General features: G+C 48.8%; 1 protein-coding gene and 1 pseudogene across 1 annotated transcript; one reads left to right on the plus strand and one right to left on the minus strand.

The window, feature by feature from the left end:
• The first annotated feature begins 11739 nt into the window (after nt 1-11739).
• LOC100193554 (uncharacterized) lies at nt 11740-13059 on the plus strand. The gene has a single exon (NM_001138665.1). It carries the CDS (start codon nt 11981-11983, stop codon nt 12914-12916), a length of 936 nt encoding a protein of 311 aa, NP_001132137.1. The 5' UTR covers nt 11740-11980; the 3' UTR covers nt 12917-13059.
• Nucleotides 13060-14000: 941 nt separating this feature from the next.
• Nucleotides 14001-17296, minus strand: LOC103650864 (uncharacterized; annotated as a pseudogene).
• Between the last annotated feature and the right edge of the window lie 54793 nt (nt 17297-72089).

Here is a 72089-nt window from a genome sequence, read left to right on the forward strand (position 1 = left end):
AATGCTCCTGCAACCTGGTCAGTCGGCGCGGCGATTTAGTCAGGGTTGCTTCTAAGCGAAGCCAAGGCCTCGGGCGAGCCGGAGGTGTGTCCGCCGTAAAATGGGGGGCCTCGGGCGAGACGGAAGTCTCTCGAGGTCGGCTGCCCTTGGCCGAGGCTAGGCTCGGGCGAAGCGTGATCGAGTCACTCGTGTGGACCGATCCCTGACTTAATCATACCCATCAGGCCTTTGCAGCTTTATGCTGGTGGGGGTTACCAGCTGAGAATTAGGCGTCTTGAGGGTACCCCTAATTATGGTCCCCGACAGGTCCTCTATCCATTAAAATATTTTAAATAACTGGTTTAGCAAAACTAAAATATGTATAATATATTTGAGAGTATGACAAATACGTATGTAAAGAAATAAAAAATATATATAATATAGATATTTGCATATAGAGGACTTGATTTAGAGGACGTTGTTGGAGATGAATAAGATATAGAGGATGAAATCTTTTAGAGATGACTGTAAATAACGGATATAGTCATATAGAGAATGGATATAGAGAACGTTGCTGGAGACTGACTTAGTAGCGAGTCCGGCCACTACACGCACGCACGATGGGGTGTGCCGGCTACTGCGAACCGATGCACGCAGCTATCGTCTCTTCGGCTGTTCGGCACCATGTGAGAGCTGAGCTGTCCCTGAGCAGCTGCAGTGCACACGGCACCTGCGAGCGTTTCTTCGACCCTGTGTTCTGTGATCAGGTCGCAAATGCGTTGTGGGCAGAAAGAAGGCACAGGCACGGCCGGTACGCGAGCCTCCGGTCGGCGGTGGTAGCGCGAAGAAGGCGCACGGAGCGTACGGGTGACGGTGTGGTGGCAGCGAGGCCGAGATTGCCGTGTGAGCGAATCTGAAGCAGTACACCGTGATCCGTAAACGATGGCCCACTTCACTTTGTTGTGTGCATGAACGCACGCCGACACGGCCACGTGCCACGGCGCGGTGGTTCGATCGTTCACTGGTTTGGTACTTCGGTTCGGTCCGGTTCGCTTCCGGCCGCCTAACCTGCCACCTGCCAGGCAGCGGGCAGCGGGCAGCTCGGACGACAGGGCTCGTGAGCGCACACGCTGGCCATCTATCTATCTTCTCCAGCAACTCCTGATCTGGAGGCATGAGCGCGGCCGGCTCTGTTCGGCCGGCCGTGCGCTGGAAAAGGGGTCTGCAGATCGGCTACATACCCTAACAGCAAACCGATGTGATGTACCTGTAGCATGTCATTGGCAGCCTGCATGCGCGCCATCGATCCCCATGCATTGACATTGTGATGTTGATTGTTGAGACTAGTCAGTGACACCGCTTTCAAGATGTAATTTCGGAACCTATTTTGCTGTGATCTGGTCACCAGCCGGAGGAATAAAAAAAACGCCTGTGGTCTGGCTGGTCACAAGAAACTCAGCGACTCTTTCTGGCTGGTCTCTCGCTGACTACCAAGCGCTAGAACTACTCTGTGCTGAACAATTCTTTTTCTCAACTCCTCAACGGTCAACACACAGTACAGGCTGAGACTTGTTCATTCTTCGCCGGCCTGGAAGCTACTACGTATAAAACAAAGCACGTACGCATTGGGCGATCGGCATCGGAAATGGTGCTAGTAGTAGTATTCAGGAGCCAGCGTTGAATCCGCCGTCACTCTCGCCAACAAATGCGCTGAACAGTTCCGCCTCCGCTTTGAAGCTCTCAAACCTCACACGTCGCCATCGCCGCCATCACTGCGCCCGGTCACAATCCCTAGAAGCCTTCTGCACAACGGGGCTGCCTCCCTCGGGCCTCGGCCTCCTGCTGATCACTGCGCGCCCAGTAACCAGGCAGTTGCAGAAGTTACACTTCATCCAAAGATCTCAGCTAGCTAGCCCTACATTCCCCTCCGCTGCACATTGTTGGGCGTGCAGGCCCTGCCTGCAAACCGATAAATTTGCTCCTGTGGCTCTCATGCCCACATGCACAACCACGTGGCCATGACATGAAGCCCCCACCACCCCACCCCACCTAGAGATCCAACGCTGCTGCCGATATCTCATGCCTAGACCTTTTTCTATGGGGTTTGGTCTTTTGCCTTCTAGCCATATTCTTAATAGGCCCTGTTCTTTTTTACTCCGGAACGGTTCTGATAACTTAATTGATGTGCTTATTTGTATTAATATGGATTAGCTCGAACAGTTCTTGGCCTCAATCCGAGATAAACGAACAGATTCTAAGTAGAATACTGACCAGAGCACAGGTTTGGACATTCATATTGGCAACTTTATATCAAGGCACTTTGAAGAATTGATGTTGACACCACCAAGTCCTATTAAGAACCATTAGCATCTTGGGGGTACTCTAAGGTCCAAAGCCAAGGCCTCTAGGACGTCCTCAGCTAGAACAATATATATCTTTGAGCCCCTTAGTACACTAGGATGCGCATAGAAGTTCTTGAGGCCCTCCATGCCTCAGGGTGTTAATAATAAAATTAGGTGCCCCGAGCCCTCCATCCCCTAAGCACTCAACGACACTTAGTCGCTCGGGACCCTCTACTGGCCCTCAAATCCCTATAGTTCCTGATCTCGTGTAATATGAACGGTTGGATCTCAAACCCTCGAGCACCGAGGTCTCTGTGGGAACAAGAGACTAGCTGCGACTAAGTGTAATCATGTCCATAGAGCATTACAACCCTGAGGCAAGGAACACAAGCCACACATCTAGGGTCTAGTGATAGCTTTGTAATGTTGTCATATCGAATAAGGTTCCCTATACAACACATTAAATGTGTGGTGTGTGCCATTATAATATGATAGATACACCGTCGCCATGACATAAGTATTAGGTTACTCGAGACCACTATTGAGTACGTGCATCGATGTTGCAGTCGCGCATGCGCACGTCAGTGTACCATGAAGCATTATTAAGTATAAAAGGTTAGATCGACTATCGACTACATCATACCCTGTGACACAGGCTTGGACACCCATAATAAAAGGCGACATAATATGCAATTCCCTACAATATATGTGACAGACACAGAAGAAGGATGTTAACATCCCGACGCTATGCCAACACAAGAGGCATAGATCTACGTACGACTTCACAAACATGATAAGGACAAGGTTGTTGGGACTTAGCCGGTTAGACCCAAGGTCCAACTGATGTAACATATCTCATCCCTTGCACTTTAAAGAGGAGCATGGTAACATTTAGAGGCGGATATGATCTTATGCATCCAGAAATTTAGGGATTCAACACATTTTGGGTGTTTAGTTTCTATGGACTAATTTTTAGTCTCTCTATTTTAGTCTTTTTAGTCCCTAAGTTGTCAAACACAATGACTAAAATAGAGATAATCTCTCTTTTAGTCCATGTGTTTGACTATTTAGGGACTAAAGTAGTGAGACAAAATTAGTCCATAAAAACCAAACTCCCTTAGTTTAGCACTCACATAGAAGAGAACACACGGATCGAACTCACAATTGGATAATCGTGTTCCATATAAGATGAGAAGATCTACTCGCTAAACGTTTTTCATAATTGGATAAATGAAATCTTCAATAGAATGTCTTAAAAAATGACACCACCTTACCTAAAAATCACCGGACCTTCTATCTGTTTGTGATGTCAGGGAAAGAAGTCGTAATAAAATATTAATATCAGCTGGTGGCATAAGACTGTTTATAACCCTAGAGCTAATAGTTAGTTAACTAATAAATTATTAGCTAGATTTAGCCAGCTAATGAACTAGTTATTGAGATAGCTAATAATTAAATATGATATTAGCTGAGGATGTTTGGAACTCAACGACTAATTTTTAGTAGCTAACTATTAATTTTAGAGGTTCTAAACAGGGCCTTAATCAGTAGTAATAGTAATGTTTGTATTAGTATCGACTCTAAATTAACATGTACTAAGTGTTACTGGTCTAAAAACCCATTTGAGTAATAGTGCAAGGACCGTGGCAGTTGCAGCATGCAAAAGGGGGAGCATAGTAACATTTAGAGGAATATTTCAGGCATCTAGAAATTTAGGAATCCAACACATTTGGAGTGTTTGGTTTCTAGAAACTAATTTTTAGTCTATCCATTTAAGTCTTTTTAGTTCATGTGTTTGGTTATTTAGGAAATAAAATAGATAGGCTAAAATTAATCTCTAGAAACCAAACACCCTTAATCTAGCACTCACGTAGAAGAGAACACACGGATCGAACTCACAATTGGATAATCGTGTTCCATATAAGATGAGAAGATCTACTTGCAAAAAGTTTTTCATAATTGGATAAATGAAATCTTCAATAGAATGTTGTAGGAAACGGGTGACGCCTAAGAGGGGGGGGTGAATTAGGACTTCTAAAACTTTTACTAAACTTGGCCACAATTAAATCCCTAGAGCAAAACCTATGCAAGAATCAAAACTAGAATGTGCAAACTAGGTTTTGTCTAAGTGTTGCTATCTCTACCGCAAAGGCTAAGTTTCAATCTACACTAAATAAGTATGACAACAAGATTGAAACTTAAATGCTTAATATAAATGCGGAATGTAAAGAGCTAAGTAGAGAAGCAAACTCTCGTGGATGACGCCGGTATTTTTACCGAGGTATCCGGAACCGCGCAAGGTCCCGACTAATCCTCGTTGGTGCCCCTACGCAAAGGGAAGCCCACGCGAGGGCCAAGCACCTCGGTCGAGTAACTCCGTAGAGAGCCGCGGGCCTTCTCCACGCGCAAGTGGTGCTCCGCTTCCGGCTCCTCTCGGACGCTCCCCGCCGTCTCCACTATCGAGCTTCCGGCCGAAACGCCGCGGGCCTCGTTCCCTCCGGTACACGGTGGCGGCCGTGACACAAACACGGTTGTCACGGTCTCGCAAGACTCTCGCCCCACTCGGTACAATTACAACGGCTCGCGCAAGAGCCGAGGGGTTGTGAGGTTTATCTAAACTCACTCAACTAACTAGGATTTACCTAGAGCAAGCGCTAAAGCGGTCTAACTAACCTAAGCACTTCGCAAAGCACCTATGCTAATCACCGAGTGATTCTATTAAGCACTTGGGTGTTTGAGCTCTTGGAAATGTGCAATATATGCCTTGGTATGTTGCTTGGGCTCTCACCCTTGAGAATGGCCGGTTGGGGTGGTATTTATAGCCTCCACACCCCCAACTAGCCGTTGGACAGAAAGCAGTAGCTTTCTGTCGTCGGGTGCACCGGACAGTCCGGTGCACCACCGGACACTGAACAGTAGATGTCCGGTGCGCCTATGTCAGCCGACCGTTGGCGTCTGTAGCAGTCGACCGTTGGATCCGACCGTTGGATTCGACCGTTGCCGTCTGCCCGTTGGCACACCGGACAGTCCGGTGCACACCGGACAGTCCGGTGCTACAGCCTGAGAGCGCCTACCTGCGGCCTCTCTGCGCAGACCGTCCGGTTGTCCCACCGGACAGTCCGGTGCACACCGGACAGGTACTGTGCACTGTCCGGTGCGCCACCAGGCGCTGGCTGACAGCCCTCTTCTCAGGTTTCTTTGCTGATTTCTATGGGCTTCTTTTGTTCTTGAGTCTTGGACTTCTATGCATCTTTTTATGTCTTCATTTGAGGTGTTGCATCCTCATTGCCTTGGTCCAATCCTCTTCGCATCCTGTGAACTACAAACACAAACACTAGAAACCTTATTAGTTCACGGATTGTGTTGTTCATCAAACACCAAAACTCAATTAGCCAAAAGGCCCGGGGTCCATTTTCCTTACAATCTCCCCCTTTTTGGTGATTGATGACAACACAACCAAAGCAAGCAAATAATACAAGTGTTTGAATTAAAAAGTGCAATCTACTTGCTAGAATGCATGATTGTCCCCACAATGTGACATTATGGACTTAAGCCTCCCCCTAACTCCATAATTCACTTACTTCCTATTTTTGGACCAAATAACCAAAACCACTTGAAAAGTCATTTGTAGATATAAAATTTTAAATTGGTGGTGTTTGGTGTTTGATATAGTTTTCATTGCTTTGGCCCCTAAACTTCTCCCCCTTTGGCATCAACCACCGAAAAGGAAGACATTAAAAGCATGTAGGAAGTAAAAAGCTTGCCCTCAACAAATGATATCACTAGAAGTATATTAAATTAAGCCATGAATGATACCACTTGTAGATCATGAAAGATACCATGAGGGAGTTCCTCAAAAGATTATTTCTCCTAAATGAGTATTCTCCTTTGGAAAGAGTTTTTCTCCCCCTTTAGAGATGAAGAAATACTCCCCCTGACAGAGATCCTCTACTTAGGAAAAAGCATGTGAAAATTAGAGGTGCAAGACATGATTTGAAAAGACTAACTTCCCTTATGCATAGGTAACAGAATATGAGTTAACTGCTTATGCATTTTTAGCAACATGGAAGCATATGATATGAAATATAGTCTAATCAAATATTGGAGAAGACATGTAAATGATACTGAAAGTAGTCTCAAAAGATACCAATTGAAGATCAATGGCGAGCTTGAGAGACATGAGAGTTCTTGGAGATTTTGCAGTGGAAGATTGTTGTCTTTCTCAGGGGACTTCATTTTCCTTACAATGAGACTATCACATGAAATAGACTTGAAAAGGTGTTAGTCTCAAAGTGTTAGATTATAGAGTAACCTCCCCCTAAAGGTGTGCATACAAGTTTTGAATACTTGTAGGAGACATGCACTCTGATTTGATATCAAGAGGGGCAAATTATCCATAATCCTAACTTTGGCACATATAAGTTAAATGATACACTTTGTAGAAATCAAAATTTTCAATTGATGCATCATTTACTATGGAGTGATATAAAAGCTATGTGCCGTGCTTAAATAAACATTTTAAGCCGTGTAGGTTTGCTTAAGTATATGAATTAAAAACAAGCAATCCTACCATATGATTTACCTAGTATAATTTTAAACAAAAGTACATAACAAAATGTAATACTAGGCAAGAAAGGTAAACTAGATACAAGGTAAAATAGATACGCATATCTAAAAACAAGAGAAATACAATAAACTAGTTACCTTAGTCATGGGTGGGAAATTTGGGTCCAAAGTTTTCACTAACCCACTTGGCAGTAAACTTGATCCAATATGATGTATCCCATGATATACATCCCAATTTTGCCAAGTCTCCAAATTTCCCGAGGACCTTTGGTTCACTCACTTCCCTTTCGGGATCCAAACCTTCTTGGTGCTTTTCATGGTTGAAATTATCTCTTTTGGCACCCAGATGCGTTTGGCCCCCTTTCCTTTGTTGGCTTGCTTGTTGGCCTTGATTGCTATCACCTTTCCATTCTTTTTCTTCTTGATCAAATATGGTGTAGCGTCCTTTTTGTTCACCTTTTTGATGTAGGTGCTGGAGATTTTGCTTGATGGCTTTTGCTTGAGCTTTTGCCTTTGTTTATCCCCGGTCATCGCCTTGCATTGGAAAGACTTGTGGCCTTCCTTGTGGCATAGCCTACAAATCACAGTTTCTCCCTCCATAGGCTTGTTCACTCCCGCAGTGGTGTTATCCTGTGGAGGTTGGATTTGTTTGGCTTTGCCTTTCTTGTCATACAAAGCCTTGCCAAGGCGAGTCACTTCTTGCTTTAATTGTTCATTTTCCTTTGCAACCTCATCCGTACATGTCTCTATAACAATATTCTCAACAGCGACTTGGTTGCAGGTGTTAGAATCATCAATTAAATCAAAGCAGGAAGTAGAAGCATCTTTCTTAATTATTTCAGATATTTCCACTAGAGATGCTGCTGGGGTGCTACCAATGCTTTCTAGCTTAGTAGTTAGCTCATTATTGTGTATGCTAAGAATTTCCATTTTCTCTAGCAAATTTTCAATAGCTTCTTGGGAGCTAGCTAACTTAGCCTTAAGTTTTTCATTCTTTTTAATAAGGCTATCATCGGTAGCAGTGGATGGAGCACTAGATTCTAGCAGCTCAATTTTAGTTGATAGCTCACTATTTAAGTTTGCAAAAGTTTCAAATTTTTCTAGCAAACCTTTGTAATCATTTTGAGAGCTAACCAACTTATTTTTCAAATTTTTAAGTTGAGCTTTTTGCTTAGTGCAAACATCCTGAAAAAATTCTACGGCTTCTGCAAGCTCATCTAGAGAGGCCTTTCCCTCACCTTCATCATCACTACTACTTTCATCACTAGAGGATGGAATGCTTTTGTTACCTCTTGCCATAAGGCATTTGTGTGATGTTCGTGATGATCGTGACGAGGACCGGTGGCTGCTCGTCCTTGGAGATTCATCTTCACTTGAAGAGTCATCCCAAGTTCTAACACTTGTGAGCGCCTTGCCTTTGCTCCTCTCCTTTTTGGGTTTGGCCATATTTGGACAGTTGTCCCTGAAGTGGCCCTTCTCCCCACATGCGAAGCATCCTCTCTTCCTTTGCTTTTTCCTGTCAATGTTAAAGAGAAGATCCTCGACCTGCAGGGGCACACCCATTAGATTAATCTTGCGGATCATCCCCATTACCTTTCCGACGCGTCGGATTGTCTCTTCGTCCTCGGAGGATGATGTGCATGGTTGATTATCTTCATCATCATCACTTTCTTCTTCTTCCTCTTCTTCACTTGAGGTACTTGGAGTAGGAGCCTTCTTTTTGCCCTTCCTTTCATCACATGCAAAGGCATATGGTCTTGAGGAAGTTGGCTCCTCTCCCCGACTCATTTTTCGCGACATCTCAAAGGCCACGATTTTCCCAATCACAATGGTCGGGGTCATGTTGCTCAAGTCCTCCATGTTGTGAAGGATGGTGATGATGCTCCCATATCTTTGTTGTGGTAGCAGGGAGATAATCTTCCTCACAATGTCCGCATCACCTAGCTTATTAATGCCAATAGAGTTGAGCTCATTGATTATTAGATTCAAACGAGAATACATGTCTCTAACAAGCTCATCATCTTTCATAGCAAAAGAATTGTACTCATTTAAGACTAGGCAATGTTTTTGCTCACGGACATTGGATGTGCCGTCATGGAGCTCATGCAATTTTAGCCAAATCTCATTAGCAGTTTTTAAGGTAAATACTTGATTAAAAATATCCATGCTAAGAGATTCATACAAGCAATTTTTGGCTCTAGCATTTAAATGAATTTCTTTTTCCTCACTCGTGGTGGGTTTCTCGGGATTCTTGAGGGGTTTCATCCCGTCACGAGTGACTCTCCAAACACCTAGATCAACGGCCTCTAGGTAACAAGCCATTCTAGCACTATAATATGGGAAGTTAGTGCCGTCGAAGTGTGGTGGCCTATGGGTATCCATCCCTTCCTCTAAAAAGCGTCGGCTCTTTTAGCGGTGAAGCTAAAAAGTTTCAAATGAGCCAAACCAGGCTCTGATACCAATTGTAGGAAACGGGTGACGCCTAAGAGGGGGGGGGGTGAATTAGGACTTCTAAAACTTTTACTAAACTTGGCCACAATTAAATCCCTAGAGCAAAACCTATGCAAGAATCAAAACTAGAATGTGCAAACTAGGTTTTGTCTAAGTGTTGCTATCTCTACCGCAAAGGCTAAGTTTCAATCTACACTAAATAAGTATGACAACAAGATTGAAACTTAAATGCTTAATATAAATGCGGAATGTAAAGAGCTAAGTAGAGAAGCAAACTCTCGTGGATGACGCCGGTATTTTTACCGAGGTATCCGGAACCGCGCAAGGTCCCGACTAATCCTCGTTGGTGCCCCTACGCAAAGGGAAGCCCACGCGAGGGCCAAGCACCTCGGTCGAGTAACTCCGTAGAGAGCCGCGGGCCTTCTCCACGCGCAAGTGGTGCTCCGCTTCCGGCTCCTCTCGGACGCTCCCCGCCGTCTCCACTATCGAGCTTCCGGCCGAAACGCCGCGGGCCTCGTTCCCTCCGGTACACGGTGGCGGCCGTGACACAAACACGGTTGTCACGGTCTCGCAAGACTCTCGCCCCACTCGGTACAATTACAACGGCTCGCGCAAGAGCCGAGGGGTTGTGAGGTTTATCTAAACTCACTCAACTAACTAGGATTTACCTAGAGCAAGCGCTAAAGCGGTCTAACTAACCTAAGCACTTCGCAAAGCACCTATGCTAATCACCGAGTGATTCTATTAAGCACTTGGGTGTTTGAGCTCTTGGAAATGTGCAATATATGCCTTGGTATGTTGCTTGGGCTCTCACCCTTGAGAATGGCCGGTTGGGGTGGTATTTATAGCCTCCACACCCCCAACTAGCCGTTGGACAGAAAGCAGTAGCTTTCTGTCGTCGGGTGCACCGGACAGTCCGGTGCACCACCGGACACTGAACAGTAGATGTCCGGTGCGCCTATGTCAGCCGACCGTTGGCGTCTGTAGCAGTCGACCGTTGGATCCGACCGTTGGATTCGACCGTTGCCGTCTGCCCGTTGGCACACCGGACAGTCCGGTGCACACCGGACAGTCCGGTGCTACAGCCTGAGAGCGCCTACCTGCGGCCTCTCTGCGCAGACCGTCCGGTTGTCCCACCGGACAGTCCGGTGCACACCGGACAGGTACTGTGCACTGTCCGGTGCGCCACCAGGCGCTGGCTGACAGCCCTCTTCTCAGGTTTCTTTGCTGATTTCTATGGGCTTCTTTTGTTCTTGAGTCTTGGACTTCTATGCATCTTTTTATGTCTTCATTTGAGGTGTTGCATCCTCATTGCCTTGGTCCAATCCTCTTCGCATCCTGTGAACTACAAACACAAACACTAGAAACCTTATTAGTTCACGGATTGTGTTGTTCATCAAACACCAAAACTCAATTAGCCAAAAGGCCCGGGGTCCATTTTCCTTACAAATGTCTTAAAAAGTGATAGCACCTTATCTAAAAATCACTGTGAACGGACCTTCTATCTGTTTGTGACGTCAGGGAAATAAGTCGTAATAAAATATTAATATCAGTCGGCTTAGTACTGTTTAGAACCCTAGAGCTAATAGTTAGCTAAGTAATAAATTATTAAGACCCTGCTTGGTTTCAATTAGTCCTAGGACTAAACTTTAGTCCCTATCTGTTTGGTTGTAGTGACTAAACATATTCTAAAGTCATAATAGTAGCTGTCCAAAGACTCAAATGCCCTTGGAACACTAGAAGACTGCGTGCAACTGTGCGAGAGAGGCTAGGGATAGGTTTGGGCAACAGGATAATTATGGGCCTTTAGTCTCTTTTAGCACCTAGATGAAAGACTAGAGACTAAATCATTTTAGTTCATATTTTAGTCCTAGTGCTTGGTAAAAAAAAGGACTAAATGAGACTAAAAACTAGAGACTAATCTTTAGTCCATCTAACCAAACACCCCCTAAATATGTTAGGTCAGCTAATGAATTAATTGTTGAGATAGCTAATAATTAAATACGATATTAGGTGGGGATGTTTAGAACTCAACGACTAATTTTTTTAGTAGGTAACTATTAATTTTAGAGGTTCTAAACAGGGCCTTAATCAGTAGTAATAGTAACGTTTGTATCAGTATCGACTCTAATTTAACCTGTACTAAGTGTTACCGGTCTATGCAAGGACCGTGGCAGCTGCAGCCTGCAAGGAAACAAGGTTGGTCCCCGAAAGATGGGGCATTTATTCGACGCGACGCGACGCAAGCGGAGAAGGTTCCTACGGTTTTTTAACACCAACAACACCCCGCCCATGAGGCTGACGAGGGCTGTTTGTTCCCTCCGACCCACGAGGGCTGTACAGCTCAGCTCACTTACTTGGCCTCCCCACTTTCCAGCTCGGTTTGCTAACCCATGGTCGCCTCGCCTCATCCTCTCGCCCACCTCCATAACTTTGCATGGCCTATTACATGTCGTCCCTATCCCTCCCTAAAGCCATCTTCTTCTTCCTCCTTCAGTCACCCGGCCTGTCGTGTCGATCTCACTCTCAGGGTCCGGTCCGGTGCATCATATATACCCTTGGTCGATCGATCGACCAGATAGATACACTAGATAGCTAGGATTGCATTGTGTTCCACCAAAAGCCAGCCACAACACATCGACATGATGCAGGACTTGTTCTCGGTCCCTTCGTGTTTCTCGGCGGGCGAGAAGCTTCCGGACGTCCCGGCGTCCGCTGCGGCCACCACCAGGTCCGGGCAGAGCGCGGCGACGCTGGTCTACCGCGCGGGAATCGCCGGCCACGACCGCCTGGTGACGGTGACGTGGTGCAGGAACCTGCTCACCCACGGGCTGACCGTGTCGATCGAAGGGTCGGCGGGCGGCGGCAAGGACAAGAGCGGCGGCGGCAGGGAGTGGGGCGACGCCGACGGTGGCGCGGCCTCGTCCTCCAACAAGGGCTGCAGCACCGCCTGCAAGGTGGAGATGCAGCCGTGGCACTTTTGGCGCAAGTACGGCGCCAAGCAGTTCCACGTCGACGGCAGGGCCGTGGACGTGGTCTGGGACCTCAGGAGCGCGAGGTACTCCGACGAGCCCGAGCCGCTGTCCGACTACTACGTCGCCGTGGTGTCGGACGAGGAGGTGGTCCTCCTCCTCGGCAACCTCAAGAAGGAGGCGTTCCGGCGCACCGGGTCCCGGCCGTCGCTGCGGGACGCCGCACTGGTGTGCAAGAAGGAGCACGTCTTTAGCAAGAAGCGGTTCCTCACCAAGGCCAGGTTCCACGACAGGGGCAAGCTGCACGACATCAGCATCGAGTGCAGCAGCAGCAACCTCGGCGGCGGCGGCGTCGACGTCGACATGGTCATCAAGATCGACGGCTACGTCAACGTCCTCGTCAGGCACCTGCAGTGGAAGTTCAGGGGCAACGAGTGCATCTCCATCAACCAGCTCAAGGTGCAGGTGTACTGGGACGCGCACGACTGGATCTTTGGCACGGGGGTGAGGAACGCGCTGTTCATCTTCAAGCCCGAGCCGCTGCCGTCCGCCACCAATGAGTACTCTGATTTCTGCCTGTTTCTGTACGCATGGAAGCTTGAGTGAGCTAGGATTCCTGTTCCTGCATTATACTGGACACCTCACCATATATGTTATGAACCAATAATTCATACGTATCATGTAACTGATGGATTATTGGGCGATGGAAGTGTATGCGAAATGAATGATTGGGGCCGTTTTCCCTTTCCCTTTCCTTCCTTCCCATGGGACTATGGGAGTGTGTTGTGCACATGGAGGATCGGACTGGAGGGGCACAGGATAGTCCTGGGGATTAGGAACAGGCGGGTCCTGATACAGAAACATGACAGGCAGGATTCGCAGTGCCATGCCTTTCCCAATCATGCATTCATGCTGATCTATCCTGGGAAAGTCCAGCTAAGATCCGGTCCCTTCCCCCCATCTCATGGAGTACTATTGAGTTCTTAAAAAAATGTTCCTCCTAATTCCTTTAATTTTGCTCCGTTCAAGAACGAGGACCCCGCAGAATTCCAGTATAAGATTTCAGAACGCCTCATCAGTTTATTTTCTCTGCATGTTATTAACAGATGAAAGAAACAATCGCAGAAAGAAATGGTAGTCAATTTGCACATCATATCTACTCATCTTCATCCACTCAAATCAATATAAATCTCACAGATATATCAGTCTGAAGGTGTTTATTCGGTACTTTTAGTGAACGTGGATCAGGATCGAACAGAATCAGATTGAAGAGAACTTCGAATAAAAAGCTTATCTGAACAAGTTAGAATCGAAATAGTTGGGAGGGAGCCCAATAAGGCACTGAGGTTTGGCTGTACAAACTGACATAGTTTGGGGGGGGGGGGGGGGGGGGGCGCTCAATGTGCATTTTCACCAGTGATACCATATAGATATAGGGTTCAGGGAAAAAACTGCTGTTTTATGGGCAATTCAAGTAGAGTAAAAAGAATTGTTTCCGGATGCTGATTATTAATTCTAATTGTTTTTTCTCCATGTCGATACGATTTCAGTTTAGGGACACAGAATCTATAACAAAGAAACCATATGCATCTGTGTTATGCTGCTAGTAGCTCTCATCGAAAGCCTTTTAGATTTTCCCAGAGTTTCCACCTTTGGACATAGAAATGCTGCAATAACATAGGCCAGCACATGTAAACATGGAAAAGTAAAATTATCTGACCAAATGCCCAGTTTACACAGTTACAAACACAAACGGGTTTTCACATGAACAGAATCTATAGAAGTTTTTTTTCACATGGTACTTCCTTAAAATAAGGGAAATTTGGATCCATACCATTAAAAGATCACCACTTTGATCCATACCATTACTATCTCACTTACATGTGGGTCCACATGAGTCAATGACATGTGGGGTCCATGGTATATATCTAAAGTTTGGATCTTTTAATGGTATAGATCCAATTGTTCCTTAAAATAATGATGCTTCTTAAATCCATGACATATTATTTAAATTGTTAATAAAACTAATAGAAATGAGAAAAAAGACTATTTTGAACCAAAACCAAACCATTTCGTCAAGAAGAACTTATTTTTCCCACGAGAAGCTTCATCTGATGCTCTTCCACCACTTCCACGTGTTGTCCTTTGGTTAGCTGTAATGGAAACAGCCATAACCGAATCAGAGGAGATATATCACGTACGAAATTGCACTGTCATAAGATCAGCTTAACAAAGTTCTTAATTAGCAGCAGATAGATGCTATGTATAGAACAGTTTAAACGGTGCCCAGAGTTTATAGTAAAAGTTAAAAGTGCGAGTTTGTGAAAAACAATAAAAAGACTTAATGAAAACAAATTTCTGGATTCAAAGGCTAACCTAGTAAATTGTTGTATTCTTAATTAATTAATTGTTCAGCTCTATACAAGTAATGTGATTATCAAATCATAATGGTCCAGTGGAGGCACTAAAAAGCTTACTTGAATTTGATTTTTTAGCATCTTGGGATGACCCTGAGGCTGAGCTTGATTGTTTTTTCTCTCGAGGCCTGTCCTCATTATCTAGTATAAAGAAAAGGGACAAAATCATGTACGACAATAATGGTTTAACAGAAATGATCAGCTAGGCACTTCTAAGAAATATAATGAGATGTTCTATAGTCACTAAGGTTGTACAAGATGGCAGGTGGAGTTGCTATTAATCATAATCACATGCTGAGACGTCAGTTATAACATCTGAATGTTAGTTCAATTTTAAAATAATGGACATAAATCTTAAATCTGTCTTCAAGATGAAAGTACAGTAAATTAATAAAATAAAAGTCAGTTATTTTATCACGTGAATACATAATGGATGGGACTCACCATCTGTGGTTGAATATCTGTAGGTGTTTTTCAGGTACTCCACAAAGGAGTGATCATTGTGAACAAGCATCACTGGACAAAATGAAAGGTAGAAGTTAATAACGGCCATTAATGTATGAATTTTCAACTTCTTGATTATATAGTTAGAGATCAATGCCTAAGTAAGATTCGTATATTACATTGTTGAAACAAATCATGTCTCGTATGCTCAGAGGTACCAAACAAAAGCAATGGCACTGCATCTGAATCTCTATCTGAGCACTTCTAGGAAAGGTTGCTCGTATCTAACAGGAAACCTGCGAGCTAATGGGGAACCACATTAAGTATAATCAAGAGAGTTCCTCAGGAAAAAATATAATCAGGAGATGCCCATAATTTACACAAGATACTGCATGTAGAAAATACACTTACCAGAAGTTTCTTTATGTCCAAGTTCTGAAGCAAGCTATACGCATCCTCGCAATAGGTATGAGTCAGGGTTGTACAAACTGAAGCCACCTAGGAGACAAAATCAAGCATGCTTATGAAGTAAATGCTGATGTCATATACATTAACCTATGAAGCACTTGATAAGTACAATAAGTCAATAAGTACACATTATTACCTCAGCTTTTGATTTCAAAACATCTTGCCCCACCACAAGCAAGCTAACTCGCTGGTCCATTATTAGCCCATCCATGTCAACCTGATTATGATTCTCAAAATCAGAATCATATATACATTTTGGTTCCATGTGACATGTATATAGCTTGATTGTTCCTTACAAACTGGGGAATGGAGCATTTTGCATGCCATAAACAAATGCAAAATTCTGAAAAGCAGTTGGAAGGAAACAAGCACATATAGTTAGTGGCTGGTGATGGTGCACGTTGCTCTTCTTTAACTCTTCATGATATCTTATATTCTTATGCATACATTGCCTTATGTTGTCCCCCACTCGTGGCATGGATCCGTCTTCCCTTTCTATCAGTGTATTGTGCTAAAAACGCAAATGTGAAATTCTGAAAACCTGTTGGTGTCATGGTCACTAAGGACGACAACCACATGGTGCCAATCAAAATTGAGGACACCCACATGACCCTACTGAAATGTGTTGCTGTATATACCCCATCCCTGTTGCCTCTGCCTCAAATAAACGCTCAATAACTCTAGGACCAAGACAGTTGTCTAATCTGTCCGAAACTAACTCCATACCGTACGGTGTCCATCACCATTCACGTCTTGAAGAGGCACAGTGTATTCTCATTAACTTCACATGGTGTACCTCATCGGTGAAGAGCAGCGCCGATGCATCGACCCCAACGTGATACAGGAGCCAAGCCGCCTGCCTGCACCAAGCCATCCTGCTCCGGCGCATGTTCACCACCGGCACTGCAGCCTGGCCATCCCCCTTGCTTGGTAGCATCCACGCGTAGCATATTGCCGCCACAATCGAGCTCACGCCTGCCCAAGTTCAAAACAAAGTTCCAATAAACGACGACACAGCTCAGATTCAGTTCAAATTTCAAATATGGGGCTACAAGCTCAGGAGAAACTTTTACTTTTGGAGGCGTCAGAGAGCACGAGCTTGGTGGGCCTCGACGCGGTACGGTCCCCTGCTGCTAGGACGGCGACCACGGCGCGCTGGCGGCGAAGGAAGGAGCTAAGGCGGGCGACACCGTCGCTGGATCCATCGGCGGCGAAAGCGGGGGCGGAGGACGCGGAGGTGTGGCAGCGGTGGCGAGAGTGAACGGCAGAGATGGGCGAGATGGAGGTGGCGCGACCATGAGGAGAATCGGGAGTAGGGGCGTCGCGGAAGCGGCACTTGCGGCGAGGGTTTGGAGGTAGGGAGGGGATGAGGAGGAGGGGGCGGAGGAGGCGAAGGGGTCGGGGCGCATAGGGGACGAGGTGATGGACGCGCGTTGCATGATCTCGTTGCCGATATCGCCAGGTTGCCAGTGCCTGCAAGCACGTATGAGGAAGATCAGTTTAGCGGGGAGGATGACACCGCAGTTCGAGGCGGGCGCCATGGGCAGCAAAACTTGCAGAGCGAGGGTGAAATTGCAGTTGGGCCCACAAACAAATTGCTGATGCCTGTTGGGCTATTTGTTAGTTTTTTCGGCCTGTTAAAAATCAGTCGTTCAATACAGCGAAGGGAGTGTTTAGGAGTGAAGGTTTTTCACGGTTTTGGAAAATAATGCAAACAATATTTTATAGTGTTTGATACTCTAGCTAAAATCTCTGTTTTCAAAACTGAACTACTGCAAATATTGTTGTTGTTTTAAGATATTCTAAACTTAAGTCTGAATCTCGGTTTCTAAAATTGTAATATTTTTAACTATGGTATTATCATGACTAAAGTATATTGTAGTATTTCAAAAACTTTGTTGGCAAACAAAGGCGAAGCCTGTTAAAGGTCAGCTTCATTTTAGAAAGCCTTTGGGAACATGTAGTCTTTGCGAATCCGATCTATGCATAATACCTAGGGATGGCAATGGATGTGATTTATCCGCGTATCCGCAGATAAAAAACCCGTTGGGCACGATTTTGGGTACGAGCCTGTACCCGTAGATACGGATACATGTAGCATTTGATATCCGTGGATATTTTTAAAATGGGTACGAAAAATCAGTATCCATATCTGAATATCCGAATATCCTTTTGTCGGCGTTTCGAGACCGGGGGGTCCCTAAGCCGACGAGTGAAATGTCGCCGCGTGCCCCAGCCTAGATGGGTCGGCGCGAGACCGAGCGCGAAGGGGGGAAGTGAGGTGGCCGGAGATGGGCGTGAGAGAGGTGGAAATCCCGCGGCCTTCGTGTTCGTCCCGCGCCCAGGTCGGGTGCGCTTGCAGTAGGGGGTTACAAGCGTCCACACGGGAGAGGGAGCGAGCGGCCTCACGCGAGCGCCTGTCTCGTCCTCGTCCCCGCGCCGCCAACCCTCTGTAAGAGGGCCCTGGTCCTTCCTTTTATAGGCGTAAGGAGAGGATCCAGGTGTACAATAGGGGGTGTAGCAGAGTGCTACATGTCTAGCGAAGGAGAGCTAGCGCCCTAAGTACATGCCGTTGTGGCAGCCGGAGAGGTTTTGACACCCAGTTGGTGTGATGTCGTGGCCGTCGGAGGAGCGCTGGAGCCTGGCGGAAGGACAGCTGTCGGGGCTGTCGAGTCCTTGCTGACGTCCTCTTGCTTCCGTAAGGGGGCCGAGAGCCACCGTCGTCAGGGAGCGTGTGGGGCGCCATCATTGCCTATCTGGCGGAGCGAGCCAGATGGGACGCCGGTCTTGTTCCCCGTAGCCTGAGTCAGCTTGGAGTAGGGTAATGATGGCGCCTCCCGTTGACGTGGCCGGCCCGCGCCCTAGGTTGGGCGATGTGGAGGCTCCTCCGAGGTCGAGGTCGAGTCTGTCTTCCGTGGCCGAGGTCGAGTCCGAGCCCCTAGGTCGGGCGAGACGGAGGCCGTTGGCTGAGGCCAGGGCGGAGTTCGAGTCCTGGGGTCGGGCGAAGCGGAGTTCGTCGTCTTCTGGGGCTGAGCCCAAGTCCGAGCCCTGGGTCGGGCGGAGCGGAATTCGTCGTCTTCTGGGGTTGAGCCCAAGTCCGAGCCCTGGGTCGGGCGGAGCAGAATTCGTCGTCTTCTGGGGCTGAGCCCAAGTCCGAGCCCTGGGTCGGGCGGAGCGGAGTTCGTCGTCTTCCGAGGCTTAGCCCGAGTCCGAGCCCTGGGTCGGGCGGAGCGGAATTCGCTGTCTTCCGGGGCTTAGCCCGAGTCCGAGCCCTGGGTCGGGCGGAGCGGAATTCGTCGTCTTCTGGGGCTGAGCCCAAGTCCGAGCCCTGGGTCGGGCGGAGCGGAGTTCGCCGTCTTCCGGGGCTTAGCCCGAGTCCGAGCCCTGGGTCGGGCGGAGCGGAGCTTCCTATGGTGCCTGCGGCCGGGCCTGACTGCCTGTTAGCCTCACTCTGTCAAGTGGCACCGCAGTCGGAGCGGCGCAGGCGGCGCTGTCTTTCTGTCAGACCGGTCAGTGGAGCGGCGAAGTGACGGCGGTCACTTCGGCTCTGTCGGCTGAAAGGCGCGCGTCAGGATAAAGGTGTCAGGCCACCTTTGCATTAAATGCTCCTACGATTTGGTCGGTCGGCGCGGCGATTTGGTCAGGGTTGCTTCTTGGCGAAGACAGGGCCTCGGGCGAGCCGGAAATATGTTCGCCGCTGGAGGGAGGCCTCGGGCGAGGCGGAGATCTTCCGGGGTCGGCTGCCCTTGTCCGAGGCTAGGCTCGGGCGAGGCATGATCGAGTCCCTTGAATGGACCGATCCCTGACTTAATCGCACCCATCAGGCCTTTGCAGCTTTATGCTGATGGGGTTTACCAGCTGAGAATTAGGAGCCTTGAGGGTACCCCTAATTATGGTCCTCGACAGTAGCCCCCGAGCCTCGAAGGGAGTGTTAGCACTCGCTTGGAGGCTTTCGTCGCACTTTTTTGCAAGGGGACCAGCCTTTCTCGGTTGCGTTTTGTTCCGGTGGGTGCGCGCGAGCGCACCCGCCGGGTGTAGCCCCCGAGGCCTCGGAGGAGTGGTTTGACTCCTCCGAGGTCTTAATGCCTCGCGTAATGCTTCGGCTGGTCTGGTCGTTCCCTCATGCGAGCTGGCCGTAGCCCGGGTGTACGGTCGGGTCCCAAGTTCTCGGGCTGGTATGTTGACGCTGTCAACGGTTTGGCCGAAGCCAGGTTTGCGAGAGCAGCCCCCGAGCCTCTGCACAGGGCGAGAGGGCGATCAGGGACAAACTCAACTTTTTTACATACGCCCCTGCGTCGCCTTTCCGCAAGGAGGAGGGGGGGAAAGCGCCATGTTGCCCTCGGTGGGCGCCGAACATGGTGTCTCCGGTGAGCTGCAGGCGGGTAATCCGAGCGAACGTCCATGCCCCATTCGCTAGGGGTCGGCTAGAGGCCCAGAGGCGCGCCCAAAAGTACCTGCGGGTGATCTGCCGGACCCGGTCCCCTGTCGACGGGGTCCGAGGGCTCGATACCTCCCTTTGATGGGATTCCGTTACAAGATCGTTCCCGCTGGTCTCGGAAATGTCCTAGGGTACCTCGGGAGCGCAGCCCGAGCCTTGGTTATGTATCGAACGTACCCATGGTCATCCCTCGCTCTGTGTCTGAGGTGGCTGTGAACCCTTCGGGGGCCAGCCTTCGAACCCCTGATCAGTAGTGGGCGCGGAGCCCGAGTAGCCTGAGGCGGTCGTTGAACCCTTCCGAGGGGCCGGCCTTCGAACCTCTGACCAGTAGTGGGTGTAGAGCCCACGCGATCTGAGGCGGCTGTCGAACCCTTCCGAGGGGCCAGCCTTCGAACCTCTGATCAGTAGGGAGGCTCAGAGCCTGGTTCCTTCACGGAGAAGGATCCTTTTCGAGGTATCCCCATTTCCCGGTCCCTGTTGTAAGAGAGAGAAAGAGGAAAAAAGGAAAAGGATTTAAAAATAAAATGACGTGGCGTACCTTTTTTTGATGCGGTCATTATTGCGAAGGCGAAGCGTCGCCCGCTTCCCCTGCCAGAGGCGCCGCCTTTCCCGCCGTGGAGTTAATGCGACGGCGACGGGGCGTGCGGTTCGCGGGGCGGCCGTTGTGCGTGCGCGAGCCGTTCGAGGAACGGCTGTTTCGCTTCGTGTTTTTGAATCCCGCGGCCGGTCCGGGCGGAACATTGAACGGGTCTCGCCTTGGTCTTTATATACTCGGGGGAGGGTCTGGTGATGGTTCTTTGCTCCGCTTCCTGCCTCCCTCTTAGGTTTTCGCAACCCGAGAGACTTAGCCAGAGAAAAGGAAACCACCCACCCTGTCCTTTGCACCGCCACCCCTTCTGCTCGGTGATGGCCGACCGGGTGACCATCATCTCGTCGCGCGACCCATGGCCTTTCTCCATAGTGACGGCGGGTGATCTGGAGGATCTTGTTGCTGAGGGTTTACTTCGCCCTCTCTCTGATGAGAGGCGGCCGGAATGGATTCCCCCCGTGAGCGGAGCCGCTCCGTCCCCACCGCCGGGGTACATCGTGAGCTTCGTCTCCTTCCACGAGCGGGGATTTGGTGTGCCGGCGAGCCGCTTTATGCGGGCGATCCTGCACCACTACGGGGTGGAGTTGCACAACCTCAGCCCCAACTCCATCTCGCAGGCCGCCATCTTCGTAGCGGTGTGCGAGGGGTACTTGGGGATCGCCCCCCACTGGGACTTATGGACTCATCTCTTTTTCGCGGAGCTTTTCGCTTCACCGACGGGGGAGAGAAAGGTCCGCACGGCAGTGCAGGCCGGCGGCTGCATCCTTCAGCTAAGGCAGTCGCGGGTGTCGCTGTATATTCCCGCCATCCTTGCATCCTCGAACAAAGGGTGGCAGCGCCGGTGGTTCTACCTCCGGAATGACGGCGAGTTGCTCTCGCCGTTTTCCCAGCGAGTAGTCACCGTCGCCGCCGATGCTTGGCGCCACGGGACCCCGCACGAAAGACAGAAGAACCTCGAACCCCTTCTCAAGGCCTTGGAGGTGTTGCGGAAAGGGGGACTCACCGCCGCGGGAGTGATTGCCGCCATCCACCGTCGGAGGGTGCTTCCCTTGGCTGAGCGACGGTTGCCGCTTTGGGAGATGACACCGGAGGCTGATTTGGAGGGCTCGCGGATGTCCTCGGATCCTCTTCCCTTCGACGTTCTCCACGGGCGGGTGGCCGTCGCGTTGGGGAAACCGGACCCCAGCGCCTTCTCCCAGCCTTTGATGCGCCCTGACCAAGGGTGCGTGACTCTGGTGAGTGTCCGCTCCTTCCTTCCTCTTGCATCGGGTTGCCCCTGGTTCTTACGGTCGGGATTTCCATCCGTCTTCAGGAGGTAGGGTGGCACAAGCCTTCCCTGCCACGGGTCCCGCAGGATGCGGTGGACCGAGCAGCGCGGCGGGTTGCCGCGGAGGAGAAGAAGAAAAAGAAGGACGCGGAGAAGGCCCGAGCCCGCGAGCGGATGCGGGCTCGAGACGCATTGGAAAAGCTCCGTCGTCGGCAGGAGAGGGAGGGGCTCCCGAGGGAGCCGTCGCCGGAATCGCCTGATGATGACGACGATGATGAAGATGATGACGAGGAAGACGACATGGCTGCCCGCCTCGGCTTCAGCCCTGGCTTGAGGTTAGGCCAGGAGCCGTCAAGCCAGCCCTTGAGTGGGCTGATGCCGTCAGTCCCCAGAGTCGGGACGCCGAGGTCCCAGCCCGAAGAGCGGGGGCAGACCGAGAGGGTACTTGACCCCTCGGCTGGGGGAGTTGAGGCGACCCCGGGGAGCCAGGCCGAGGCGTCTGTTCCCCGAGAGCCGTCGCCCACGCCAGCAGCGCAGGAGAGCGACCCTCAGGTCGCCGTGGCAGTGCCTGGGCAGTCCGCCTCCCGGGCGTCCAAAGCGCCCAAAGCAAGGGTGGTGCCGAAGCTGCCGGCGAAGCGGACCTCGGCGACGCCTTCGGGGGTCGAGATCCGAGAGACCTCCCCTCAGGCACGGTTGATCATGGCCCGGAGCGGGTAAGTATCTTGGAACGTCTTCGTCCTGGCTTTTCATTCGTATGTCCCGACCGTGATTTTTCTTTCCTCCTTAGCAAGCGAAGCCATGGCCTGACCGATCTGGCTCCCCGAAAGGCCCTTAAGACGGCGTCGGCTTCCGCAGCCGGCGCCACTCCGGGCCTTGCCGTTCAGCTGACCTTCTCGCAAGGCGCTCCACAGCAGGGGGCTCAGGCGGCACCAGTCGCCGTGGAGCGAGTTCCCGAGGCTGGCTCTTCTGCCGAGGCGGTCATCGTGCTAGGGGAGGCGGCTGACGCGGACGTGGCCCCAGCCCCACCGGACGTGCCGGCGGTGCTGGCACCTGTTGCTACTGAAGCCGCTGCAGTCCCAGTCGGGGAGCGACCTGTCGCTGCCGACGCTGAGACGGCCGAGGCGTTAGCGCTTGGTGCCTCGGAGGAGGGGGGCGTGGAGACGCGATCCGTCCCGCCGAGCGGCAGCCTTGTCGCTGTGCGGCGGAGCTCCGAGGGTCGGCGCCAGTTGCTCCGGTTCCGGACCCGTGAGGCCTCGGATCCCTTCTTCGTTCTCGACGATGAGCGGGAGGAGCAGTCCTGGGACGAGCTCCGCGAGTGTGCCGAAGCAACGGTGGGGTCGCTCCGGTCGTCGCTGGAGGTTTTCTGCAGGGACGTCCCCAAAATCCTCCAGGTAACGGTTTCAGGCATACCTTTTCTTTTTTGTGACCAAGGCGTCTTTCGTGACGCCCCGCTTCCTTCCCTCAGGATCTGACGGATCTGAGCTCCGCCAAGTCGTTGTTCATCCGCCACGAGGTCGACGTCTGGGGCTCGCTGTGATCCCTGAGGACCTCGCTCGCCGGGGCTACTGCGCGCCTCTCTCAGCAGGGCGCCGAGGCGGTGGACCTTAGGTTGCACTGCACTGATCTGAGAGCCGAGGCGGCAGCGGCACGCGCGGAGGCGGCAGCGGCGCACGCAGAAGTGCAACGACAGCAGTCGGAGTTCGACCGGATCGTCAATGAGCGGGACCAATCTCGGGGCCGGGCTGCCGAGGTCGAAAGCCGGGCTAAAGCCCTTGCAGCCGACATAGCCGTAGCCCAGGTCGCAGCCTCGGAGCAGCGTGCCCGAGCCGGAGGTACGCCTTGGCCATTTTCGGTTTTCGTTTCGGCTTGTTTCCTCCGCTTGTGTTTGAGATCTTTCGTTCTGACTGTTCGCAGAGCTCGAGTCTGCCAAGGCGCTTGCCGAGGCGCTTGCCGGGGCGGCCGAGCAGAGGGAGGCTGACCACGCGGCCATGTCCGAGGCCGTCTCGGACTTCTGCCGGGTCCTTGGCTCCGGCGACGTCCCCTCAGGAAGCTCCCCTCAAAGTCGCCTGCAGGCCTTGGGCGATCATGTGCGCGGCAGACTCCGCGAGGCACTACACCACGGCGTCAGGCGGGCCTTCGCCGTGCTCGCTTCCCACTACGTTGTGGACCTGGAGCGGGTCAGCGAGGGGTATTGCCTTCCTGACGAAGATGAAGCCACCCTGGCAGAAGTCCAGAGGCTCGATGCGGCCGTCGCGGGTCCGAGCGCAGTGCTGGCGACCACCTTCGAGGCTGAGATCCTCCCGCCTGCGCCGTCATCCGAAGCCGGGATGGACTTTGCCGAGGGCGGGGACGAAGCCGAAGGCGCGGCTCCTTCCCGGGGCGACGCCTAACTCTGTCGGAGCAGTTTCTGTTGGATGCACGTGTGTCTTTCTGCGGCCGCTGAGGCCTGAACACTTTATTACCGTTGCATAAAGTCGTGCTCCTTTCCCTTTCATTTTGCGTGTCCGGCCCCGCCTGTCAGTAGCGGGGTGGCTTCCCCAAGTAGGGGTCACTTTTCGTGGCGGGTGACGAGTGAGGTGTCCGTAACCCAGAGGCGTAGGAGTCCCTCGGTTCAGTCAGCCTTGCCACTTACATGCACCCGCGTTCGCTCCTTGGGGTCCTGCTTCCGGCATAGCCGGGGGAACGCAAAAGCCTTTTCGATTGAAAATTTTGACGTAGAGGGGTTCCCCCCTTTTTAGCCCCCGAGGGAGGGTCGGGTTCTGCCGAGGCAAGGCTGACCCTTCCTTGATGACTAAAACTTGCGTGGGGGCAAGGTAAGCGAACAACTTGAAAGAATCTTAAGGGTAGAGGCGACGTAGCTGTTAGACGTTCGAAGTGTTGGTGCAGACCTCGCCTTGACTGTCGGCTAGTTCGTTTGTTCCGGGCTTCAGAACTTTGGCGATGACAAGCGGCCCTTCCCAGGGGTGCGTGTAACCCCCGGGTGTCTCCAACAAGGGCTCGGGGTGCGGTGGTGGAGCTCCTTCCCATCCCCCAGCAAGACGAACGACTTGGCGCGCCGCGCCAACCACCGAGCTTTGGCTCGGTCGAGGGGTAGCTCTCCTCGGTGGAGATATTGCAGGTACGGGGTCTGCCAGTTTCGATTAGGCGTGACCCCGCTTCGCTCCTCCTCGACACGCAGTGCCTCGCCCTCGGGTGCCGAGGGTGCCTCGGGCCGAGCTGAGGGTGCCTCTGGCCGTGCCGAGGATGCCTCGGACTGAGCCGAGGGTACCTCGGGCTGGGCCGAGGGTGCCTCGGGCTCGGGCGTGTCGTCGATTTTGATAGAGGGTTGATGCAGGTCTCGGGAGCAGGCTTCCGGGGGAAACGTTATTCGCCCCGAGGCGGTACAGAGGCAGGCCCCTTTTGCCGAGGTGCGGGATGAAGAGGCTTAGGGCCGCAAGACATCCCATGACTCTCGGTACGCCTTTCAAGTCCTTGATGGGCCCCATGCTGGTGATGGCTGCGATCTTCTCCGGGTTGGCTTCGATGCCCCGCTTGGAGACGATGAACCCCAAGAGCATGCCTCGGGGTACCCCGAAGACACACTTTTCGGGATTGAGCTTCACGCCTTTCGCCTTGAGACATCGGAATGTCACTTCAAGGTCGGAAAGGAGGCCGGAGGCTCCCCTCGTCTTGACTACGATGTCATCGACGTAGGCCTCGACCGTCCGGCCAATGTGTTCGCGGAACACATGGTTCATGCACCGCTGGTACGTCGCGCCCGCATTCCTCAAGCCGAACGGCATGGTGACACAGCAGTACATGCCGAAGGGTGTGATGAAAGAAGTCACGAACTGGTCGGACTCTTTCATCCTGATTTGGTGATACCCGGAGTAGGCATTGAGGAAAGACAGGGTTTCGCACCCAACAGTGGAATCCACGATTTGATCGATGCGAGGCAGAGGGTAGGGAACCTTCGGACATGCTTTGTTTAGACCAGGGTAGTCTACACACATCCGCCATTTCCCTCCTTTCTTTCTCACAAGCACAGGGTTGGCAAGCCATTCGGGATGGAATACCTCTTTGATGAACCCTGCCTCCATTAGCTTGTGGATCTCCTCGCCTATGGCTCTGCGCTTTTCTTCATCGAATCGGCGCAGAGGCTGCTTGACGGGTCGGGCTCCGGCTCGGATATCCAGCGAGTGCTCGGCGACATCCCTCGGTATCCCGGGCATGTCCGAGGGACTCCACGCGAAGATGTCGGCGTTCGCGCGGAGAAAGTCGACGAGCACTGCTTCCTATTTGGGATCGAGCTCGGAGCCGATCCGGATCTGCTTGGAGGCGTCACTGCTGGGGTCGAGGGGGACAGACTTAACCGTCTCCGCTGGCTCGAAGTTGCCGGCATGACGCTTCACGTCTGGCACCTCCTTAGAGAGGCTCTCCAGGTCGGCGATGAGGGCCTCAGACTCGGCGAGGGCCTCGGCGTACTCCACGCACTCCACGTCGCATTTGAACGCGTGTTTGTACGTGGGGCCGACGGTGATGACCCCGTTGGGGCCCGACATCTTGAGCTTGAGGTAGGTGTAGTTGGGGACGACCATGAACTTCGCGTAGCATGGCCTTCCCAGTACCGCGTGGTAGGTTCCTCGGAACCCGACCACCTCGAACGTCAGGGTCTCCCTTCGGAAGTTGGAGGGTGTTCCGAAGCAGACGGGAAGATCGAGTTGTCCGAGGGGCTGGACGCGCTTCCCGGGGATGATCCCATGGAAAGGCGCAGCGCCCGCCCGGACCGAGGACAGATCGATACGCAGAAGCCCGAGGGTCTCGGCGTAGATGATGTTGAGGCTGCTGCCTCCGTCCATGAGGACCTTGGTGAGCCTGACGTCGCCGATGACGGGGTCGACGACGAGCGGGTATTTCCCCGGGCTCGGCACATGGTCGGGGTGGTCGGCTTGGTCGAAGGTGATGGGCTTGTCGGACCAGTCTAGGTAGACTGGCGCCGCCACCCTCACCGAACAGACCTCCCGACGCTCTTGCTTGCGGTGCCGAGCCGAGGCGTTCACCGCTTTCCCACCGTAGATCATGAAGCAGTCACGGACCTCGGGGAACTCTCCTGCCTGGTGATCTTCCTTCTTGTCGTCGTCGCGGGCCCTGCCACCCTCCGCGGGTGGCCCGGCCCTGTGGAAGTGGCGCCGAAGCATGACGCACTCCTCAAGGGTGTGCTTGACGGGCCCCTGGTGGTAGGGGCACGGCTCCTTGAGCATCTTGTCGAAGAGGTTGGCACCTCCGGGGGGTTTCCGAGGGTTCTTGTACTCGGCGACGGCGACAAGGTCCGCGTCGGCGGCGTCGCGTTTCACTTGCGACTTCTTCTTGCCCTTCTTCTTGGCGCCGCGCTGAGTTGACGCCTCAGGGGCATCTTCCGATGGGCGGCCCTGGGGCTGCTTGTCCTTCCGGAAGATAGCCTCGACCGCCTCCTGGCCGGAGGCGAACTTGGTGGCGATGTCCATCAGCTCGCTCGCCCTGGTGGGGGTCTTGCGACCCAGCTTTCTCACCAGGTCGCGGCAGGTGGTGCCGGCGAGGAACGCGCCAATGACATCCGAGTCGGTGATGTTGGGCAGCTCGGTGCGCTGCTTCGAGAATCGCCGGATGTAGTCCCGGAGAGACTCTCCCGGCTGCTGTCGGCAGCTTCAGAGGTCCCAGGAATTCTCGGGGCGCACGTACGTGCCCTGGAAATTGCCGGCGAAAGCTTGGACTAGGTCGTCCCAGTTGGAGATCTGCCCCGGAGGCAGGTGCTCCAACCAGGCGCGAGCGGTGTCGGAGAGGAACAGGGGGAGGTTGCGGATGATGAGGTTGTCATCGTCCGTTCCACCCAGTTGGCAGGCCAGACGGTAGTCCGCGAGCCATAGTTCCGGTCTCGTCTCCCCCAAGTACTTTGTGATAGTAGTCGTGGGTCGGAACCGGGTCGGGAACGGCGCCCGTCGTATGGCCCGGCTGAAGGCCTGCGGACCGGGTGGTTCGGGCGAGGGACTCCGATCCTCCCCGCTGTCGTAGCGTCCCCCACGCCTGGGGTGGTAGCCTCGGCGCACTCTCTCGTCGAGGTGGGCCCGACGGTCGCGGTGATGGTGCTCGTTGCCGAGGCGACCCGGGGCCGCAGGCGCTGTGTTGCGCGTGCGCCCGGTGTAGACCGAGGCTTCCCGCATGAATCGAGAAGTCGCGACATGATGTTCCGAGGGGTACCCCTGCCTTCGGGAGGCGGAGCTCTCGGCCCGCCGGACCGCGGCGCCTTCCAGGAGATTCTTGAGCTCTCCCTGGATTTGCCGCCCCTCGGTGGTTGATGGCTCCGGCATCGCGCGGAGGAGCATTGCTGCTGCAGCCAGGTTCTGGCCGATCCCACTAGATGCGGGTGGCGACCTGACCCTGACATCGTCAGCGATGCGGTGCTGGAAGCCCTGGGGTAGATGACGCATTTCTCCAGCTGGAGGTTGGCCTGCCCACGCCTGCCCGACGTCCCGGCGGATCAGCTCAAGCGCTCCTGCTCCCTCGTCGAGCCTGGCCTGCACCCCGCGGATTTGCTCGAGCTGTGGGTCATGGCCCCCCGACTGAACGGGGACCACAGCTAGCTCCCGTGGGATGTCAACGTGAGGCACCGGCCTAGGGAGATCACCGTCCTCCGGCATGCCGAGATGGTTGCCTTCGGAGGGACCCCCTAGATCGACGTGGAAACATTCGCGGCTTGGGCCGCAGTCCTCGTCGCCGAGGCTACGGCTACCGTCGGAACAGTCAGAAAGGCAGTAGTCGCATGCGGTCATGAAGTCCCGCATGGCACTGGGGTTGCCAAGTCCGGAGAAATCCCAACAGAAGCTGGGCTCGTCGTCTTCCTCGGACCCAGAGGGCCCGTAGGTCGAGACATCCGTCAGCCGGTCCCAAGGTGACCGCATACAAAACCCCAGAGGGTTGGGACTCGCCTCTACGAGAGCGTCCGCCAAAGCGAAGCCGCTAGGCGGGTCGAGGCTGAATCCGAAAGGCGTGGGATGGGAATCGGTCGGTACCTCTTGGTCGACGGGCGGTGATGAAGTCACGTCGGGGACTGACTGCACCGTCGTCTCAGGTACGAGGGTGACACCCAGCAAGCCTTCCGCGAGCGTGCTGGCGTCGTCCGTTTGCTCGGGATTGGCGTGTCGCGGGGAGGTCGATGCGTGAGGTCGATGCCCGGCGCGCCCCCCGTTGGGGTGCTGGCGCTGTCGACTCGCTCGACAGCCGATGAGGCGCTGCCTCCTGCTTGGCCTTGGTTGCCCCGCCTCCTCCTCCGTTGGCGGGGAAGAGGACGGGGCGAGCTCGAAGGTTATTCTTCCACCACGCGGGGAAGACGTCGTCGATTCCGCCGTCGGCGGGCGGGCTGTCGGCCGCCATTGTCGCTGTCGCCCGGCGGTGGAAGGAGTATCATGTTGTAGCTGCCGTCGAGGGACATGAACTCAAGGCTCCCGAAACGGAGCATCGTCCCGGGTCGGAGAGGTTGCTGGAGACTGCCCATCTGGAGCTTGACGGGAAGCTGTTCGTCAACACGCAGTAGGCCCCTACCTGGCGCGCTAACTGTCGGCGTTTCGAGACCGGGGGGTCCCTAAGCCGACGAGTGAAATGTCGCCGCGTGCCCCAGCCCAGATGGGTCAGCGCGAGGCCGAGCGCGAAGGGGGGAAGTGAGGTGGCCGGAGATGGGCGTGAGAGAGGTGGAAATCCCGCGTCCTTCGTGTTCGTCCCGCGCCCAGGTCGGGTGCGCTTGCAGTAGGGGGTTACAAGCGTCCACACGGGAGAGGGAGCGAGCGGCCTCACGCGAGCGCCTGTCTCGTCCTCGTCCCCGCGTGGCCAACCCTCTGTAAGAGGACCCTGGTCCTTCCTTTTATAGGCGTAAGGAGAGGATTCAGGTGTACAATGGGGGGTGTAGCAGAGTGCTACGTGTCTAGCGAAGGAGAGCTAGCGCCCTAAGTACATGCCGTTGTGGCAGCCGGAGAGGTTTTGGCACCCAGTTGGTGTGATGTCGTGGCCGTCCGAGGAGCGCTGGAGCCTGGCGGAAGGACAGCTGTCGGGGCTGTCGAGTCCTTGCTGACGTCCTCTTGCTTCCGTAAGGGGGCCGAGAGCCGCCGTCGTCAGGGAGCGTGCGGGGCGCCATCATTGCCTATCTGGCGGAGCGAGCCAGATGGGACGCCGGTCTTGTTCCCCGTAGCCTGAGTCAGCTTGGAGTAGGGTAATGATGGCGCCTCCCGTTGACGTGGCCGGCCCGCGCCCTAGGTTGGGCGATGTGGAGGCTCCTCCGAGGTCGAGGTCGAGTCCGTCTTCCGTGGCCGAGGTCGAGTCCGATCCCCTAGGTCGGGCGAGGCGGAGGCCGTTGGCTGAGGCCAGGGCGGAGTTCGAGTCCTGGGGTCGGGCGAAGCGGAGTTCGTCGTCTTCTGGGGCTGAGCCCAAGTCCGAGCCCTGGGTCGGGCGGAGCAGAATTCGTCGTCTTCTGGGGCTGAGCCCAAGTCCGAGCCCTAGGTCGGGCGGAGCGGAATTCATCGTCTTCTAGGGCTGAGCCCAAGTCCGAGCCCTGGGTCGGGCGGAGCGGAGTTCGCCGTCTTACGAGGCTTAGCCCGAGTCCGAGCCCTGGGTCGGGCGGAGCGGAGTTCGCCGTCTTTCGGGGCTTAGCCCGAGTCCGAGCCCTGGGTCGGGCGAAGCGGAATTCGTCGTCTTCTGGGGCTGAGCCCAAGTCCGAGCCCTGGGTCGGGCGGAGCGGAGTTCGCCGTCTTCCGGGGCTTAGCCCGACTCCGAGCCCTGGGTCGGGCGGAGCGGAGCTTCCTATGGTGCCTGCGGCCGGGCCTGACTGCCTGTCAGCCTCACTCTGTCAAGTGGCACCGCAGTCGGAGCGGCGCAGGCGACTCTGTCTTTCTGTCAGACCGGTCAGTGGAGCGGCGAAGTGACGGCGGTCACTTCGGCTCTATCGGCTGAAGGGCACGCGTCAGGATAAAGGTGTCATGCCACCTTTGCATTAAATGCTCCTGCGATTTGGTCGGTCGGCGTGGCGATTTGGTCAGGGTTGCTTCTTGGCGAAGACAGGGCCTCGGGCGAGCCGGAAATATGTTCGCCGCTGGAGGGGGGCCTCGGGCGAGGCGGAGATCTTCCGGGGTCGGCTGCCCTTGTCCGAGGCTAGGCTCGGGCGAGGCGTGATCGAGTCCCTCGAATGGACCGATCCCTGACTTAATCGCACCCATCAGGCCTTTGCAGCTTTATGCTGATGGGGGTTACCAGCTGAGAATTAGGAGCCTTGAGGGTACCCCTAATTATGGTCCCCGACACCTTTAAAGTAACTTGACATGTGGAGTCACTGGAATTTGGAACCACTTCACGGACCACAGCCAGCCCAACTGCCCAAGTCCCGTACTCTCGTTGCCACAACTGCAACTATTGTTTGTGAGAAACTGGGAATATTTTATGACTTAACCACGTTTTTTTTGGAACCAAATATGTTACAACTAATCTTTTCTTTCCTAAAGTGTGCGAAGTTAAACTTATAATGGGCAAACGGATATATCCGCGAATGTCTGTTACCCGTGGGTAACGGATGTGGATACTGTTTTTTATTCGTAGCAGGTAACGGGTACGGGTTCGGATATCGAATATAAGTCGCAGATATGGATGTCCAGAGACACTATCCGCTGATAGTTTATCCGTTGCAATCCCTAACAATACCCAAGAAAATTCAACACAATGGTGATAATAAAGATTCTTTCTCGCGTCACATTATCCAATATATAGAATCTAAAGTGTTTGGATTCATTGCACATAAAAATTATCTAAATATGAGATTTTGTAACTAACCAAACATGGCCTTAATACAGTGATCGAGTATAAAAATACTCACAATATAGTTAGACCTTAAGGGGAACTCCAACAGTCCGAGGGTTTATTTGGTTCATTACTGAAAATCTGAATTTAGCTATGAGAAAACTGTTACGAGTTGTGGAAAAGCTAAAATATATTTGGTTGATGTTAGAACTTGCCGACACGTGGTCAAGCTAGCTCAAACAGTGGGAGAACGAAAACAGTTTGATGCCAGCCAACACAATGTATTAGAGCAATCGTGTTTTTTCCGTCCCCCGCAATAGCGCTGTACGTAGGTATTTATAGGTAACCAGAGGACGGTTCCACCTGTCAAATACGATAATGCCCCTAATTACCTACGTTATCCCTAGAATATTCCCCTCCCAGGGGTTATCGTGAGTCATTACAGTGTGATTAAGTACATACATGGACGGACAAACTATCAACTCTGCCCGCACAGTGGCTTACAAGTGGGACCCTATGACACAAGGTGATTTTACACGGCCCCATTACAATAACGTGCGGGTAACGACACGTAGTCTTCGCGCTCCATGCGTCCAGCCTTTGTTAGTCGTGGAGGCCTTCGACATTATCGGTTGCGACGAAAAACGGCGAAGCCTTCGCCCGTTCCGTACGCTCCCCCTGTCATGAGGCTCTTGCTCTTCAGTTTTCGCTTGCTTTTGCTTTCCCTCCGACACGTTCCGCTTCTGCTATGAATGAGCCCAACAGTTGAAACATCTGTTAACTGTAAAATTTATAAAAGCATGATAGCTTCGTAACATGAATGACACTAATCTGGAATATCTAAGATATGAGATGATTTTGAATTGAACTATAAGAGTATAAGAGTATGTAGGTTTCCAGAAATCTATTCTACTTTTTGTGCTTGTTTGATTGAGGTTCTAGTCTAGTTAAAAAAACCTGAACCAAATACACCCAAATTATAATTAGAGACGTTTTGATTTTTTAATATAAACTTAATATTCTATTATCATATACCCAAAATCATCCACTCAAATTAGAAAACGACCTTGCCCTTGACCACTGACCAGCCGTGAGCTCGCGCGTGCACGGACGAAAGTGATATCGTTTTACCTTCTGGCTGAGCGCGACATCGGGTCCCGACGGTCGAGCTCGGCGTGGGCTTCGTCCCAGATCCGCCAGCGAACCTGGGCAGCTGCCTGGACGGCGACCCGACGCCCTTTCGCCCCGGCGATCCGGCCCCGACGGCCCGACCATCCTCTTCGCCTCCTCTAGCCAATCCTGCGTTTGATTGCTCGCGCTGCCGCCGCTCTTCCGCTCCTTCTTTTACCCTGTGCAGACGATGCCGGCGTCTTGCTGCTCTCGCGAGTCAGGTCGTAGCCGACGCCGCTGCTGTGCTGCGCGCCGACCTTGCCGAAGAACCAGTCGTTCATGAAGTCGGTCAGGTCCGGCGCCCCGCGCACCTCCATGCTGTCAGGCTCAAGTGCTTATTGTTAGGATGCGTTGTCTATACTAGCCAGTTAACAATAACCAGGATAAGGTTAATTCTAACCATCTAACCATGTTTCTGATCGGGACTATCCTAACCGTTGGTTGCAGTCTCGGTCACACGACACCATGTAAATAGACTAAGGAGGCCGACGTGCTTAACTAAAGATAATCACTCGATCACAAAACCTTAATCAACACGGTGTGAGGTACCAATCACCTAGACGCTCGGAGTAACTGGAAGAGCTATGACTATATCCCTGACAGGGATCGCAATTTTACCCGCGGGTTCGGATATCCAGTCCATCGGGTTTGGATACAAATTTGTACCCGCAGGTCTTGTCTGTATCCAATCCATGATAAAATCGGGTTGGGTACAGATATTTTTTTGTCGCCCACGGGTTACCCGTGGATTTCCGTAAAAATTAAAAAAACTAGTGAGCACGTATCATGAAGACTTGAAGTGTTCTTATATTATGTTCTGTATGCCTGTGTTGACGCATAATTCATGAAGACTTGTTTGAAGTGTTCCCTGCACGTATAAGTTTTTTTGGAATTTTTTCTGGTTATGATTATATTTTCTGAAATGTTTCTGTATTATATATATACCTGCGGGTACTCAATACCCGTCCAATACCCGACGATAACGGGTACAATTTTTTACCCGCGGGTACGGTCGCGGTCGGCTATTTATTATACCCGACCCGAATCTGACCTGTTGCCATCCCTAGTCCCAGATCTTCATCTCCCAATCAGGAACGAGATCTGAGCCTCCGCTGCAGGTGTCACTGAAGGAGTCGATCCACCACCGATCAACAACGGGAACCAGTCTCCTCATCACACGCAGAGAGATTGAGAAGAAGCAGGAGGTGGGTCTTCTGAAAGGATCATGATGCCCAAGAAGGGGGTGAATTGGGCTTTTCTAAAAATCAACGTTAATTAAACCCTAAGCAAGAGCCCAACTTCACCCCAACAACTAACACTAAGAGAATAATACTAGAAATACAACAATGCTAAGACAATACTTCAAATACTTGCTAAACAAATACACAATGTAAAATGCTTGAATTAAGTGCGGAATGTAAAGCAAGGTTTAGAAGACTCCTTCAATTTTTTCCCGAGGTATCGAAGAGTCGGCACTCTCCACTAGTCCTCGTTGGAGCACCCGCGCAAGGGTATCGCTCCCCCTTGGTCCTCGCAAGAACCAAGTGCTCACTACGAGATGATCCTTTGCCACTCCGGCGCGATGGATCCCTCACGACCGCTTACAAACTTGAGTCGGGTCACCAACAAGATCTTCATGGTGATCACCGAGCTCCCAACGCCACCAAGCCGTCTAGGTGATGCCGATCACCAAGAGTAACAAGCCGTAGACTTTCGCTTGACCAAGAGAAGCCTAATGCAAGTGGTGTGTGCTCTAGGCGGCTCTCGCTAGCGCTAATGAGGTCCAAATGCGGGATTGAGATTCTCTAATCTCCTCACTAGGCTTTTGGTGCTTGCAATGCTCTACCAATGTGCAGGAATTAATGTGGGCAACAAGACATTGAATATGGTGGGTGGAGGGGGTATAAATAGCCCTCACCCACCAACTAGTCGTTACAAGCAATGTTCTGCGCATCGGCACACCGGACAGTCTGGTGCGCCACCGGTGCGCCAACGGTCGACTCCAACGGCTAGTTCTGACAGCTAGCCGTTGGGCTGATGGCACACCGGACAGTCCGGTGCACTGTCTGGTGCGCTGTCCGGTGCGCCACTAAAATTCCACTCGAGAACCTTGCGCTCTCGGGTTTCTGCGTGGGGAAACCCTTCCCCTGGGCCAACCTGGCCCCACCTGGCAGAGGGCGCACCGGACAGTCCGGTGCCCCAAAGTCAGAAACCCTATTTTCTATTTTCTGCTGTTTTTCAAATCGGTTTTCGTTCTAACTTGTGTGTATGTTCTAGAGTGTCACCTAGCACTATATGTGAGTGTGAATATGCACCAACACTACACTAGAACTCTCTTGGTCAAACTACTCATCGACAACCCCTCTTTATAGTACGGCTAAAACAAAATAAAAGACCTAACTAAATCACGAGTGTCCGCAACTCCTTGACACTCGGACTACCTAGACCTTCACTTTGTGTTTCGACGCTTTAGCCGTCGCTTTGAGTTCTTATCTCCGGTATTGTTTTCACCGTTGTAGCACTTCTACCTGTAATGCGACCTAACTTACCATTTGTCTCTGCAAAACACATGTTAGTCACATATAACATTACATTGTCATTAATCACTAAAACCAACCAGGGGCCTAGATGCTTTCAATCTCCCGCTTTTGGTGATTGATGACAACCCTACAAGATTTGTGAGAGTAGTTTGTTTTGAAATTTCTGTCAATAGAGAAGATGGTTAGTTGTACTCAGTAACATTTGACAGAAAAAGTTTGTAACAAAATAATAGGAATGAGCGCATACACATCGTAAGTTTCTTGTTCATATAAAAGTGAAATCAAATCGATGAACAAGAACTAGAAGACTGGTGATAACATATAAGGTGAAAATATAATACACACACAGTCAACATAAGCATCGAGAGTATATAATAGAGTTTGTGAGCCAAAAGCATCATACAAAAGTGGAGCTAGTATAGAGAGTAACAAGCACATATATTACATCAAAATGACTTTCTACTAACTCACTAACTTCCCCTAGATCTCACAACTCATATCTCTCCCCCTTTGGCGTCAAACACCAAAAGGGAACCCGAACCTACACATCAGAAGAGGGAGGAGGTGGCGGGGGCGCATCCGGTCGCGGTCGTGGCAGTAGAGCGAACGCCAGCTGTGTGTCAGAGTTAGTCTCGGATCTAGGATCTGCTGTAGAAGCTAGAGCTGGTACTGACTCAGACGGAGGCTGCGCTGTAGGAGCTGCCGGAGCTGAAGAAGTCACAGACACCGCCACAACAGCAGTGCGAACAACAGGAGCTGGTGGCACTGGTGGCTGAGAGCTGATGGAGCTGATGACCGGCGATGTGAAAACCAGGGTGACCGGCCGGAGCAGAGAGGAAGAAGGACCAACTGTAGGAAGAGGGGGTCCTAGCTGAATAGCTAGCACAACAGGAGCCTGAAGAGGTGGAGGCGGTGCTGACTGCACTGGGGGAATCGGAACACCGGTATGCTAAAGCATGAGAGTCATGAATGCCATGTTCTTAGCCCGGTCCTGAAGAAGCTGCTGCTGCAGAGTATCCTTCCTGTCCTGAATCGTCTGAAACATCGAGAGCATTCTCTCGGACATCTGCTGCTGGACCGCTGCCAAGTGAGCCTGCTGCTGAGTAAGGGTCTAGAGGATCGTAGCAAGAGCAGGGTCAATGGCAGGAGGGGCAGCAGGGGCAGCACCACTGGAACTCCCAGCCTCATGATCGTGAGTGCATGAAGGCATAGGAGGCAGAGGCGGAGGTGGAACCCCAAAGACATCATCGTCAGGGACTGCTGCGCCCTGAGTCTCGAACTGGTGAAAAGTGGTATCCTCGGCCTGAGTATTAATCACTGGAGCAGGTGCCGGCACAGGATCCTCTAGAGCTGGACGGTAGGCCCCAAAGAGGAGGCGAGAGGCCTCAAGAGTACCCTGGAACTGTGGTGGCCGAATCAGCTGAGCGAAGATGTGACAGAGATAGTGAGCATACGGCAGCTGTCGACGAGCACGTAGACCATCCAGTACGGTGTCCTCGATCTCACAAATGAGGAAATCCACAACGTTAATCTCGGAGTGAGAGACCAAGGCACCAAGGAGCCAAAGCTGAATATGAGTGGCAGCCTCCCTGTAACCCATCCGTGGCAGAAGCGTCCATCTCATGAGCTGATATAGAAACTTGGCCGCTGTGGTGAAATCTGTCGAAGAACATCGCGACCCATCTGTGAAGGGCGGTCGGAACAAAGCCATGATGTGAGTTGTACCAGGACCAACTCCGTTGTGAGGGCGACGAGGAGGATCAGAGGTGCCATAGCACAAGCTATGAAGACGAGTCGATGACTCGTTGAATCCAAACAACTGGCGAATCTGGCTGGCATGAATGGTAACATCCTCTCGCTCAAAGCGGAACCTCATCCACTAGTGATCAGGGTCTATCCATACTGAAGCATAGAAAACTCGGACCCATTCCTCAACATATCTGCCGCTGGTAGTCAACAGAGTGAGAAGTCCAGGCAGATAGGAGAGGTGTACCTCAGAGTCAGCACCGGTTAGGGATGGCAATTCTGCCCGCGGGCACGGATATCCGCGGGTTTCGTACCCGATGGGCATGTGAAAGGGAATTAGGCTTACACCTAGTCCCCAATTAATTTTGGTGGTTGAATTACCCAACACAAATAAATGTACTAACTAGTTTGCCCAAGTGTATAAAATATACAGGTGCAAAAGGTTCACACTCAGCCAATAAAAAGATCAAGTTTTGGATTCAACAAAGGAGCAAAGAGGCAACCGAAGGCACCTCTGGTCTGGAGGCACCGGACTGTCCGGTGTACACCGGACAGTGTCCGGTGCACCAGAAGACTTCAACTCCAACTCGCCACCTTCGGGTTTTTCTTAGGCCGGCGCGCTATAATTCACCGGACTGTCCGGTGCTCCAAGGAAGCGCGGACTCCGGAACTCGCCAGCCTCGGGATTTCACTTCAGCCGCTCCGCTATAATTCACCGGACTGTCCGGTGTGCACCGGACTGTCCGGTGTACCAGCGGAGCAACGGCTATTTCGGCGCCAACGGCTACCTGCGACGCATTTAATGCGCGCTCTGCGTGCGCAGAGGGCGGGCGCGCCCATACTGGCGCACCGGACAAGGAACAGTGCATGTCCGGTGTGCACCGGACACCCAGGCGGGCCCACAAGTCAGAAGCTCCAACGGTCAGAATCCAACGGCAGTGATGACGTGGCGGGGGCACCGGACATGTCCGGTGTGCACCGGACTGTCCGGTGCGCCATCGAACAGACAGCCTCCCAACGGCCACTTTTGGTGGTTGGGGCTATAAATACCCCAACCACCCCACCATTCATTGCATCCAAGTTTTCCACTTCTCAACTACTACAAGAGCTCTAGCATTCAATTCTAGACACACCAAAGAGATCAAATCCTCTCCAAATTCCACACAACGCCATAGTGACTAGAGAGAGTGATTTGCTTGTGTTCTTTCGAGCTCTTGCACTTGGATTGCTTTCTTCTTTCTTGATTCTTTCATTGCGATCAAACTCACTTGTAATTGAGGCAAGAGACACCAAACTTGTGGTGGTCCTTGTGGGAACTTTGTGTTCCAAGTGATTGAGAAGAGAAAGCTCACTCGGTCCGTGGGATCGTTTGAGAGAGGGAAGGGTTGAAAGAGACCCGGCCTTTGTGGCCTCCTCAACGGGGAGTAGGTTTGCAAGAACCGAACCTCGGTAAAACAAATCCGCGTGTCACACTCTCCATTTGCTTGCGATTTGTTTTTGCACCCTCTCTCGCGGACTCGTTTCTTTATTACTAACGCTAACCCGGCTTGTAGTTGTGTTTATATTTGTAAATTTCAGTTTCGCCCTATTCACCCCCCCTCTAGGCGACTATCAATTGGTATCAGAGCCCGGTGCTTCATTAGAGCCTAACCGCTCGAAGTGATGTCGGGAGATCACGCCAAGAAGGAGATGGAGACCGGCGAAAAGCCCACTACAAGCCACGGGAGCACTTCATCGGAAGAGTCCCGCACCAAGAGAAAGGAGAAGAAGAAGAGCTCCTCCAACAAAGGGAAGGAGAAGAAATCTTCTTCTCACCACAAAGAGAAGAAGGAGAAATCTTCTTCTCACAAGCCGCATCGGAGTGGGGACAAGCACAAGAGGATGAGGAAAGTGGTCTACTACGAGACCGACACTTCATCAACATCCACCTCCGGCTCCGACGCGGCATCCGTTACTTCTAAACGCCAAGAGCGTAAGAAGTTTAGTAAGATCCCCCTGCACTATCCTCGCATTTCTAAACATGCACCTCTACTTTCCGTCCCATTAGGCAAACCACCAACTTTTGATGGTGAAGATTATGCTAGGTGGAGTGATTTAATGCGATTTCATCTAACCTCACTCCACAAAAGTATATGGGATGTTGTTGAGTTTGGTGCACAGGTACCATCCGTAGGGGATAAAGACTATGATGAGGATGAGGTGGCCCAAATCGAGCACTTTAACTCTCAAGCGACAACAATACTCCTCGCCTCTCTAAGTAGAGAGGAGTATAACAAAGTGCAAGGGTTGAAGAGCGCCAAGGAAGTTTGGGATGTGCTCAAAACCGCTCACGAAGGAGATGAGCTCACAAAGATCACCAAGCGGGAGACGATCGAGGGGGAGCTCGGTCGGTTCCGGCTTCGCAAAGGGGAGGAGCCACAACACATGTACAACCGGCTCAAGACTTTGGTGAACCAAGTGCGCAACCTCGGGAGCAAAAAGTGGGATGACCACGAGGTGGTTAAGGTTATTCTAAGATCTCTTATTTTCCTTAACCCCACTCAAGTTCAATTAATTCGTGGCAACCCAAGATATACACTAATGACCCCCGAGGAAGTAATCGGGCATTTTGTAAGTTTTGAGTGCATGATCGAAGGCTCGAGGAAGATCAACGAGCTTGACGAACCCACCACATCCGAAGCTCAACCCGTCGCATTCAAGGCGACGGAAGAAAAGAAGGAGGAGTCCACACCAAGTCGGCAACCAATCGACGCCTCCAAGCTCGACAATGAGAAAATGGCGCTCGTCATCAAGAGCTTCCGCCAAATCCTCAAGCAAAGGAGAGGGAAAGACCACAAGTCCCGCTCCAAGAAGGTTTGCTACAAATGTGGTAAGCCCGGTCATTTTATTGCTAAATGTCCTATATCTAGTGACAGTGACCGAGGCGACGACAAGAAGGGGAGAAGAAAGGAGAAGAAGAGGTACTACAAGAAGAAGGGCGGCGATGCCCATGTTTGTCGCGAGTGGGACTCCGACGAAAGCTCTAGCGACTCCTCCTCCGACGAGGACGCCGCCAACATCGCCGTCACCAAGGGACTCCTCTTCCCCAACGTCGGCCACAAGTGTCTCATGGCCAAGGACGGCAAAAAGAAGGTTAAATCTAAATCCTCCACTAGATATGAGTCTTCTAGTGATGATAATGCTAGTGATGAGGAAGATAATTTGCGTACCCTTTTTGCCAACCTCAACATGCAACAAAAAGAAAAACTTAATGAATTGATTAGTGCCATCCATGAAAAGGATGATCTCTTGGACACCCAAGAGGACTTCCTTATTAAAGAAAATAAGAAGCATGTTAAGGTTAAAAATGCTTATGCTCTAGAAATTGAGAAATGTCAAAAATTATCTAGTGAGCTAAGCACTTGCCATGAAACAATAGACAACCTTAGAAATGAAAATGCTAATTTGTTAGCTAAGGTTGATTCTCATGTTTGCAATGTTTCAATTTCCAACCCTAGAGATGATAATGATGATTTGCTTGCTAGGATTGAAGAATTGAACATTTCTCTTGCTAGCCTTAGAATTGAGAATGAAAAATTGCTTGCTAAGGCTAAAGATTTTGATGTTTGCAAAGTTACAATTTCCGATCTTAGAGATAAAAATGATATTCTACATGCTAAGATTGTTGAACTTAATTCTTGCAAACCATCTACATCTACCATTGAGCATGTCACTATTTGTACTAGATGTAGAGATGTTGATATCAATGCTATTCATGATCATATGGCTTTAATCAAACAACAAAATGATCATATAGCAATATTAGATGCTAAAATTGCCGAGCATAACTTATAAAATGAAAAATTTAAATTTGCTAGAAGTATGCTCTATAATGGGAGACGCCCGGGCATCAAGGACGACATTGGCTTCCAAAGGGGAGACAATGTCAAACTTAGTGCCCCTCCTAAAAGATTGTCTAATTTTGTAAAGGGCAAGGCTCCCATGCCTCAGGATAACGAGGGTTACATTTTATACCCTGCCGGTTATCCCGAGGACAAAATTAGGAGAATTCATTCTAGGAAGTCTCACTCTGGCCCTAACCATGCTTTTATGTATAAGGGTGAGACATCTAGCTCTAGGCAACCAACCCGTGCTAAGTTGCCTAAGAAAAGAACTCCTAATGCATCAAATGAACATAGCATTTCATTTAAAACTTTTGATGCATCTTATGTGTTGACTAACAAATCCGGCAAAGTAGTTGCCAAATATGTTGGGGGCAAGCACAAGGGGTCAAAGACTTGTGTTTGGGTACCCAAAGTTCTTGTGTCTAATGCCAAAGGACCCAAAACCATTTGGGTACCTAAAGTCAAGAACTAAACTTGTTTTGTAGGTTTATGCATCCGGGGGCTCAAGTTGGATCATCGACAGCGGGTGCACAAACCACATGACAGGGGAGAAAAGGATGTTCTCCTCCTACGAGAAAAACCAAGATCCCCAACGAGCTATCACATTCGGGGATGGAAATCAAGGTTTGGTCAAAGGTCTTGGTAAAATAGCTATATCTCCTGACCATTCTATTTCCAATGTTTTTCTTGTAGATTCTTTAGATTACAATTTGCTTCCAGTTTCACAATTATGTCAAATGGGCTACAACTGTCTTTTCACTGATGTAGGTGTCACTGTCTTTAGAAGAAGTGATGATTCAATAGCATTTAAGGGTGTGTTAAAGGGTCAGCTATACTTAGTAGATTTTGATAGAGCTGAACTCGACACATGCTTAATTGCTAAGACTAACATGGGATGGCTCTGGCATCGCCGACTAGCACATGTTGGGATGAAGAATCTTCACAAGCTTCTAAAGGGAGAACACATTTTAGGACTAACAAATGTTCATTTTGAGAAAGACAGGGTTTGTAGCGCATGCCAAGCAGGAAAGCAAGTTGGAGTCCATCATCCACACAAGAACATCATGACGACCGACAGGCCACTGGAGCTCCTACACATGGACCTATTCGGCCCGATTGCTTACATAAGCATCGACGGGAGTAAGTATTGTCTTGTAATAGTGGATGATTATTCTCGCTTCACTTGGGTATTCTTTTTACAGGAAAAATCTCAAACCCAAGAGACCTTAAAGGGGTTCTTGAGACGGGCTCAAAATGAGTTCGGCTTAAGGATCAAGAAAATAAGAAGCGACAACGGGACGGAGTTCAAGAACTCTCAAATCGAAGGCTTTCTTGAGGAGGAGGGCATCAAGCATGAGTTCTCTTCTCCCTACACGCCACAACAAAATGGTGTAGTGGAGAGGAAGAATAGAACTCTATTGGACATGGCAAGGACCATGCTTGATGAGTACAAGACTTCGGATCGGTTTTGGGCCGTGGCGGTCAACACCGCTTGCTACGCCATCAACCAGTTATATCTTCACCGAATCCTCAAGAAGACATCATATGAACTCCTAACCGGTAAAAAGCCCAACATTTCATATTTTAGAGTCTTTGGTAGCAAATGTTTTATTCTTGTTAAAAGAGGTAGAAAATCTAAATTTGCTCCTAAGACTGTAGAAGGTTTTTTTCTAGGATATGATTCAAACACAAGGGCATATAGAGTCTTTAACAAGTCCACTGGACAAGTTGAAGTTTCTTGTGACGTTGTGTTTGATGAGACTAACGGCTCTCAAGTAGAGCAAGTTGATCTTGATGAGATAGGTATTGAAGAGGCTCCATGCATCGCGCTAAGGAACATGTCCATTGGGGATGTGTGTCCTAAGGAATCCGAAGAGCCTCCAAATGCACAAGATCAACCATCCTCCTCCATGCAAGCATCTCCACCAACTCAAAATGAGGATGAGGCTCAAGTTGATGAAGTAGAAGATCAAGCAAATGAGCCACCTCAAGACGATGGCAATGATCAAGGGGGAGATGCAAATGAGGAAGACAAGGAGGATGAGGAGCAAAGACCGCCACACCCAAGAGTCCACCAAGCAATCCAACGAGATCACCCCGTCGACACCATCCTCGGCGACATTCATAAGGGGGTAACTACTAGATCTCGTGTTGCACATTTTTGTGAGCATTACTCTTTTGTTTCCTCTATTGAGCCACACAGGGTAGAGGAAGCACTCCAAGATTCGGATTGGGTGGTGGCAATGCAAGAGGAGCTCAACAACTTCACTAGGAATGAGGTATGGCATTTAGTTCCACGTCCTAATCAAAATGTTGTAGGAACCAAATGGGTCTTCCGCAACAAGCAAGATGAGCATGGTGTGGTGACAAGGAACAAAGCTCGACTTGTGGCCAAAGGATACTCTCAAGTCGAAGGTTTGGATTTCGGTGAAACCTATGCACCCATAGCTAGGCTTGAGTCAATTCGTATATTATTAGCCTATGCTACTTACCATGGCTTTAAGCTTTATCAAATGGACGTGAAAAGTGCCTTCCTCAATGGACCAATCAAGGAAGAGGTCTATGTTGAGCAACCTCCCGGCTTTGAAGACAGTGAGTACCCTAACCATGTCTATAAGCTCTCTAAGGCGCTTTATGGGCTCAAGCAAGCCCCAAGAGCATGGTATGAATGCCTTAGGGATTTCCTTATTGCTAATGGGTTCAAAGTCGGAAAGGCTGATCCTACGCTCTTTACCAAAACACTTGAGAATGATTTGTTTGTATGCCAAATTTATGTTGATGATATTATATTTGGGTCTACTAACGAATCTACATGTGAAGAGTTTAGTAGGATCATGACACAAAAGTTCGAAATGTCTATGATGGGGGAGTTGAAGTATTTCTTAGGATTTCAAGTGAAGCAACTCCAAGATGGCACCTTCCTAAGCCAAACGAAGTACACTCAAGATATTCTAAGCAAGTTTGGAATGAAGGATGCCAAACCCATCAAGACACCCATGGGAACTAATGGGCATCTCGACCTCGACACGGGAGGTAAGTCCGTGGATCAAAAGGTATACCGGTCGATGATAGGTTCATTACTCTATTTATGTGCATCTCGACCGGACATTATGCTTTCCGTTTGCATGTGTGCAAGATTCCAATCCGACCCTAAGGAATCCCACCTTACGGCCGTAAAACGAATCTTGAGATATTTGGCTTATACTCCTAAGTTTGGGCTTTGGTACCCTCGGGGATCCACATTTGATTTGATTGGTTATTCGGATGCCGATTGGGCGGGGTGCAAAATCAATAGGAAGAGCACATCGGGGACTTGCCAGTTCTTGGGAAGATCCTTGGTGTCTTGGGCTTCAAAGAAGCAAAATTCGGTCGCTCTTTCCACCGCCGAAGCCGAGTACATTGCCGCAGGCCATTGTTGCGCGCAATTGCTTTGGATGAGGCAAACCCTGCGGGACTACGGTTACAAATTAACCAAAGTCCCTTTGCTATGTGATAATGAGAGTGCAATCAAAATGGCCGACAATCCCGTCGAGCATAGCCGCACTAAGCACATAGCCATTCGGTATCATTTTCTTAGGGATCACCAACAAAAGGGAGATATCGAGATTTCATACATTAATACTAAAGATCAATTAGCCGATATCTTTACCAAGCCACTTGATGAACAAACTTTTACCAAACTTAGGCATGAGCTCAATATCCTTGATTCACGCAATTTCTTTTGCTAGATTGCGCACATAGCTCATTTATATACCTTTGATCATATCTCTTTTATTTGCTATGACTAATGTGTTTTCAAGTCTATCTCAAACCAAGTCATAGGTATATTGAAAGGGAATTGGAGTCTTCGGCGAAGACAAAGGCTTCCACTCCGTAACTCATGCCTCGCCGTCACTCCAAACCACTCTCCATCTTTGGGGGAGAGAGCAAAAGGGACTTCGTCTTTGGTATAATCTTAACTCATTTGTCTATGGCCAAAGGGGAAGAAATTACTTCGAGGGCTCTAATGATTCCGTTTTTGGCGATTCATGCCAAAGGGGGAGAAAATATGAGCCCAAAGCAAAAGGACCGCACCACCACCAATTTCAAAAACTTCGTGTTTTGCAAAGAATTTTATCAATTGGTACCCTATTGTGTTCAAAAGGGGGAGAAAGTAGTATTTCAAAATGATATATCAAAACCCTCTTGAACACTAAGAGGAGGATCTCATTTTGGGGGAGTTTTGTTTAGTCAAAGGAGAAGTATTTGAATCAGGGGGAGAAAATTTCAAATCTTGAAAATGCTTTGCAAAATCTTATTCATTTATCTCTGACTATTTGCAAAAGAACTCTGAAAGGGATTTACAAAATAAGTTTGCAAAAACAAAACATGTGGTGCAAGCGTGGTCCAAAATGTTAAATAAGAAAGAAACGATCCATGCATATCTTGTAAGTATTTATATTGGCTCAATTCCAAGCAACCTTTGCACTTACATTATGCAAACCAGTTCAATTATGCACCTCTATATTTGCTTTGGTTTGTGTTGGCATCAATCACCAAAAAGGGGGAGATTGAAAGGGAATTAGGCTTACACCTAGTCCCCAATTAATTTTGGTGGTTGAATTACCCAACACAAATAAATGGACTAACTAGTTTGCCCAAGTGTATAAAATATACAGGTGCAAAAGGTTTACACTCAGCCAATAAAAAGATCAAGTTTTGGATTCAACAAAGGAGCAAAGAGGCAACCGAAGGCACCTCTGGTCTGGAGGCACCGGACTGTCCGGTGTACACCGGACAGTGTCCGGTGCACCAGAAGACTTCAACTCCAACTCGCCACCTTCGGGTTTTTCTTAGGCCGGCGCGCTATAATTCACCGGACTGTCCGGTGTACACCGGACAGTGTCCGGTGCTCCAAGGAAGCGCGGACTCCGGAACTCGCTAGCCTCGGGATTTCACTTCAGCCGCTCCGCTATAATTCACCGGACTGTCCGGTGTACCAGCGGAGCAACGGCTATTTCGGCGCCAACGGCTACCTGCGGCGCATTTAATGCGCGCTCTGCGCGTGCAGAGGGCGGGCGCGCCCATACTGGCGCACCGGACAAGGAACAGTGCATGTCCGGTGTGCACCGGACACCCAGGCGGGCCCACAAGTCAGAAGCTCCAACGGTCAGAATCCAACGGCAGTGATGACGTGGCGGGGGCACCGGACATGTCCGGTGTGCACCGGACTGTCCGGTGTGCACCGGACTGTCCGGTGCGCCATCGAACAGACAGCCTCCCAACGACCACTTTTGGTGGTTGGGGCTATAAATACCCCAACCACCCCAACATTCATTGCATCCAAGTTTTCCACTTCTCAACTACTACAAGAGCTCTAGCATTCAATTCTAGACACACCAAAGAGATCAAATCCTCTCCAAATTCCACACAACGCCATAGTGACTAGAGAGAGTGATTTGCTTGTGTTCTTTCGAGCTCTTGCGCTTGGATTGCTTTCTTCTTTCTTGATTCTTTCATTGCGATCAAACTCACTTGTAATTGAGGCAAGAGACACCAAACTTGTGGTGGTCCTTGTGGGAACTTTGTGTTCCAAGTGATTGAGAAGAGAAAGCTCACTCGGTCCGTGGGATCGTTTGAGAGAGGGAAGGGTTGAAAGAGACCCGGCCTTTGTGGCCTCCTCAACGGGGAGTAGGTTTGCAAGAACCGAACCTCGGTAAAACAAATCCGCGTGTCACACTCTCCATTTGCTTGCGATTTGTTTTTGCACCCTCTCTCGCGGACTCGTTTCTTTATTACTAACGCTAACCCGGCTTGTAGTTGTGTTTATATTTGTAAATTTCAGTTTCGCCCTATTCACCCCCCTCTAGGCGACTATCAGCATGGATACAGGTAAGAAATCTCGCCCACGGGTAAGGATACGGGCAACACTTCTCACCCGCGGGTAATTGACGGATATAAAATTTCACCCGCGGGTATTACCAGTTACCCGCTTAATTTACTAGGCCATCAAAATATCGCCCATGTGTTCATTTTATCCTAAAACATTGTGGTGTGATAGTTAATTATCTTAAGAGTTTGAGAGTTATGTTTGTGGATGATCGATCATGTTTGTGGACTTTGAAGTTTGAACTATGTTCCTTGCCATTATATTATGTCTGTCAAGTTATGTTCTTGGTGAAATGAACATGGCCACATACTCATATGGTATTTTCTGGCGGGTAACGGGTTGCCCGTTATCCGTGGATATCCTACGGGTACGGGCACGGGTCGAAAATTTTACCCGCAAGCTCTCGCGAGCACGGGTAAGCACTAGAGGCGCGGATATGTTGGCGGGCGGGTAAACGGCTTACCCGCATTTTACCCGACCTGCTGCCATCCCTAGCACCGGTGGCCAGCAGAAATGCAGGAAGGTCCAGAAGCCGGTGCACTCGCAGAACAATCTGTGCAGACATCTGAGCTCTGAAGGACTCCTAAATATGGGTGCTAAAGAGATCAACTGCAGCAGGGTCCCTCTGAGCCGGTAGCCAAGTCTCCACGGGTACGTGTCTGAACCGATGTACCCGTGCCGAGCACGCTGAAGATCAAACACCCTGGGATCCAGCTAGAGGTCGCACCTCAGTCTCATCGCGCTCTCGGAAGCGAGCAGGTGGGATAGGAGGAGCGGAAGCGGGAGGAGGAGCAGTGGAAGCTGGAGTAGTGGAGGTAGTGGGTATGGCTGAGGTGGTGGATGGCGCAGGAGTGACTGGAGCAGGCGAAGTGGGTGGTAGAGTGGTAGCAGTGGTGGGAGTGGTAGGAGCGGAGGAGCGAGGATGAGAGGCGAGGCGACGAACTCGATAGGCAATCTGATCGGAAGGAATCTGTAACTGAGCTCCTCGCTCTGCCTGCTCAGCGGCTGCTGCTGCTACTATCGCTACTCGGGCTGCTCTGTCCAGACGCTGCTTCTTGCAGCCTTCCTGCTGCTCCAAATACACAGTCTTCCCCTTGACCTGCCTAAAGGGGCGAGGAGGGTCCTCGTCATCTCCTCCCCCTGGCGCTAACACATTCTTCGTGCGCGACATCCTGACCTGACGATTGCAAATGAGAGAGAGAAGCTAAGCACAAGAAGATAACAGTCGATAGAATGACAAAAGAGCGAAGAGCTACCTGGAAATCTCACACGAGAGGGATATAATCCAGGCAGGACAGGAGATGGCTCACGGGCAGACAAGGGCACTGAAATGACACAAGAGGTGAGCATGTATTAGTCACATAGTCATAAGTATATGAAATGTGAGTAAATACATACACAGAGTGTTATGGCACAGAAATCGAGAGTTATGGCGATCGAGAGGTCAAACGACGCGAAAACAGCGTTTGGACGAGAAATAGTGACATAGGAGGTTTGGAATTTGAATTAAGGTATGAAATGATGAGGAATTGAACCGATACTTCACGAATAGGTTTATATGGGTAAATATGAGTGAAGTGTTTGCTTGGTATGAATTTAGGCAAAGAAAATGAAATTTAGGGACTCGGCTCGGAATTGATCGCTTGAAACAGGGAATTGAGTGAAATTGAAGCCTGGTATATCGGATTGGCGTGAAATTGCGCGAATATGTTACTGAAGGTGTTGTGAAGGTGCTTGCAAAGTTTGGGTTTAATCGGAGCAATTTTGAGTGGTTTGGGCATTTCACCGAGCATGTGGCGTGCGATGTTCTAGGGTTTTGGAGAAATGCCTATTTGAGAAAGTGAAGCCCTCCCAAAGGGAGATCAAGACCTGCAGGAGGATCCAAGAGAGGACTAGGGACTCATTCATACACTTGATTCATAGAACTTTGACAAGAATTTGAATTGGATCAAAGAGGTGGAACTCAGGCTCACTGACCAGAGAAATAGAGAGAGAGGGAAGCCAATGGAGGGAGGAGCTCACCGAGAGGAGGAGGCAGAGGTGCCCACGCTGGAGAAGGTCACAGGAGAACGTCGTCGACGATCACCGCCAGTGAGCAGAGGGGGGAATCGCCAGGAGAGCTGAGAGAGAGAGCCAGAGAGGAGAAAGAATGGTCTCTGGCTCGGTCTCGGGCTGGAGGCCTTTTTTTAAAACACGTTATGGGCGCATCGGACAGTCTACAGTGCCTGTCTGGTGCACACCGGACAACGCACAGGAAAAGGAGTTCTTGCGCGCGCGCGGACGGTGCACCGAACAGTGCACAGTGCAGTGTCCAGTGCACACCGGACTGTCCGGTGAGCCCAGACAGAGGGAAAATTTGAAATTTTTCAAATTTTCTATTTAGTTTTCAACCAAACCAAATCCCAATTTATAATCACACAAAATATCACTTGTTGGGACAGGTATTGGCACCCTCATATATTTTCTCATAATTTTCAAAATATTTTGCCATAGGCTAGATAATTTGTAGAGAAAATATGCAAATGGTGAGATTTGCATTTTGGCGTTGCACTAGGGGTTTTCATGAAATATTTGAGTTTTGAATACTCCCCCTAAGTGTAGTGCCTCATGCATATCTCAAGAATCAACAATTGTGTTGGGGACTTGTTCTCAAATGCTATGAATTAAGAACAAGGCAACATAAAATGTTAAATGATATTGTCCTTCGTCCGTGAAGCATTATTCCTTTGAGGATAATGGATTTTGGACGAAGGTTGATAAAAGTGTTATTACGAAGTTGAACCTTCGTAATAAACTTTCAATGAACATTGTAAGATAGTGCAAAGTAAAAGGTATAGAATGGATAAATGATTCACAGATACATTATATCATATTTATTCAGTATATTGAATCATTAAATACAATGATACCTATGCCTTGACAGAGATTGTAATCCGAAAGATGCGATTGCAAGTACCAGAATGCGTGATCAGTAACGGAATACTGTTCACTATTTATAGGCACAGGACGCAGCCTGTGAGGAATTACAAGTATACCCCTTATAAAAACTTACAACATTGACTCAGACCTTTATGGACTAAAAGGTCATTCTATCTTTAAGTCGGTTTGTAATGCCGAAGCTTTACGAAGAGAAACCTTCGGCTATCTTGTACAAACAGCTTCATTCGAGGATTACTTATAAGACCTTCGGCGACGAAGCATAGACCCAACAAATTGCATAGTAAGTGTTGGGGGCCTTTGTCTTCCGAAGGTCCTCAAAAACATGATTTAACAATGTCTTCCAAGTGTGACATATGAACAGGTACCTTCGGACTCGGGTTAAAAGTATATACAATGTGAAGAGCATGGTCACGACGAAGGTTGATGTTGCTCCGAAGCTACACGCAAGGAAGCTTCGGCTGAATGGCAGAAAAAGGAACCGACTTAAAGGGGAAAAGGCTATTTAGTCCTCGTAGAGTTGTCCATAAGTCAATAGTAAATATGAAGGGCATGAATGTAATTTCTCACAGGATGCGTCATGTGCCTATAAATAGATGAACAGTACCCTTGTACTGTTCACGCTGATTTGTACTCTCTCGTGCATCACGCTTGTACTATCTCCTTCTGTCAAGTCGAAGGTACAAATGTAATTCTGTATTATTTCTGTCTATTCATGATAATATAATAGAAGATGAATTAATAATGTTACATAATCGTTCATGTTGTCTTTTTTTGTTTCGCATGCTTCTTCTTTCATTAATGTATACTGCGACGACGAAGGTATGTCCTTCATGACCTTTGTCTGAAGATCATTATATCCTAAGGGAAATAATGCTTCAAAGGACGAAGAGCCTTAACCTTTAACATTTTGTGTTGCCTTGTTCTTAATTCATAGCATTTGAGAACAAGTCCCCAACATTGGCGCCCACCTCCGGTGAACTCTTTCGACCACCTTCGGCAAGCACTAACGTTCGTCATGCCGCCGAAGAAAGCTTCAGCGCCAGGGGCTGCTGCGCTGCAGCCACTGGACACAAATCAAGAAACTCTCTCTCTCCGAGAGGCTCAAAGCCAGAAGAGAAAAGCCACCAGTCCAACACTCCAGGAGGAGGAGTTGGACCAAGAGATCAGGAACATGGAAATCATCCATCAACAAGTACAAAGGAAGAAAGAGAAGATGGCGCGACTGGCTGATCTTCAAAGGAAGATCGACGAAGCTACTGAAGAAGTGTGTCATCTTGCTCAAGATGAACAAGATCGAAGGCCCCAACACAGGGAGCTTCGTCAAGAAGGCTTATTCAACGAAGATGGATGGTATGATGATTTTAATCATGATACCTTTACTTTTGATGATGCTTCTCCCTTGGCAGTAGAACTGCAGGCTACCCCATGGCCCCCGTCATACAAGCCACCTCATCTTCCCATGTATGATGGGCACTCAGATCCAAAGCAGTTTCTGATGAGCTACGAAGCAACTATATCTTTGTATGGGGGCAATACTGCAGTCATGGCGAAGTCTTTCATCATGGCAGTCCGAAATGTAGCCCAAACATGGTATTCTTCTCTTCGGCCAGGGACTATCACGTCGTGGCAGAAGCTTAAGGACATGCTGGTTACCAGTTTCCAAGGCTTTCAAACGAAGCCAGTCACAGCTCAGGCCCTGTTCCAATGCACACAAGACCACGAAGAATACCTTTAGGCATATGTACGAAGGTTCTTGCGACTGAGGGCACAAGCGCCTACAGTGCCCAATGAAATTGTCATTGAGGCCATGATCAAGGGTCTTAGGCCAGGACCTACTGCTCAATATTTCGTCAGAAAGCCCCTACAGACCCTGGAGAAGCTGCTTCAGAAGATGGATGAGTACATTCGGGCTGATATCGACTTCCGCCAAAGAAGGGAGGAAGCGTACAAATTCTCTGAGATGACTTGGGGCTTTGGAGGATGAATCCACCCGAGGCATGTCAGGTCGATTCACAGCTCCAGTCAGAATGACGAAAAAGGGAGCCAGCCTCAGAGGTCACAATACACCTCACAATCTTCGAGGCAACAACAAAGCTCTTTCAGGCCACCAGCTCCAAGGGGCAGAGGCGCTAGGGGCTTCGGAGGAAGATTTGGGGATCAACCCAGGAAGATCTACTGCTTATTCTGTGGTAAGGACAAGGGCCATACTACAAGAATGTGCCAAATCACTATTCAGAAGCAAAAGGAGATCGCAGAAGCCGAAGCTCGGCAGAATCAGCCGAAGCAGGTCTTGCACACTGCTTCATGCCACTCCCCCTACATACCAGAGTATGTGGGCAATCATCCTGCAGTTTCTGTTGCTTCGGCTAGCCATTCACAGGCTTCCTGGCCACAACTTCCACCCCACCACCACTACAACCGACCTATTCCCGAAGCCAGCAGCCAGAAGGGCGCCATCACTCTCAACAGCAACGTGAATTCAGGGAGGAATCCGAAGCTCGCACAGTCAACAGTACTATGCCAGAATCAAAGCACATCTATTGAGCGATATCCTACCCCCGAAATACTTTTATGACCAATGTCATTCCGTTTTTGAATAAGGAACAATCAATGTAAATCTAGTTTTAATTTCTTGTAATAGTTTCGCTTCTATCAAAATGAAATATATCTTCTTCACAGACTTACGAAGCTCAAAAACTACCAAAGCTCAAAAGTCGTTCCTAAGGGAATGCAGAGCTAAAAATCGCCGAAACTACAAAAAAGTCGTTCCTAAAGGAGCGCAGTGTAAGTTTTGCCGAAGCTACAAAAAAGTCGTTCCTAAGGGAGCGCAGTGTAAGTTTTCTGCTCAAAAGTCGTTCCAAATGGAATGCAGAGCCAAATACCGCCGAAATATAAGGCGAAGAAGTTCAAAAGACATTTCTAAGGGGATGCAGAACTTATACCGCCGAAATAGAAGGCGAAGAATTTCAAAAGACGTTCCTAAGGGGATGCAGAACTTACACCGAAAAATAAGCGGTGAAGCCGAAAAATAAATGGCAAAGAGATATCGATCGTTCCTAAGGGGACACAGGGACTGTGTGTTTCAATGTGGGCGTGTGAGTGTGTGTCTTCGGCATTAGCATCATATCATCACATCATCCCGCATAGCATCACATCATACATCATATCGCACCAATGACACGAATTGAATACAAAGTCGATCTTCGGAGAATGCTTTAATTATGAAGTAAAGCTGAGAAATACAGTTTCGTCAGCTCTGTTGCAAAAGAAGGGATCCTTTGTTTACGAAGCTTGGGAGTTTTACGAAGTATGGATATTTTCACGAAGCATGGAATTTTTTTTACGAAGCATGAAAAGAAGGGAAGGTGTTTTTTCGCCGAAGGCTCAAAAAGGTATGTGTATAAAAGTTTCAAGCATCGCAAAGAAGTGAATTACAAATAATTTACATATTAGATTCAAAACTATATACATCAAATATTACAGTCTTATTGCAGCGAAGTTACATTGATCGTCTAAAAATGTTTTTACAATAACTACTAGTCTTCCTTCAGGACCTTCTCCGCAACTTCATTTAGCAATTTGTTAACGACTTCGTCAACAACAGATTCGGCTATATTAACAACCTCCAGTGCTTCCTTCGTCTCTGGATCAAACGGTTCCAGTGGCGGAGATAATTCAGCTACAGTAGAAAACGTTAATTAGTTCGAAGCCATAAAATCAAATGCCGAAGCTAAAGGCCATGAAACAATACCTAAACGTCTTTCACGTTCTGCAGCTTCCTCAGGTTGTTTCGCTTCCACTCGGGCGCCATGAATATCTTTTTCACTTTTCTTCATAATTTCGTGAGCTATTTCTCGGCCACCATTTATCCAGATGTCATTGTAAAATTTTCCGCCTATTAAACTTGCTTCAGCTGAGGGATCCTTTGTATCATCCACGGAGAAGGTAGCTTTGGCCTAGGCCAGGATCTTGACATGGTTACACCCCGCCTTCTCTAGGATGGCTGAAATCCCTCTTGCACCAGAAAACGCGCAGACATCCCCACGATCACTTAAAATTTCTTCGAAAGCTTCAGCTTCTCCACTTATCCATTTGATAACATCTTCAGGGTCACCTTGTATAAAATTATCTTCGTTAGAATAGGCGCCCACGTTGGCGAAGCTAGCCTTTATTTTCTCCATGCAGCCCAAGGATTTTTCAAAACATCTTTCTTTGGATGCGTGAAGTTCTTCAACTGCTTTTTCTAAATAGTTTTTCCAATATTCACTGATGTCTCGGTTAGCTTCCGCGAGACCGCATTTTTCTTTGACTTCGGCCAGCTGTTTCCGAAGATCTTCGATTTCATTCTTTTGGATTTCAGCTTGAGCCTTGAAACTAGCTTCATCTTCTTTCACTTTGTTTACCAATGAAATCAAGATTTTGTCTTTTTCAAGACCTTTGTTCCTTAATTCGATTACCTCTGAACAAAGGTTGTTCAGAGCCATTGTATATCCTTCATCTTCAATGTTTTTCTGTGCTCTAAGGGCATTGCTTAGAATTAGGCCCTACAAGAGGAGGACAGAATTAAGTATAAACAAATAAAATAAGTTGTTTTCTATATACAAAATTAGCTTTCATACCTTTATGCTATTATACGCCAAACTGTCTAGCTTCGGGAATCCGATGCTTTTACCTATCTCCCGGCAGACGGATAACTCTTTATTATCCAGGAGACAGTACAAAAAATCTTCTTCCCCACTGCCATTAAACACTAATGCTCCCTTCGGGTATTTTAATTTTTGGGCATAGTGTAGCGCTTCTAGCTTCTCTTCTTGAGAAAGTCTCTTCCCCAAAGCATGACGAATGACGTAATCAATGCTTTCTTTTAAAGCTTCGGTAGCATCAGCTTCAACCTTTTTAGACGCAATTTGCTCTGCCGCTTCTTCTTCAACTATGGTGGGCTCTGTCTCAATGGGCTCTGAAGACCCAGCTTCGGTTTCAGCTTGAATTTTTGCAGCTTCGGCTTCTGCTTGCTTCGTTTCAGCCTCGGGTAGAGCTTTGGAAGCTTCGGCAATTTTTCCTGAAGGAGCAGGACTCAAGGATTTTGCTGTTTCTAGCACAACATCTAACACATTTGCCATTCTTCTCCTTTTAGGAGTTGCGGTAGAACCCTTTTGTGCTTTCGGCACTGTTATCTCTGTTGATGGGCTCAAAATCTCTGGCATTTTTGTTATTTTTTCAACTTTCGACCCTTCAGCCTTATCCTTATCAGCCTTCGTCTCAACCAAATTAACTGAAGGTAACTTCGGCATTACAACCGGCTCTTCAGTGCTCTGCGCAATTGGAGCAGTCACTCTTGTTTCAGCAGCTGAAGAGGCCTCCCCGCCAAACTCAAGCACCACGGCCGGTTCAATGTAACGCGGTCGGTAGGTAAGAACCTTCATCTTTTTGCCCGCAGCCTTCGGCACAGGCTCAGCTGGGGCAGCCAAAGCAGCAGCCTTTCTCTTCTTCCCTTGTCCCCACAACGGGTAGCAGTAATCGGGGTAGACGAAGCCGATGGCGTCAAAAACTCTGTTCATTCTCTTTTTTCCCTGACCTCCGAAGGCTACAGATAGCGCTTTATCTTCTGCCTTGGAATAAGCTCCATGCAGTTCATCACTTGTAGCTTCGATACATTTCAGCCAGTGGTCGTTTGGTTCATCGAACTTATCCCCAAACCTGAATGTATACTTCAACCGGACCAGATCACCTTCGCTAGACTTGGTGATGGTCTCCTTCGGCATTTCCCAGCTTTCTACAAGCGGTCATACTCTGAATGCTATATGCTCTTGAATTAAATCTCTTGTACCAATGAAGGAGCAGACTGTACTAAAGGCCTTCTGACACGCTTCGGCGACATCATCAATTTCGACCTTCGGCTTTCGGAGGCCGAAGCGGGACCAGATGGGGCGCATAATGACTTCCTTAATATCTTCCCTTGCTTTCAGATCATTTTTCACATAAAACCATTCTTCCATCCAAGCTCCGAGCCATCTCTTCCGAAATGTTGGTACTGGGTGGCTTGCGTTGGAACGGCGATAAATCCATAACAACCGAAGTTGTTGTGGTACTGTTCTTTACCCATAGCCTTCGTCTCATATAGCAATTCGTGCATATTGCAGAAGCACTTTGCACTTGGTTCTAACTAAGAGCACCTAGAGGGGGGGTGAATAGGTGATCATGTAAAATTCAACACTAATAGCCAGAAAAATTAGTTATGAAAGTTAGAACGGCTAAGTAGCTTGAAGCGAGCTCTTGTGAACACAGACAATCAAAGAGAAAGCACACAAGAGACACGCGATTTTTATCCCGTGGTTCGGCCAAGTAATACTTGCCTACTTCCACGTTGTGGTGTCCCAATGGATGAGGGTTGCACTCAACCACTTTCAAGTGATCCGATGATCAACTTGAATACCACGTTTTTTTCTTTCTTAGTCTTTCTCTCGTTTGCGAGGAATCTCCACAACTTGGAGCCTCTCGCCCTTACAATGATGATCACAAAAGAAGCACAGAAGTAAGGGAGGGGAGAGCAACACACACAAGACTCAAATCCACAACACAATCACGCACAAAAGTCACAACTCGAGCTCAAAAAACAACGCACGGAGTTCACAACTCAAATGGAGCTCAAGTTACTATCACAAAGAATCGAATGCGCGAAGTTGGAGTCTTGGAGTCTTAGAATGTTTCTTGTAAGCTTAGGTAACTCCTCCATGCGCCTAGGGGTCCCTTTTATAGCCCCAAGGCAGCTAGGAGCCGTTGAAGATCAACAAGGAAGGCTATCCTTGCCTTCTGTCGAGTGGCGCACCGGACAGTCCAGTGCGCCACCGGACAGTCACTGTAGACGGTCCGGTACAGATCTCCTTCCTTTTCTGGCGCAGACGACCGTTGCAGCCTTGGGGCAGTTGGCGCACCGGACACTGTCCGGTGCACACCGGACAGTCCGATGCCCCCTGCCGACCGTTGGCGCGGGCCATGCGTCGCCCGCGGATTGCGCGGCCGACCGTTGCGTTGGCGACCATTGGCGAACCGGACAGTCCAGTGCACCACCGGACAGTCCGGTGAATTATAGCCGTACGCCGCCAAACTTTTCCCGAGAGCGGCCTGTTCACCAGAGTTCAGCCTGGCGCACCGGACACAGTCCGGTGTGCCAGACTGAGCTGGACTTCGGCTGCACACAGCCAAGTCACTTGCAATTCTTTTCTTTTCTTCTTTTCTCTATTTCTAACACTTAGACAACTTCATTAGCATTCAAAAACAAATGTACTAAGTCTAGAAACATACCTTCTCTTTGTTTTGCACTTCTCTCTTCATTTAGCACATAGGAACTTAATAAAATGTGTTGGACACTTAATCACCAAAACATAATAGAAATTGCCCAAGGGCACATTTCCCTTTCAATCTCCCCCTTTTTGGTGATTTATGCCAACACATCTAAAAGCAACTAAAAGAAGTGCAACATAAATGCAATTGAGAACAAAATTGTCTTTGCACAAGTTTTGACATATTTGGATCATTCTTTGCCACCACTTGGTTTGTTTTTGCAAATCAAATTCATTTTCCTATCTCTAAGTCAAACACACTTGTTTAGGCATAAGGAGAGATATTCTAATGGAAAAATTGATCAAGTATCAAAAACTCCCCATTTTTGCCATAATAAAAAATTCTCCCCCACAAGAGGCCAAATTTTGCAATAAGAGTATTTTGGACAAATCAAAAAGTGCTAACTCTATTGTTTTCAAAATTCACAAGTGGTAGCTGATCCATTTGCTTTGGCCTTAATTTCTCCCCCTTTGGCATTAAGCACCAAAACGGGATCATTATTGGCCCTTTAACCCCATTGCCTCACCAAAATTGTCAATTAAGAGCAAAAAGGCAATAAGAGCATAAGAATGAACTTGGAATTAAGTACACTAATACCAGAGTGTAGTGGAAGTCTTTGCATGGTCCAAGTTCACCTTTCCATTTCAAATCACCTTTGAGACTACATCAAGTATACTCAAACACAAAGGTTAGTCTCAAGGGGTCAAGTTGTAGCACTTCTCCCCCTAAATATGTGCATCATTCACACATGGACTTGTGAGGTCTGAGGATCCCGTGCACAACTTGAGCACCATAAATAAACAACAAATCACATAAATACATGAAGTAACATGATCAAAGGCATAAAACACATGTATGCTATAGATCAATCCAAGTTACGTGAATCTAAGACATTTGGCTCACTACGCAGCCTGCAAAAGGTTTTCTCATCTAATGGCTTGGTAAAGATATTGGCTAGCTGGTTCTCGGTGTTAATATGGTACACCTCGATATCTCCCTTTTGCTGGTGGTCCCTCAGAAAGTGATGCCGGATGTCTATGTGCTTAGTGCGGCTGTGTTCAACAGGATTATCCGCCATGCGGATTGCACTCTCATTGTCACATAGGAGTAGGACTTTGCTCAGATTGTAGCCAAAGTCCCGGAGAGTTTGGCTCATCCAAAGTAGTTGCGTGCAACACTGTCCTCCGGCAACATACTCGGCCTCAGCGGTGGATAGGGCACAGAGGTTTGTTTCTTTGAACTCCAAGACACCAGGGACCTTCCTAGGAATTGGCACGTCCCTGATGTACTCTTCCTATCAACCTTGCATCCAGCATAATCGGAGTCTGAGTATCCAATCAAGTCAAAGGTATACCCCTTTGGATACCAGATCCCGAAGCAAAGCGTAGCAACCAAATATCTAAGAATTCGCTTAACGGCCACAAGGTGACATTCCCTAGGGTCGGATTGAAATCTAGCACACATGCATACACTAAGCATAATGTCCGGTCTACTAGCACATAAATAAAGTAATGACCTATCATAGACCGGTATGCCTTTTGATCAACGGACTTACCTCCTTTGTTGAGGTCGACATGTCCGTCGGTTCTCATCGGTGTCTTAGCGGGCTTGGCGTCCTTCATCCCAAACCTCTTGAGAAGATCTTGAGTGTACTTCGTTTGGGAGAGGAAGGTGTGAGAGCACCTAGAGGGGGGGTGAATAGGTGATCCTGTAAAAATCAAATACTTGTAGCCACAAAACTTGGTTAAGAGTCAGTGCAATAGGACCAAGTGGCTAAGGACCGAGCTTTTGTGAAACACAATGATCACAAAGAAAAACAACACAAAAGACACGGTGATTTATCCCGTGGTTCGGCCAAGTATAACACTTGCCTACTCCACGTTGTGGCGTCCCAATGGATGAGGGTTGCACACAACCCCTTTCAAGTGATCAAATGACCAGCTTGAATACCATAGTGTTTTCCTTTCTTATACTTTCTCCCGTTTGCGAGGAATCTCCACAACTTGGAGCCTCTCGCCCTTACAATTGATGATCACAAAGAAGCACAGAATTAAGGGTGGGGAGAGCAACACACACAAGACTCAAAGCAAGAGCACAATCACGCACACAAAGCCACAACTTGAGCTCACAACACAACTCGAGGAGTTCTCTACTCAAATGGGGCTCAAGTCACTATCTCAAAGAATCAAATGCGCGAGAATGGAGTCTTGGTGCTTAGGAATGATAAAGGAATGCTAGGATTCATCCTCCATGCGCCTAGGGGTCCCTTTTATAGCCCCAGGGCAGCTAGGAGCCGTTGGAGGCATTCTTGGAAGGCCAAAGTTGCCTTCTGTCGGGTGGCGCACCGGACAGTCTGGTGCGCCACCGGACAGCTACTGTTCATGTCCGGTGTTCGATTCCCTTCCAAATCGGGCGCAACCGACCGTTGCAGATTGGTGGCAGTTGGCTCACCGGACACAGTCCGGTGCACACCGGACAGTCTGGTGCCCCCTGCCGACCGTTGGAGCGGGCCACGCGTCGCCCGCGGATTTGGCGGCCGACCGTTGCGCTGGCGGCCGTTGGCTCACCGGACAGTCCGGTGCACCACCGGACAGTCCGATGAATTATAGTCGTACGCCGCTGAAGTTTTCCCGAGAGTGGCTAGTTCGCCGGAGCTGGCCTGGCGCAACGGACACTGTCTGGTGCACCACCGGACAGTCCGGTGTGCCAGACCGAGCTGAGTCTTGGCTGCTCCAGCCAAGTCCTTTTCTCTTTCTCTTTTCTCTGATTCTAGCACTTAGACAAACTTCATTAGTACCCAAAACAAATGAACTAAGTCTAGAAACATACCTTCTTGTTGATTTTCACTTCATTCATCATATGGCATATAATAACCCACTTAATATGTGTTGGACACTTAATCACCAAAATATACTAGAAATGGCCCAAGGGCACATTTCCCTTTCAATCTCCCCCTTTTTGGTGATTTATGCCAACACATCAAAAGGCAACAAATAGAAGTGCAATATCAATGCAATTGAGAACAAAAATAGTCTTTGACAAGATTTGACATATTTGGATCGTTCTTGGCCACCACTTGGTTTGTTTTTGCAAATCAAATTCATTTTCCTATCTCTAAGTCAAACACACTTGTTTGGGCACAAAGAGAGATAATCTAAGAGTAAAAATGATTAGGAGCCAAAAACTCCCCCTTTTTCCCATAATCAAACATTCTCCCCACAAGAGATCAAATTTTGATAATAAGAGTATTTTGACAAATCAAAAATTCTAAATCTACTATTTTCACAATTTCACAAGTGGTAGCTGATCCCATTTGATTTGGCCTTAATTTCTCCCCCTTTAGCATTAAGCACCAAAACGGGATCATTATTGGCCCTTTAACCCCATTGCCTCACCAAAATGATCAATTAAGAGCACAGAGGCAATAAGAGCATAGATATGAACTTGGAGTTGATTACCCTCACATCGGAGTGCAGTGGAAGTCTTGCATGGTCCAAGTTCACCTTTCCCTTTCAATTCACTCTTGAGACTAAATCAAGTAAACTCAAACACATGGTTAGTCTCAAGGGGTCAAGTTGTAGCACATCTCCCCCTAAATATGTGCATCACTCACACATGGACTTGTCAGGTCCGGGGATTTCTTGCACAACTTGAGCACCATAAATAAGCAATAAATCATATAAATGCATAAGGTAACATGATCAAAGGCATAAAACACATGTATGCTATAGATCAATCCAAGTTACGCGAATCTAAGACATTTAGCTCACTACGCAGCCTGCAAAAGGTCTTCTCATCTAAAGGCTTGGTAAAGATATCGGCTAGCTGGTTCTCGGTGCTAACATAAAACACTTCGATATCTCCCTTTTGCTGGTGATCTCTCAAAAAGTGATGTCGGATGTCTATGTGCTTAGTGCGGTTGTGTTCAACAAGATTATTGAAAGTCGCCTAGAGGGGGGGGTGAATAGGGTGAAACTAAAATTTACAAAGTTAATCACAACTACAAGCCGGGTTAGCGTTAGAAATATAATCGAGTCCGCGAGAGAGAGAGAGAGAGTGCAAAACAAATTGCAAGAGAATAAAGAGTGTGACACGCGGATTTGTTTTACCGAGGTTCGGTTCTCGCAAACCTACTCCCCGTTGAGGAGGCCACAAAGGCCAGGTCTTTTTCAACCCCTTCCCTCTCTCAAACGGTCCCTCGGACCGAGTGAGCTTTCTCTTCTCAAATCAACCGGGAACAAAACTTCCCCGCAAGGACCACCACACAATTGGTGTCTCTTCAAGTGAGTATTGATCACAAGAAAGAATGAGAAAGAAGAAAGCGATCCAAGCGCAAGAGCTCAAAAGAACACAACAAATCACTCTCACTCAACACTAGTGCTTTTGTGGAATTGGGAGAGGATTTGATCACTTGGGTGTGTCTTGTATTGAATGCCTAGCTCTTGTAAGTGGTTGGAAGGTTGAAAACTTGGATGACTTGAATGTGGGGTGGTTGGGGTATTTATAACCCCAACCACCAAACTAGCCGTTTGGTGGAGGCTGCTGTCGCATGGCGCACCGGATAGTCTGGTGCGCCACCGGACACTGTCCGGTGCGCCAGCCACGTCACCAGGCCGTTGGGTTTCGACCGTTGGAGCTTTGACTTGTGGGCCTGCCTGGCTGTCCGGTGTGCCACCCGCGCGTGCTCTGACTTCTGCGGCGCTAGCGCGCATTCAATGCGCCTGCAGTCGACCGTTGGCGCGAAGTAGCCGTTGCTCCGCTGGCTCACCGGACAGTCCGGTGTACACCAGACATGTCCGGTGAATTATAGCGGAGTAAATTTCTGAAAGCTGGCGAGTTCCAGAGTCGCTCTTCCCTGGGGCACCGGACACTGTCCGGTGTACACCGGACAGTCCGGTGAATTATAGCGGAGCGCCTCTGGATTTTCCCGAAGGTGAGGAGTTCAGCGTGAAGTCCCCTGGTGCACCGGACACTGTCCGGTGGCACACCGAACACAGTCCGGTGCGCCAGACCAGGGCACACTTCGGTTATCCCTTGCTCTCTTGGTTGAACCCAATTCTTGGTCTTTTTATTGGCTAAGTGTGAACCTTTGGCACCTGTATAACTTATACACTAGAGCAAACTAGTTAGTCCAATTATTTGTGTTGGGCAATTCAACCAACAAAATCAATTAGGAACTAGGTGTAAGCCTAATTCCCTTTCAATCTCCCCCTTTTTGGTGATTGATGCCAACACAAACCAAAGCAAAATATGGAAGTGCATAATTGAACTAGTTTGCATAATGTAAGTGCAAAGGTTGGTTGGAATTGAGCCAATATAAATACTTATAAGATACGCATGGATTGTTTCTTCAATTTTTGACATTTTGGACTAAGCTTGCACCACATGTTTTGTTTTTGCAAATTCTTTTGTAAATCCTTTTCAAAGTTCTTTTGCAAATAGTCAAAGGTAAATGAATAAGATTTTGCGAAGCATTTTCAAGATTTGAAATTTTCTCCCCCTGTTTCAAATGCTTTTCCTTTGACTAAACAAAACTCCCCCTAGATGAAATCCTCCTCTTGAAAATCATTTTAAAATTAGGTGGTGGTGTGGTCCTTTTGCTTTGGGCTAATATTTTCTCCCCCTTTGGCATGAATCGCCAAAAACGAAGTCATTAGAGCCCTTAGAATTACTTTCTCCCCTTTGGCAAATGAAATATGAGTGAAGATTATACCAAAGACGGAGTCCTTCTCCCCCAAAGATGGAGAGTGGCTCAGAGCGACGGCGAAGGATGAGTTACGGAGTGGAAGCCTTTGTCTTCGCCGAAGACTCCAATTCCCTTTCAATATACCTATGACTTGATTTGAAATTCACTTGAAAACACATTAGTCATAGCACATGAAAGAGATATGATCAAAGGTATATGAATGAGCTATGTGTGCAAATCAACAAAAGAAATTCCTAGAATCAAGGATATTTAGCTCATGCCTAAGTTTGTTAAAAGTTTGTTCATCAAGAGGCTTGGTAAAGATATCGGCTAATTGATCTTTAGTATTAATGTAAGAAATATTGATATCTCCCTTTTGTTGGTGATCCCTTAAAAAGTGATACCGAATTGCTATGTGTTTAGTGCGGCTATGTTCAACGGGATTATCCGCCATGCGGATTGCACTCTCATTATCACATAGAAGAGGAACTTTGGTTAATTTGTAACCATAGTCCCTAAGGGTTTTCCTCATCCAAAGTAGTTGCGCGCAACAATGTCCTGCGGCAATGTACTCGGCTTCGGCGGTAGAAAGAGCTACGGAATTTTGCTTCTTTGAAGCCCAAGACACCAAGGATCTTCCCAAGAACTGGCAAGTCCCCGATGTGCTCTTTCTATTAATCTTACACCCCACCCAATCGGCATCCGAATAGCCAATCAAATCAAAAGTGGATCCCCTAGGATATCAAAGCCCAAACTTAGGAGTATAAACTAAATATCTCAAGATTCGTTTTACGGCCGTAAGGTGAGCTTCCTTAGGGTCGGCTTGGAATCTTGCACACATGCATACAGAAAGCATTATATCCGGTCGAGATGCACATAAATATAGCAAAGAGCCTATCATCGACCGGTATACCTTTTGATCCACGGACTTACCTTCCGTGTCGAGGTCGAGATGCCCATTGGTTCCCATGGGTGTCTTGATGGGTTTGGCATCCTTCATCCCAAACTTGCTTAGAATATCTTGAGTATACTTTGTTTGGCTTAGTAAGGTGCCCTCTTGGAGTTGCTTTACTTGAAATCCTAAGAAATACTTCAACTCCCCCATCATAGACATCTCGAATTTTTGTGTCATGATCCTACTAAATTCTTCACATGTAGACTCGTTAGTAGACCCAAATATAATATCATCAACATAAATTTGGCATACAAACAAGTCATTTTCAAGAGTTTTAGTAAAGAGTGTAGGATCAGCCTTTCCGACTTTGAATCCATTAGTGATAAGGAAATCTCTAAGGCATTCATACCACGCTCTTGGGGCTTGCTTGAGCCCATAAAGCGCCTTAGAGAGTTTATAGACATGGTTAGGGTACTCACTATCTTCAAAGCCGAGAGGTTGCTCAACATAGACCTCTTCCTTGATTGGTCCATTGAGGAAGGCACTCTTCACGTCCATTTGATAAAGCTTGAAGCCATGGTAAGTAGCATAGGCCAATAATATACGAATTGACTCAAGCCTAGCTACGGGTGCATAGGTTTCACCGAAATCCAAACCTTCGACTTGGGAGTATCCCTTGGCCACAAGTCGGGCTTTGTTCCTTGTCACCACACCATGCTCATCTTGCTTGTTGCGGAAAACCCACTTGGTTCCTACAACATTTTGATTAGGACGTGGAACCAAATGCCATACCTCATTCCTCGTGAAGTTGTTGAGCTCCTCTTGCATCGCCACCACCCAATCCGAATCTTGTAGTGCTTCCTCTACCCTGTGTGGCTCAATAGAGGAAACAAAAGAGTAATGCTCACAAAAATGTGCAACACGACATCTAGTAGTTACCCACTTATGAATATCGCCGAGGATGGTGTCAACGGGGTGATCTCGTTGGATTGCTTGGTGGACTCTTGGGTGTGGCGGTTTTTGTTCTTCATCCTCCTTGTCTTGCTCATTTGCATCTCCCCCTTGATCATTGCCTTCATCTTGAGGTGGCTCATTTGCTTGATCTTCTCCTTGATCAATTTGAGCCTCATCCTCATTTTGAGTTGGTGGAGATGCTTGCGTGGAGGAGGATGGTTGATCTTGTGCATTTGGAGGCTCTTCGGATTCCTTAGGACACACATCCCCAATGGACATGTTCCTTAGCGCGATGCACGGAGCCTCTTCATCACCTATCTCATCAAGATCAACTTGCTCTACTTGAGAGCCGTTAGTCTCATCAAACACAACGTCACAAGAAACTTCAACTTGTCCTGAGGACTTGTTAAAGACTCTATATGCCCTTGTGTTTGAATCATATCCTAGTAAAAAGCCTTCTACAGTCTTAGGAGCAAACTTAGATTTTCTACCTCTTTTAACAAGTATAAAGCATTTGCTACCAAAGACTCTGAAATATGAAATATTGGGCTTTTTACCGGTTAGGAGTTCGTATGATGTCTTCTTGAGGATTCGGTGTAGATATAACCGGTTGATGGCGTAGCAGGCGGTGTTGACCGCCTCGGCCCAAAACCGATCCGAAGTCTTGTACTCATCAAGCATGGTTCTTGCCATGTCCAATAGAGTTCTATTCTTCCTCTCCACTACACCATTTTGTTGTGGCGTGTAGGGAGAAGAGAACTCATGCTTGATGTCCTCCTCCTCAAGGAAGCCTTCGATTTGTGAGTTTTTGAACTCCGTCCCGTTGTCGCTTCTTATTTTCTTGATCCTTAAACCGAACTCGTTTTGAGCCCGTCTCAAGAATCCTTTTAATGTCTCTTGGGTATGAGATTTTTCCTGCAAAAAGAATACCCAAGTGAAGCGAGAATAATCATCCACAATAACTAGACAGTACTTACTCCCGCCGATGCTTATGTAAGCGATCGGGCCGAATAGGTCCATGTGTAGGAGCTCCAGTGGCCTGTCAGTTGTCATGATGTTCTTGTGTGGATGATGAACACCAACTTGCTTCCCTGCTTGGCATGCGCTACAAACCCTGTCTTTCTCAAAATGAACATTGGTTAATCCTAAAATGTGTTCTCCCTTTAGAAGCTTATGAAGATTCTTCATCCCAACATGGGCTAGTCGACGGTGCCAGAGCCATCCCATGTTAGTCTTAGCAATTAAGCAAGTGTCGAGTTCAGCTCTATCAAAATCTACCAAGTATAGCTGACCCTCTAACACTCCCTTAAATGCTATTGAATCATCACTTCTTCTAAAGATAGTGACACCTACATCAGTGAAAAGACAGTTGTAGCCCATTTGACACAATTGAGATACAGAAAGCAAATTGTAATCTAAAGAATCTACGAAATAGAATGGTCAGGAGATATAGCAATTTTACCCAATCCTTTGACTAAACCTTGATTTCCATCCCCGAATGTGATAGCTCGTTGGGGATCTTGGTTTTTCTCGTAGGAGGAGAACATTTTCTTCTCCCCTGTAATGTGGTTTGTGCACCCGCTGTCGATTATCCAACTTGAGCCCCCGGATGCATAAACCTACAAAACATGTTTAGTTCTTGACTTTAGGTACCCAAATGGTTTTGGGTCCTTTGGCATTAGACACAAGAACTTTGGGTACCCAAACACAAGTCTTTGACCCCTTGTGCTTGCCCCCAACATACTTGGCAACTACCTTGCCGGATTTGTTAGTCAAAACATATGATGCATCAAAAGTTTTAAATGAAATGTCATGATCATTTGATGCACTAGGAGTTTTCTTCTTAGGCAACTTAGCACGGGTTGGTTGCCTAGAGCTAGATGTCTCACCCTTATACATAAATGCATGGTTAGGTCTAGAGTGAGACTTCCTAGAATGAATTCTCCTAATTTTGCTCTCAGGATAACCAACAGGGTACAAAATGTAACCATCGTTATCTTGAGGCATGGGAGCCTTGCCCTTAACAAAATTAGACAATTTCTTAGGAGGGGCATTAAGCTTGACATTGCCTCCCTGTTGGAAGCCAATGCCATCCTTAATGCCAGGGAGTCTCCCACTATAAAGCATACTACGAGCAAATTTAATTTTTTCATTTTCAAGTTCATGCTCCGCAATTTTAGCATCTAATTTTGCTATATGATCATTTTGTTGTTTAATTAAAGCCATGTGATCATGAATAGCATTAATATCAACATCTCTACACCTAGTACAAATAGAAGTGTGCTCAACGGTAGATGTAGATGGTTTGCAAGATTTTAATTCTACAACCTTAGCATGCAATATATCATTTTTACTTCTAAGGTCGGAAATGGTAGCATTGCAAATATCAAAATTTTTAGCCTTAGCAAGCAATTTTTCATTTTCATCTCTAAGGCTAGCAAGAGAAATGTTCAATTCTTCAATCTTAGCAAGCAAATCATCATTATCATTTCTAAGATTGAGAATTGAAACATTACAAACATTTGAATCAACCTTAGCTAACAAATTAGCATTCTCATTTCTAAGGTTGCCTATGGTCTCATGGCAAGTGCTTAGCTCACTAGATAATTTTTCGCACTTTTCTACTTCTAGAGCATAAGCATTTTTAACCTTAACATGCTTCTTGTTTTCTTTAATAAGGAAGTCCTCTTGGGAGTCCAAGAGATCATCCTTTTCATGGATAGCGCTAATCAATTCATTTAATTTCTCTTTTCGTTGCATGTTTAAGTTGGCAAAAAGAGTACGCAAATTATCTTCCTCATCACTAGCATTATCATCGCTAGAAGACTCATATCTAGTGGAGGATTTGGATTTAACCTTCTTCTTTTTGCCGTCCTTTGCCATGAGGCACTTGTGGCCGACGTTGGGGAAGAGAAGTCCCTTGGTGATGGCGATGTTGGCGGCGTCCTCGTCGTCGGAGGAGTCGCTAGAGCTTTCGTCGGAGTTCCACTCACGACAAACATGGGCATCGCCGCCCTTCTTCTTGTAGTACCTCTTCTTCTCCTTTCTTCTTCCCTTCTTGTCGTCACCCCTGTCACTGTCACTAGAAATAGGACATTTGTAGCAAACCTTCTTGGAGCGGGGCTTGTAATCTTTCCCCCTCCTTTGTTTGAGGATTTGGCGGAAGCTCTTGATGACGAGCGCCATTTCCTCGTTGTTGAGCTTGGAGGCGTCGATGGGTGTTCTACTCGGTGTAGACTCCTCCTTCTTCTCCTCCGTCGCCTTGAATGCGACCGGTTGTGCTTCAGACGTGGAGGGGCCGTCAAGCTCGTTGATCTTCCTTGAGCCTTTGATCATAAATTCAAAGCTCACAAAATTCCCGATTACTTCCTCGGGAGTCATTAGTGTATATCTTGGATTGCCATGAATTAATTGTACTTGAGTAGGGTTAAGGAAAATAAGTGATCTTAGAATAACCTTAACCACCTCGTGGTCATCCCATTTCTTACTCCCGAGGTTGCGCACTTGATTCACCAAGGTTTTGAGCCGGTTGTACATATCTTGTGGCTCCTCCCCTTGGCGAAGACGAAAACGACCGAGCTCCCACTCAATCGTCTCCCGCTTGGTGATTTTGGTGAGTTCATCACCCTCGTGCGCGGTCTTGAGCACGTCCCAAACTTCCTTGGTGCTTTTTAATCCTTGCACCTTGTTGTACTCCTCCCTACTAAGAGAGGCGAGGAGTATGGTTGTAGCTTGGGAGTTGAAGTGCTCGATTTGGGCCACCTCGTCCTCATCATAATCCTCATCCCCTATGGATGGTACCTGTGCTCCAAACTCAACAACATTCCATATACTTTTGTGGAGTGAGGTTAGGTGATATTTCATTAAATCACTCCACCTAGCATAATCTTCACCGTCAAAGGTTGGCGGTTTGCCTAATGGAACGGAAAGTAATGGAGTATGTCTAGAAGTACGAGGATAGTGTAAGGGGATCTTACTAAACTTCTTGTGCTCATGGCGCTTAGAAGTTACGGAGGGCGCGTCGGAGCTGGAGGTCGAAGGTGATGAAGTGTCGGTCTCGTAGTAGACCACCTTCCTCATCTTCTTCTTCTTGTCGCCACTCCGATGCGACTTGTGGGAGGAGGTTTTCTTCTCCTTCCCTTTTCCCTTTTTGCGGGACTCTTCCGATGAAGCCTTCCCGTGGCTTGTAGTGGGCTTTTCGCCGGTCTCCATCTCCTTCTTGGCGTGTTCTCCCGACATCACTTTGAGCGGTTAGGCTCTAATGAAGCACCGGGCTCTGATACCAATTGAAAGTCGCCTAGAGGGGGGTGAATAGGGCGAAACTAAAATTTACAAAGTTAATCACAACTACAAGCCGGGTTAGCGTTAGAAATATAATCGAGTCCGCGAGAGAGAGTGCAAAACAAATTGCAAGCGAATAAAGAGTGTGACACGCGGATTTGTTTTACAGAGGTTCGGTTCTCGCAAACCTACTCCCCGTTGAGGAGGCCACAAAGATCGGGTCTTTTTCAACCCCTTCCCTCTCTCAAACGGTCCCTCGGACCGAGTGAGCTTTCTCTTCTCAAATCAACCAGGAACAAAACTTCCCCGCAAGGACCACCACACAATTTGTGTCTCTTGCCTCGGTTACAAGTGAGTATTGATCACAAGAAAGAATGAGAAAGAAGAAAGCGATCCAAGCGCAAGAGCTCAAAAGAACACAACAAATCACTCTCACTCAACACTAGTGCTTTTGTGGAATTGGGAGAGGATTTGATCACTTGGGTGTGTCTTGTATTGAATGCCTAGCTCTTGTAAGTGGTTGGAAGGTTGAAAACTTGGATGACTTGAATGTGGGGTGGTTGGGGTATTTATAACCCCAACCACCAAACTAGCCGTTTGGTGGAGGCTGCTGTCGCATGGCGCACCGGATAGTCTGGTGTGCCACCGGACACTGTCCGGTGTGCCAGCCACGTCACCAGGCCGTTGGGTTCCGACCGTTGGAGCTCTGACTTGTGGGCCCGCCTGGCTGTCCGGTGTGCCACCCGCGCGTGCTCTGACTTCTGCGCGCGCTGGCGCGCATTCAAAGTAGTTTCCTCAGATTGTAGCCAAAGTCCCTGAGGGTTTGCCTCATCCAAAGTAGTTGCGCGCAACACTGTCCTGCGGCAACATACTCGGCCTCAGCGGTGGATAGGGCAACGGAGGTTTGTTTCTTAGAATTCCAAGACACCAGGGACCTTCCTAGGAATTGGCACGTCCCTGATGTACTCTTCCTATCAACCTTGCATCCAGCATAATCGGAGTCTGAATATCCAATCAAGTCAAAGGTAGACCCCTTTGGATACCAGATCCCGAAACAAGGCGTAGCAACTAAATATCTAAGAATTCGCTTAACGGCCACAAGGTGACACTCCCTTGGATCAGATTGAATTATAGCACACATGCATACGCTAAGCATAATATCCGGTCTACTAGCACATAAATAAAGCAAGGATCCTATCATAGACCGGTATGCCTTTTGATCAACGGACTTACATCCTTTGTTGAGGTCGACATGTCCGTCGGTTTCCATTGGTGTTTTGCGGGCTTGGAGTCCTTCATCCCGAACCGCTTGAGCAAATCTTGCGTGTACTTCATTTGGGAGATGAAGGTGCCGTCCTTGAGTTGCTTCACTTGGAATCCAAGGAAATAGTTCAACTCGCCCATCATCGACATCTCAAATTTCTGCGTCATTACCCTGCTAAACTCCTCACAAGACTTTTGGTTAGTAGAACCAAATATTATGTCACCGACATAAATTTGACACACAAATAGGTCACCATCACAAGTCTTAGTGAAAAGAGTTGGATCGGCTTTCCCAACCTTGAAAGCATTAGCAATTAGGAAATCTCTAAGACATTCATACCATGCTCTTGGGGCTTGCTTAAGTCCATAGAGCGCCTTAGAGAGCTTACACACATGGTCGGGATACCGTTCATCCTCAAAGCTAGGGGGTTGATCCACATACACCTCCTCCTTGATTGGCCCATTGAGGAAAGCGCTCTTCACATCCATTTGGAACAACCTGAAAGAGTGGTGAGCGGCATAGGCTAATAGAATGCGAATAGACTCTAGCCTAGCCACAGGAGCAAAAGTCTCCTCGAAATCCAAACATGCGACTTGGGCATAACCTTTTGCCACAAGTCTAGCCTTGTTTCGTGTCACCACCCCGTGCTCGTCTTGCTTGTTGCGAAACACCCACTTGGTTCCCACAACGTTTTGCTTGGGACGTGGCACCAGGCTCCAAACTTCATTTCGCTTGAAATTGTTGAGCTCTTCCTGCATGGCCAACACCCAGTCCGGATCTAGCAAGGCCTTTTCTACCCTGAAAGGCTTAATAGAAGAGACAAACGAGTAATGCTCACAAAAATTAGCTAATCTAGAGCGAGTGGTTACTCCCTTGCTTATATCACCCAAAATCTGGTCGAAGGGATGATTCCTTTGAATCGTCGCTCGGACTTGAGTTGGAGGGGCCAGTGGTGCTTCTTCCTCCACAACTTGTTCTTCTTGTGCTCCCCCTTGATCACACGCCTCTTCTTGAGGAACCTGTCCATCATCTTGAGTTGGGGGGTGCACCATGGTTGAGAAAGAAGGTTGATCTTGTTCTTGTTGTTCCTCTGGTCGCACATCTCCAATCGCCATGGTGCGTATAGCGGCCGTTGGAACATCATCTTCATCTACATCATCAAGATCAACTTGCTCTCTTGGAGAGCCATTAGTCTCATCAAATACAATGTCGCTAGAGACTTCAACCAAACCCGATGATTTGTTGAAGACTCTATACGCCTTTGTATTTGAGTCATAACCTAGTAAAAACCCTTCTACAGCTTTGGGAGCAAATTTAGAATTTCTACCTTTCTTCACTAGAATGTAACATTTACTCCCAAATACACGAAAGTATGAAACGTTGGGTTTGTTACCAGTCAGTAGTTCATACGAGGTCTTCTTGAGGAGGCGATGGAGATAGAGCCGGTTTATGGCATGGCAAGCTGTGTTCACAGCTTCCGACCAAAACCGCTCGGGCGTCTTGAACTCTCCAAGCATCGTCCTCGCCATGTCAATAAGCGTCATGGTCTTCCTTTCTACCACACCGTTTTGTTGTGGTGTGTAGGGAGCGGAGAACTCGTGCTTGATCCCTTCCTCCTCAAGGTATTACTCCACTTGAAGATTCTTGAACTCGGACCCGTTGTCGCTTCTAATCTTTTTCACCTTGAGCTCAAATTTGTTTTGAGCTCACCTTAGAAAGCGCTTGAGGGTCCCTTGGGTTTCTGATTTATCCTGCAAAAATAATACCCAAGTGAAGTAGGAAAAATCATCAACAATA

The sequence above is a fragment of the Zea mays genome, chromosome 3, assembly GCF_902167145.1.
Source record: "Zea mays cultivar B73 chromosome 3, Zm-B73-REFERENCE-NAM-5.0, whole genome shotgun sequence".
Taxonomy (NCBI): domain Eukaryota; kingdom Viridiplantae; phylum Streptophyta; class Magnoliopsida; order Poales; family Poaceae; genus Zea; species Zea mays.

Bases quoted from the DNA above. Each gene is read 5' to 3' on its own strand.
- LOC100193554 (NM_001138665.1), top strand. From the start codon at position 11,981: ATGATGCAGGACTTGTTCTCGGTCCCTTCGTGTTTCTCGGCGGGCGAG.